We start from the raw sequence: 72,089 nt of genomic DNA, 5'->3' as shown, positions 1-72,089 counted from the left end.
AATACATATAGTGACATACATAAAGGAGAGAGAACTGAATCATGGCCACCCTCAGAAGTACCAGAACAGTTATCGGAACCTTCCAGCTTGTCAACAACCATCTTTTTCACCTTAGAACAATGGATGGAATCGGAACTCTTACCAGAGGTCGTGAGTTCTGATAAAGACGAGAGTATTGAGTTATGGCTGTCCCTAAAAACACCAGAACATTCAGTGAAACTTCCTGGCCTGTTAACAACACTGGTTTCTACCTTAGAACAGGTGGAGCCGGAATTTTCAACAGAGGTTGTGAGTACTGTAAATACACAGACATGTCTAACATGATGAATATTATAGTGAATAATACTGGGGATTTCAAAGTTTTTAATTACAGTTCTCATGCCTTTGATTCTAATGTGGCTAACTTGTTTGCAAAGGGGTTTACGTTTGTACCAGGAGTAAGAATGGGCACTGATAATGTTCTGTTAGATTTAAAATTGTTTGTTAGGAAAATGAACTTTAAAATTATGTTGAATAACAATTATGAACATGGCAGAAATTAACTTTGTATGTCTAGTGTTTGTAACCCTCCATTACATCCCACCCTTTTGCTGTTTGAAAAATTATGTGAAGTTGATTTAAGGTATGTGACAAGATGCAGCATAAATGTAGTTAGCAATTTAAGTTATGAAGAAGGGGAATTGCTTAGGGACTTGTGGCAAATTAAAATACAGATTATGCAGCCTGATAAGGGTGGGGGGTTGTAATTATGAACTTACAAGAGTATGTTAATAGGATGTATTCTATTTTTTTTAGTGATGCTTATAACCAGGTTTCCTTAAAAGAACTTAACATTGCGTATGCTAGGATCTCAACACAATTAAGTGATATGCTTTTGGAATCACGTATTTCTTTATCTGATTTTAAATACTTGAAAGTGAATTCTCAAGTTATACCGACAATGTTTGGTTTGCCCAAACTACATAAGGACCTAATGGACCCCATGCGTCCCACAGTGGACACTTGCAATTCTATTACTTCTACCTTTACCAAATTCTTAGATATAAAATTAAAGGACCTCTTGAAAAATGAACACCATTTATGCATTGACTCGTGGGACTTTCTTGGCAAATGTAACTCGGTAGAGTTTGATTCAACATTTTTCTTTTTAACCATTGATGTCAAGGATCGGTTTTCATCTATACCCCATGATGTGGGTTTGAATTGGTTTGAAGAATATTTGTTTAGGAAGGGCTTATTACAAAATGACATCAATGTATATGTAGAAATTATAGAATTAGTATTGACTATCAAGTACATCTTTTTTGATGAACAAATATTTCTACAACAAAGAGGTGTAGCAATGGGGGCAACATGTGGCCCCCTATATGTCAATATTGTTATGTGTGAATGGGAACATAGCTTTTTGCTTGGACATGCTCCTTTCCAGAATTGTGTATTGTACTAGAGATACCTGGACAATTTGTTCATCATTTGAAAGGGTGGGAAGAGTGATGTTGAATTATTCTTGGAGTATATTAATAATACTATTGAGTTTTTGAAATTTACACATGATAAATTAGGAATGTATTAGTTATTTTGATGTCAATTTGGTAAAAGATGTGAGTAATGGTAGATATGTTTCTACCAGTTACAGGAAGCCCACATACTCTAATTCATTCTTGCATTTTGATAGTTCACATCCCTTGTCCCAAAAAAAAGCAGTTGTCAAAGGACAATTCATCAGGGCTGCCAGGATGGTATCATTATTTGATGATTTTATGAATGAATGTGCCTTACTGGAATCAATGTTTCTTAAGAGACTACCCTAAATTTGTGAGGGAGATTAAAATGGAAGTGATAAATAACCAGAGAAGGGGGGGGGGTCTATGTTCCTATTTTAATGAGCTTGGAATCTGATGATTTTCACAATTTTACTGAACATACTAACGTGGTCCATGAAAGTAATTTGACTGTGCAACAAAATGCTGATATTAATTTTAGGTTGGCCTTTATTATGAGATTTACTATGGACTTCAAACAGGTGAGGGATGTTATTTTTAAAAAACTGGTCCGTGCTTATGGACGACCATGTGGTAAGGAGCAAAACAGGTTCTAAGCCAGTGGTTGTATACCAGGGGGGTAATAACCTGAAGAATCTTATGAAGAGGCCCCTTTGCCCACACAATGTTAAAGACAATAAAACTTTGGGTATTGCCATTTTTGTCCCTATATCAATACTGGGGAACTCTTTGATATTAAGGGCTACCAGTTGAATATTAAAGGGAAGTGCAATTGTAACAGCTTAGGAGTAGTACACGGGGAATTGTCAATGTTGCCCAGTATTTTATGTTGGAAAGACTGAGCACAAATTAAAAAATCATATTTATGAACACATTTATGAAATAAATAAGAAACAAAATGACCAATGCCCTAGTTTGACACTCATTGGATTTCCCTGAGCATCAACTTAAGTTTGTGGTAACTGAACAAGTTAAACCGAACCATAGGGGTGGACCTTGGCAACTTTTTCTTGAGCAAAGGGAGTTGTACTGGATTTTACGTTTGAGAGCAGTAGGTTGGCCTGGGTTGAATGAGATGGCATCCACTGGATGTATTTTAAAATTGAAAGTAGAACATAGATACATTCAACAGTTATTGTTGTTAGTTATTTACTTTCTTTTTTCTAATTGAATTGTTTATGCTGATGTCATCTGGCTTCATGGGTATTTAAAGTTAATTTGAATTTATACTTTTATCTGATAAAGTTTTGTCATTGTCGGAGACGAAAGCGCTAAGAATAAATTTTGGAGAGTGAGTCCTTGCTGCTCTGTGGCTTTTTCTGTTATTCAAGTGTTTGTGGATTTTTATGCTGTGGTTTACCTTCCTCCTCACCACAGGCCCCAACTCTAACTGGCATTTCTGCCCAATTCGATTCCTGCTCCTTGATCGGCCCCTCAACTCGCTCCTGATTAATTCCGAAGCTTGGAGCCACAAAAAAGGGAACTGACTGGTTGCATCAGAGTGCTCATCACTTGAGGTAGAAGGAGTTACATTTAAAGTGGCAATCTTTGTCGTCATAGATTTATTTAAGTTTAAACTCACATTAGCGTCTTTTACACCAGGATCACAGCTGCTATGCCCATTAGCACATGTAAGATTAGTAGAGGCCATTTCAACCATTCTAATATGAAAAGAAATATAATATGAGGTCAGTTCTTTAGACATGCGAGGTTGCACAATAAAGATAATGGTATGCATTCTTCCTTTGATACTTTAGCTAAGGACTTCTACCAGAGAGGATATAGTGAATATAAGGTGCATCAGATACAGAATGAAGTGTTGATGCATAGACATGATAGAGCACAACCATATCTTGGTGATGCCTCAAATAATATGCAGACACCTAGGGAAATAAGGAGTGACACTATAAGGCTCTAACTCTAATAATTTATAAAATGTTTGTAACACCCCTAAAAAGGACTGGAATATACTTATGACAGATCCCAAACTTAAAGAAATGGTAGGCTGTGAACCTACATTTACCTTTAAAAACTACAAATTGATTAAGAGAATGTTATGTTAGAAACCCATTGAGATAAGAGCAGAGTAAAATTTGATAGTGAAAAGGACATTCAGATGTGGTGATTGCAAAGTTTGTTCATATATCACTGAATCTGACTGCTTCTTACACCCAGTTCCTGGCCACAGATTTTACTGCAACTTTCATGCTGACTGTAATACACAGAATGTTGTTTATTTTGCTGAGTGTGTTGTATGTAAATGTTACTATGTTGGAAAAACAAATCATAATTTTAGAGAGGATTAGAGAGCATATTTACAGTATGAATAGATGTGATGATAGAAATGCACTTAGTCAACATGTGAAAAATGAAGACTCTAATCATGTTTTTAACTTTTTGGTGCTTGAAGTTTTTACACCTAACATTAGGAGTGGTGATGTGAAAACAAGTACTGAGAACTTGGAAACCAAATGGATTATTTTACTGCATGCAATTGCTGGTAAAGGGTTAAATGAAAATGTTCCTCTGAAACTTGACCGGAGGTCACGTGAGCTTAGGCATTAATTTGAGCTGATTAAATAGAACTGTTGTGCTGCAGTCTTTAGATCTGATGAAGCATCCTTTGGTGATGCAAAAGCGCCCATCTCTCCTGCTTTACTTTAGATTTTTATATGCTTTTATGTGTTTTTTTCAACATTTAACATTAAAGTGTCTGAAGCCATCCGCTTGAGCAGACTTATTTTTATTTCCTGGATTTACTTGGTTGGTCAGCTATAGCTCCCTTGTTTGGTTCTTTAAAGTAATCATACTGAAAAGCAAATAAATTAAGGCCCAATATTAATAACTTTCATAATAATAGCAAACTCATCCCAAAAATAATTCTGGACATGGTCAAAGAAATCTTGCATCCTGACAAAAAATTTAACCCTAACTCTTTCTCCTAATAACTTAGCATTTAAAACTGAAATACAGTTCAACTTATATTTCATAAATATCATAACATTTTAAGCAAGGATTCCCCAACATCGAATCCCAGCTCTTCCCAGTAGCCACATATCACCACATCCACTCTCACCTTCAAACCTGTGCTCATATTCCAAATAAAACTACTCTTAAACAAGCTTAAACCATGCTTTACTTCAGCCAATGACCTTCAAAGCGAGTACCTTAAAATAGCAGCCAGTTGCATTGTCTGTTTTGTCTCAATCCTTATAAATAGATCAGTCCAGCAATCCCACATTACCTCTCTCTGGAAAAAGTCATACATTAACGCTCTACATAAACATTACTAACTTTAGTCTATAGCAATATTATTGCCCTTCTACAAAATACTTGAAAATGTATTCAAAAACAATGCTAAACTATCTTCTGCAGTAAGAACTCCTATCCCCCACACAACATGGCTTCCATACTTCCCATAGTACTACACACTGCACTTCTAACCTAAATAAGTAATGTCAATAAAGCTAGAGATAACAGCAAACTAGTCTCCTCCTTATTTCTAGACAAGTCTAAAGCTCTCAACACAGTTTGTCACATCAAACATCTACTTCAAATTCCCTCACTGGGCCTCACTCAGCCCACTCAGCCTATCGTGGAAAAGTTATCTATCCACCAGCTATCAGTCAGGAGAATGGCACTCCTCCCTCTCTCCATACCTCCCAGCCACCACCGGTGTACCACAAGGCTCTAGCCTTGGTCCCCTCTTCTTTAACTTTCTGAACAACACCTTCCACACATCTACACAATAGGCCTCCTTAATACAGTACTCATTTGCACATCTGACAACATGGTACGCCTCCAAAAATTTACTCAGGAATTTTTAACAGGCACTGAAACGTGACTTTGTCACTCACATCTCATGCTCTACCCCCAAAACAAACTACTACTTTTTCCCCACACATCCCTCTCTCATTAAAAAACAAAATTTAATGTTCTCTCTCTTGATAATGCAACCACTGAAGTCACTTGCCATAGCAAATTATTAGGGATGATAGTGGATGATAATCTTAAATTTGACCTGCATGTGCAAAACTGGATAACAAAAACTCATCAAAAACTAGGGATGCTTTACACAGCCAAAAATTTAGTCACCAATGTAGCTAAAACTATACTTGCCACTACTTACCTCCTCCTCACACTTATTTATGGTGCTTCGATCCTTACTAACCTCCAAGCATCACACAGATCAAAACTTGAACAATACTATAAGAAAGTTGCTAAATTTGCAGCAAATACCCCTTTTAGAACCCACTACTGTATAACACTAAAAAGCCTACCTATAAAATTATCCAGCAGCCATCTGTTTGTCCAGCACTAAATACTATAATACACAACTATGTCCACAGTCAGTCATTATGATCCAATGGCCAAAAAACTCCTGTCTATCCAAACACCTATGAAATCTGCTGGGCATTGTCTGTACCATGTTGCTAAGGCCTGAAACTCCTTACCTGTATCCATCAAGTCAATACACTTCTTCCCATCATTCAAAACCATCCTGAAAGACTTCCTAGCCAAAATGCGTCTCTGTTCTTGCTCAACACCAGAATAAAATGTGTCCTTAAATAAGAACAAGTTCCTTCTCATATCTTATATAATCTTTCTCTCCCTTCTACACTCACTTCCTTACTTCTATCAATTTCTGTCACTGACGTTCTCTATAAATGTACAATAAGCCTGCTTTTCCTCTTACTTCACATTGCATTTTCTGTTTGTATTATACTAACTTTTTATTTATCTGTAAATTGCATTAAATATTAAATCATTGTCATATAACTTGCATCCATTCTTACCAATGCTTTAATATTATGTGTAATTTGATATAATTATTTAAACAGTAGATGTTTTTGTGATACTTTTGAAGATTGTAAAAGTATTGTTCTTAAAATGTTTTGTAATACTTTGGAGCTTTTCTCCCCAGACCTTTGTTGAAAATTGGCTCCTACCCAGTCTGACTTTCCTGGTAATCAAATGCCAATAAGTCAATAAATAATAAATAATAGATAATAAATAAATGTATATATATATGACAACACCAATTCATTGTAGAAACACTGCTATAGTTAAAACTCAATGTACTGATGTTGTTTGATAGTTCATAGGTTCATAGGTGTGTACTAGGCTAATGGCCCGGAGGCCTTTACAAACCTAGCCCATAGAAGTGCCCTGGCATTGTGCCACCCATTGTTAGTTCCCAGTGCCTCTATCAAGTAGAGTCACTGGAATGATCCCCAGGGTGAACTTTTTATTTCCCATCCACTCATCGAGATTTCTGTTCAAGAGGGCTAGTGAGGTGCTCTGCTTGACATGTATGGGAAGTCTATTCCAGAGCATCGGCAGTCTCTGGGTTATGAACCTGTCCCTCCAGCATGTTCTGTTGATTGTGGTAATAAGATTGAGATCTCTGGAGCATGTGGTGCAGAGGGATTGGGATTTCTTTAGATGTAGCATTTCTAACAGAGCTGGATCAGACATGGCTTTGTAAGTCAAGCAGAGATTGCCTCTTGGTAGACGATAGGAGACAGAGAATAGCTGGAGTTTTCTTTTTAGTCTGTCCATGTAGGACATGTGTTTAAGGCCTAGGATCCTCTTCATGAGGTACATTTGTGGCCTCTCCAGCTGTTGCAGGTGTCTAGTGAGGTACATGCTAAATGGGGCATTATACTCAATGACTGGTCTAATGAGGGAAGAGTAGAGAGAAATGATGACCTCTTTCTTGCTGGATGCAAAACCCTTGGTAATGAGATGTGCCACATAGAAGGACTATAACACCTTCAGTGTTCAGTGGGCTCCCATTGATGTGGTAATTAGTGGGAACTGAGTTTTTCCCAAAGGGGATGACGATGCATTTTTTGGTATAAAGCTTAAGGCCATGGTTTCGACACCAGTCATTGGTCTCAGTGAGGCCTTTCTGTAGGATGTCTGCATCACTTAGGGAGTTAATAATGCCTCCCAGATTGCAGTCATCTTCGAATTTGGTCAGCCAGACTGGTCTGCAGTCTGACTTGGAGTCTACTACTTTCACACTGTGTGTTCTATCTGTCAGCCAATTTTCAACCCACTTAATGCTATAGGGGTTGATACCTAGTTTGGTGAGTTTATCAATAATTCTTGAGTGAGGAATGGTATCAAAGGCCTTGGCCAGATCGAGGTAGGCTGTATGAACTGCCTTACCTTCATCCACTGCTCTGGTAACTGAGTCAAAGAAGTCAACCAGGTTGAGCAGGCATGAGCTACCTTTCACAAAACCAAATTGCATGGGCTCTAGAGTTTAGAGATTCCCTATATCCTTGTTAATTAGGTTCATGATGATGTGCTCCATAGCCTTACATATCATCAGGCTAATGAGGTGATAATTTCCAGGGTCTGTAGTTGCTCCTACTTTATGGAGAGGGATGACTGTAACAGTGTGCCTTTTGGTATGGACAAAGCCTGAGGTGAGGCTGTGAGTGAACAGAGCACACAGATGTGGTGCCAGTTGATTATTATTTATTTTACATTTGTTGACCGGGCTAGTCTAATTGGATATATGTCCATTTTCAACAGAGGCCCGAGGAGAAAAGCTCAGAGAAAGATGCAGTTAATACAAAATGCAGAAAGATACCTAAATAATCACAATACTATTAGATAATTATACAATTATGTACAATTGATTTTAAGCAGCAGTAAGCAAATTAAGGTAACACTATGATGTTAGATAACTATACATTCAAAAACAATTTGATAACTATACATTTATGTACAGCTTGTTATTTCAGCAGGAATAAGCAGGATAGGGTAACTTTCTAAAGATTATTGTTTCATTCATTTGGTGCAGCATTTATCATAGATAAGTATAAGCATTAGTTAGTTATTATGTTGTGTAAGAAAACTGACACAGTAATGAAGGGTATGAAGAGAGCAAAGTATTTAGAATTTTAGAAGAGAAAGACATAGAAAGGTAGTAGAAGTAGAAGAATTGGTGTTGAAAAAGCTAAAGGGAAGGGAAGATAGTATCAGTCAGGCTTGGTGCATGGGCAAAGCCATTTGGATTTTAAGAACATTTTTAATTGGGTCCTGAAAAGGTGGGTGGATGTGGTTGAAGTTAGTTCAGTTGGGAGTTTGTTCCATGTTTTACCAACAGAGTTAGAAAACAGACAGTTCCCTGATTTGTTTTTAGATTTTAAGGTGGCTACTTGTATCTGTTAGCGGAACGAAGGGTTGGGAGGTTTTGATAAGGATTGAGGAGGTTACTGAGTATAGGGGTATTAGTGGGATGGTGTAAGATTTTGTGGATAAAGGTGAGTTGCTGGTAGAGTAGTTGGTTTTGTATTTCCAGCCATCCTAGTAGTTTCAGATTTTGACAGGGGTGGGTTCTGAATGGGGTACCTGTGGCAAATCTGGCTATGTTGTTGTAAGAAGTAGCCAGTTTATTTAAATTGCTTTTGGTTAAGTTTGTATATATGGGAGAGGCATAAAGGAGGATTGACATCAGGTGAGTTTGAGCAATAGTAATCTTGGCAGAGGCTGTGAGAAATGGTTTGATTTTATACAGGAAACTAAGTTTTCTATTTACAGATTTAATAGTTAGGTTAATGTGTGTGTCAAAGTTGAGGTTATTATCTATAGTTACACCTAGGAGTTTAGTGGAAGTGTCGGGAGTGATGACTGTACCATTATTAGAGGTAAGTAAGAGATTGAGTGGAGGGGTCTTATGTGTAGGTGTAAACACTAGTAGTTTTGTTTTTTTTGGGTTCAAGAGGAGACACCGTTGGTGGAACCATGTTTCCACTAAGGTGAATATAGTTTGTGTCCTGTCTTGGAGTTCAGTTGGAGAGGAAGCATGACAGATTAGAGTTGAATCGTCAGCATATTGGATGCAGGTGGTTTGGGGCAGGGAGGTTTTTAGATCATTAATGAAAATGCTAAAGAGGAGTGGACCCAAAATAGATCCTTGTGGGACTCCAAGAGTGACTGGGAGCTGGGAGGATAAGTTGCTTGTTGTCTATTTTCAAGGTATGAATGAAACCATTTAACTGCTTGAGTATCAAATGAAAGAGATTTGAAAATATTTGATAGCAATTGGTGGTTCACCATATCAAAGGCATTGGAGAGGTCAATAAAGAGGGCTGAAGAGAGCAGGTTATTATTTCTATTTTTATTAATGCAGTCAGTAAAGGATAGGAGTGCTGTGGTAGTGCTGCGGAAAGGCCTAATACCGTGTTGGCAGTCCACTAGTAGGTTATTTTCAATGAGGTTATGTAGTAGTTGACGGTGAATACATCTCTCCATAACTTTTTCTAGGGATGAGAGGAGGGCTATAGGGCAGAAGTTTGGAAGTTCATTTGAGTTTCCTCCCTTATGCAAGGGGATGATATGTGAGATCTTCCAGAGAGATGGGATGTAGGATTCAGTAATGGATCTATTTATTAAGATGGAGATTGGGTAGGCTAGTACACCTGCTGCAATTTGCAGGTATTCATCTGGGAGGAGATCAGCTGCTGGTGTACATGGTTTTAGTTTAAGAAGTAGTAATTCATGTAGAACACAGCCAGGGATAGTGTTGGGTCCCATGGAAGCTGTATTTCTGGCCTTAGACAATGCAGTTTTAACCTGTGCTGCAGTAATGCAGGGTGCCTGGCATTATTCCAGTATTGAGATTGGTTCTTTGGGGGGAGGGGTAGAATTGCACTGAATCTGTTGGCCAGTATGTTGGCAATATCTGTTGGCTCAGTATAGGAGGTACCATTGTGCAGTAACTCAGAGCAAATCTGGGTATTGCCATGGAGATTCTTGATATAACTAAAGAAGGCTTTGTGGTTGTTTTTAGTGTCTGCCACAATTTTGCCTTCATAGCTGGCTTTGGAGGTTTTGATGAGAGATCTCAACTTTTTGTTGAGGCTAATCAGGGACTTTTTCCAGTCTTGGGACTTTACCTTTTTCTGCAACAGTTTCTTCCTTATATTGTAGAGTTTATTAATGGCAGGTGACCACCAGACTGGCTTCCTTTTTTTGGAAGAGAGCATCTTAAATCTGTTAGGTATGGCTAGTTCCATGCATTTATGTACATGTTCATACAGTGCATTGGTATATGATTTGGCAGTCATGCATCTATTTTTCATTGGCATGGGTGCCGTGAAGTTAGTCACCTCTGTTTTTAAGAGTCCAAAGTCAGCTTTGGAGAAGTTTGTTATGGTGGATACCTTTGCAAGGGGTGTGGGTGAGATGTGGATTTCCATAGTGATTAGTTTGTGGTCGGATCTAACCAGGGAGGAATTGACTATTGGTGTAGAGCAATGTTTGCCCATGTTAGCAATAACCAGGTCAAGGATGTTGCTTCCTCTAGTGGGGGCAAGAATGAGCTAGTCCAGGGCATTGGAATTGATGAATTCCAGGAAGCCTTGGGCCAATGCATTTGTGCTTGAGTAGTTTTCCCAGTTGATGGAGGGATAGTTGAAGTCTCCTAGTTTGAGAGTGTTGGGTTGGGCCTTGATAGGTTCCAGGGTGCTTAGGAACATGGAATGAGAGTTTTAGGACATAGTTGGGGACAAATGCTTTTTCTTACAAACACACGCAGACACTCATTTGCCAGATCTGAGATTAGAACCCCTGTCTAGCTAGTGATTTGTACTATTGTGTTACGCAGTTATCGCAAACATGCCATTTGAGTGCATGCCATTTGAGTGGAATCTTGCACATTTCAAGTGTGAAAGCATTTCTATGCATTATGAGCTCTACATAAACATGGGAGTCACTGCTGTATTCAAACCACCTACCTATCTAGTTACAAATTCTAGAAATTAGTGCATGAACTGAAAGTGTCACAGGAGAAGTTTGACTTTTATAGTGTGAGACTGCATTTTAGGAAAAAATGACTTAATTATTCTCTTCTCTGTAATCGACTGACCTCATCAGTGTATTACAGGGAAGATATTATTGTGAAAGATGGGGTAAGGGGATGGTGGAGTCATCTAGCAGTTTTGAATGGTTCTCCAGAGTGGAACCTGATTAACTACAGCTGTGGTTAAGGATATGCTCACCTGACTCTATACAAGGTTCCCATGCTGAGAATCAAACTTCCAACCTATCTAGTTACACAGTCTAGAGAGCATGGTACTAGTTGCAAGTGCCACAGGAGAAGTCTGACTCTTAAGGAGAGAGACTCCACTTTTAACAGGATGACCTCACCATTGTGTTGCACACAGCATGTTTCTAGTAAAAGTGGAATAAATTGCAGAGGGAGCTGTGTGCAAAGTTAAATGTATTCTTCTCAGTGGAAGTGAACACAGCACCTTTGGCATTGAAGCATTACTTATCTGTCACTATACCCCAGTCAGACACACATATTTACAAGTTTTCCATTGTGAGAATCAAACCTCCTGCCCATCTAGTTACACAATCTAGACAGCACAGTATTAGTTGCAAACACCACAGGGCAAGTCTGACTTGTAAGGGAAGAGAGTGCATTTTTGACAGGATGATCTCATAATTGTGTTGCAGAGAGGATGTTTCTGTCAAAAGTGGGATAAATTAAAGAGGAAGATTTGTACAAAGTCAAATGTATTCTTCCCAGTGGAAGTGGATATAGCAAATTTGACATTGAAGCTTTGCCTATTTGTCACTATATCCCCTCAGACACATACAAGTTTGCAGTAGTGATAACAGAACCTCCTACTTACCTAGTTATACAATCTAGAGACAGCAATATTATTTGCAAATGCCGCAGGAGACGTCTGAATTTAATGATGTAAAAAACCTCATCTTTAATTAGTACAAATTCACTGTTTGGAACAGATGGTGCTGTGCATCACAGGTTTTGGGACAAATGCATATGAGTGCACAGGACAATGTAACAACACTGTGATTGTCCCATGTAATGACATACTTCTATGCTAAGATTTATATGCTGTACTTTATGTACATTGCATTACTGTGACAGGCATGCACCTACTTCACAGCGTGTGATGTCAATGACAATCATAGTTGTGAACCAGTGGATTATCAATAAAGCGTTCTTGTCACCTAATTTGAGGATGATTACATATTTGTCTTGTCTAATGCTTGCACAATGTACACTGACAAGACAGACACTTCCTACATAGGAAAGTGCACTGCAGAATAACAGTGATGTATTATGTATGAACAGGTTAACCAACACATTTGCAAGTCTAACCACTACAGTATAGAGGTAGATCAACAATCTGAATTAAGTGAGTCAACATCACTCTGAAATCAAGATAGCTTGTCAAAATTCAATACAGACATACAAACATTGTGCAACCTAAACAAAGAATTATTTGTTGTGTTTTTTTAACTTTCTGCCTGAAGCTTACTGCCAAGCTCAATTGGGCTGCTGATAGCAAAGTATTAGCACGTGTAAACATATCTTGAGGTGTTGAATATGCATTAGAATTAGCAGTAGTCTATGGTGCTCTTTGCCACCTTTTGCGTAAAGAAGCATTAAGCTCATACAGTCATATGTGAATCTGCTGGAATATAGAACAGATATGTGTTATGGCCATGTTTCATATTTCATGATTTACACTTTTGTTATGACAGCTGCAATTAGTGAATCCTTATATGAATGCTACGGGTGTATTATGAAGCACATGGAGGACTAAACATGTTATTACTGGTAGAAACATGGCTTATAGAAGCATTTTGGAGTCAAGGAGGTTTACTGGATGATACAGAAGTGGTGGGAAGAGGTGGAAAGTTGGTGACAGGAATACACAATACAGACATAATAACACATCTGTTCATGTTTTATTTCTGCAAATATTTTTGTTGTGTTACTGTTTGCTTTATCAGCATAATTATTCAGGCAAGATCTGTACAAATAGGTTTCACAATAAGGAGCAGGCATATTAATATAGCAGCAGGCTAATGCTGTATTAAAGAAAGTTGAAGTCAACATTTACAACCACAGGAGTCACAAAAAGCATTCAAAAATGTTTTTGCATAATCTGGATTTGAACCTTGAAAGCATTCCAAGAAAAATCTACAGTCCTGAGTATTATCTAAACATACACAGTAGGAAGTCATACTTTGCACTTTTCCTATTTGACAGTAGATTGCAGAAAATTAAAATGTATGTATTATTCATTACTCTCATGACAATTATATGCTGTACATTCAAGTCTATAAAAGATTACCCTGACTGTACATAGCTAAGCACAGTAGCATGAAGGGCATCAGAATAATGTGGCTTGAAGGCAAAAACACACAGGATTTTGCCATAAGCTGTCTACTTCCATTTAGCCCATGTTGCAGTTGGTGCTTGGTGCCAGACAATGCACAAATGCAGAGGAGGAAGCCTAATGATGCAGAAGGGAGAATATACATAGACAGGGGGAAAGGGAGTCAGGGACCACGTAGCTTATGACAGAAGCAGGATCATGTTGGCTCATAACAATATGTAGGCAACAGCTACACATGAAATAGTGTACTAAAAACTGTCAGTAACACTTAGCTAATGCCTGGATTAGAACCTTGGAAAGTAGGCAAAAATCTGTCTATAGATCTGAGCATTATCTCATCGTGCTACAAAGCAACTCCTACTTTATACACTGTAAATAATACAAATGAAGGATAGTAACAACTTAATGAAGCAGAAGGGGTGAACAGAGAGCGAGAGATACAAATAGATGGAGAGAGAAATATCAACAATATTTTTTGTGGGATCTGTAAGATCATCTGTAAGTATGCTACTCTTACTTATTTCCTCATTATTAAGTTGTCATGCTCTGTACAATAAAGTGTTCGCTATAGGGAGTAAGAAGGGGTAAGACAGTGCAACCAACATTAAGACATAAGCAGGATAAGGGAGCTTACTAAGTCCTGCTGTTGGGGATGGAATGTTTTTGCAAATGATGTATTATTATTGTATATAGTAGATATGTGTAATATTTCTAATTGTATGGTATTTTTAGTATGATAGTATATTATTATGCATTAGTATATTATGATGCATTTTTTATAAATTTATGTATTAATTAAGCTCTATTTTTCATAATGTTATAGGCAGACAGCATTTTTAATATGTTTTTATTTGATGTGTTGTCTTTTTAAGATTTAGCTGATTATTAAGTTGTGGGATGGGCTGAAGCATGTGACTGTATGATTTATCCTATTTAAATGTTGTAGTACTGTTATTGCTTTATACTGATGAAGGGTGTAGACCCGAAAGCTTTATGTAATAAATTTTCTTTGGTGTGGTATCGTTGTGTGATTCTATTTTTTGACCAGATTAAAAGTGTGAAAATGGGTTGATAGCACAGTCATGAAAATGGAGGTCAAGCAGAGGGTTGGACATGGGGGAATAAATACAGGAATTTGCAAGATGGGCCAAATCAAATGTGTTAAGAAGACATATAGGTGAAGTGGAGCACTATGTATGGGGCATACATTTTTGTGGGACAGAGGTGTCCATTTTTTATATTTTTCTAAAGAGAGAGGAATGTTGGGGAAAGGGCTTAGGAATGTCAGGGTCAGGTTGGTAGCATAGGTTAGGAAGCAGATGCAGACATACAGGACATACAAGGCAGACAAATATGGTGATGATGACAAAAGGTTGGGGGAGATACCATGATCGGTGATATGTAGGGGACATTCGAGGTGCACCCACATCCAGCTTGAGAACAGTGAGAATATAGTCCTCACCCTTAGAACTATCCTTGTCACCTGTGTCAGTTGCCTGAGTCAGTGCCAGATTTGGCATTGATTTATCAGTGCAATGCAGGACATTTTCAACAGTGTTTATTTGGGGACACTGAGACCCTTTTCCATTATATCCTCCACCAGCCTTGTCAAGTCTTGGCAGGTGACAAAATTCCCACCTCCATTACTACAGCTCTTGGAGGATACCACTGCTCCAGCAGCTAGGGCAGAGCTACCTATTACAGCTGGAGCAGGTAGGGCAGGGGGTTGTATAGGTAATGCTGACATGTTATGACCCAGACATGTTGAGTGTTGGTGCTGCCAGAAGGGGAAGTATTGCGGACCATGCCACAGTGATCAATCTACCTCTTTGTGTTGTTTGACATTTGGTTTCATCAGCAAGGTATGCAAAAAATAAGAATTTTAAGAAAAAAATAAAAAGAGAGATAGGATGGGGGAACAAAATAGAGAGAATTAGATCCATGGCATGTCATATTATTTTATTTTTTCAATACATGCAGTAAACAGATATGATAAATAACTATGTACATTTTTGCCACATCGAGATATGATGGGAAGGTATCGATGTGCCATAAAATAAAAAAATCTCACTGCTAAAATTTAAGAAAAAGCAGACTTTATTTTACTATACCATATGGGATATATGCATTCACATGTAATAATTGCACTTACCATAACTGAATTTTTCCTCACATTAACTATTGCTGTTAATATTTTAGAAATACTATATTGTAATAAAACCTAATTGCTGCTTCTACGTATTGAGCCCATGCATGCAGTTAAGCTGGTGTTCTCTTTGCCTAATGCAAGCAGGAAGAGCTATTGAAGAAGGCATGCATGCTTGATATTAAGGTTGAGTTACACCTATTCTAGATGCTAGGGAATAAAGGATTGAAATACTTATCTGACTTGCATTTCATCCTAAGGCATACTTACCCTGTGCTTCTAAGAGGTGAGTTAATCTCTTCTGGTGTGCCTTATGGTTTGCTACTCTTTTCTCAGCAGTTGTACACTAGAATAAATAAAAACACATGTGAAAGCATAATGAATAGCTGCCTTGGCCTAATGCATGCTATATTATTGAGTGTTGATGGGTCAATATACATAAATGACTGATGGGTTCTTGCAGTCTTAAATTTATCCTCCCACTGGTTTAGAGGTCCTGCTTGTGCTTTTTCAGGTCACTATAGTGGTGATTGCATTGTTCCCCAATGTGGCCTTGGCCAAGCTATTCCAGGCCTCAGCCTTACACTGAGACTCGGTTATAATCCCCCTGTAATGGTCTACAGCTGTGGTGCATCACAAGGAGTGCCAGAAAAATCCTGGACTTCTCAAAATCCCACCTTTGTTTTCTAAATTTTGCATCATCCTATCCATCACCATGTATGTCTGCAGAAGTCAGGCTAACAATATATGTGTGAATTGTCACCAAGTTTAGATCTCACACGTAACAGCCTGTGCACAAGGATGCTAAGCCTTGCCAACTGCATTTGTGCAATTTCTATTTCAAGCATATGGATTCCTTGACAGACACACTGGCAGTATTTAGCAATAAAAATGTGAAATATTGGCAGTGTGATTTGCCTTGTGTGATGCTCAACCTATTGCCACATGTTCCAGTGTTCAACAATGAAATGCTTAATGGCAAACTTGTTATCCTTATTGTTTGAAAGGATAAACGAGATGAATTGTGACATATTTTTATGTTATGCCTTACATACTGTTAAAATAGTGTTTTACAAGTTGGGAATTGAACCCATAGGATTAAGAATGCAAAAACTGAGACTTGGGTTATTAATTCTCATTGCCACAAGAGAACTTCCTTTTAAGTGTGGTAATTAAAGCTATACTCATTTCAGAATGAATAGAGATATACTTCAGAGAGACCTGTACGTGTGCAACTTTAAGTAGTCATGGGAATGCATTCCTATGTAATAGGCAATATTTCTGTTTGTAAATATATTTCAGATGGATTGATTTGCATGACCTGAATAATATATGTTGGGGTATGTTGCATACATACTTCACAAGACATACTGTCCTAAACACAAAGTTAGGATATGTGATGAGTCATAATGATTATAGCAGAACTACTGTGCCCATCATACATATGGAAGTGCATTTTAAATTAAATATCATCATTATTATGTTTAATAAATTTTACACGTATTATCTTGGAGTTATATGTGAAGCATTAGTAATATATGCTAAATAGCAAAGTTTAGTTATGTAACCATAACTGATATATTTCTTACAAGAAACATATTTTTATCATTCTTCTTTGCATTTAGGTTTACATTCCTAATCAAAGTGTTGTGAAAAATTGGATTCTGACATCCTTTGCAAAAGAACCTATGAGCTAGATTTGAACCTTTAATCACCTGGGTCCTTTATCTAAGCTCACAGCCCTTAAACCTTTTGCCACAGAGATAGGTATGTGACATGTTGAATTTCTCCATTCAATACTACCCAGAGTGCTGGTGAAAGTGCACCATTGCCAGGTGGGTTTCTGCTACAGAAGGTAGCCCAAATTACATTTTTCATTTTTTTCTTTGGCAGTGACATCTGTTTGCACACCACTTGGCAGCATGTAAATGCAAAAGGCAGCAAAGTAACAAATGAAATTAAATTGTTATGAAGGAAAACATTAAATATGAGTAATACTTTCAACATTGGCTAGCAACATTACAATTTGTGTTACCCCTAATGACTGGTTCAGGTAATAGCAATTATTCATACTGTAATTAATGATACTTAGGCTATGTGGATGATTAATCTGTCATAAATTATACATACTTTAACATTCATCCTGCTCTTGAATATATGTTCTTAGACATTAGAAACTATTTCTGGCATCATGTATAGCAAATGTTGTCACTAGCAAGGAGTATAGATGATTTTACCACTACAACACATTAGTGTCTATCCTTGCAGCTGAAACCATTATCAAAGCTATCCTTGCTACGATTTTGATCCCTGTGTTCCCTTTAAAGTTGCTGTATTCACAACTTGTACCACAGAGATGGGAAGCTAACGTGCATTTTGTGAAGTCACTACAGTTTGGAGTGCTGTCAGCCTCACACCAATGGCAGGCTCATTTGCAATACTGACAGCAATATAAATTAATTTTTTTTTTGCTTTTTTCTTTTAGTAAGGAACCCTGCTTGTGCACTGCTGAGCAGCACTCAAATGCAGATGGCAAATAAAAAATAAATAAATAAAAAGGAATACATATTGAGAATAACTGAAAAGAAAGATTAAACAATGTTTAAACAATGAAAAGGCATCTGTAGCAAGTAATGAAACATTCATCTTCTTTACATGACCGTGCCCTACCAGTAAATTACCAGTAAATTCATTTCTGTGACAGATTACTCGACCTTTAACTTTAATATTTAAACTCATGCATATTGCACATTGTTCTTACTACTGGGAATCTTTGATTTGAATGATTTGATTTGAATGAAAAAGACCTAACGGACAGATTTATACAACGAGGATACCAAGTTGGTAATATTACAATGGCCAAAAACCAGGTACACAACATGGATAGGTCAGAATTACTTCAATACAGAGACAACACTGCTGCCACATCAACTACACTTAGATTTGTTACTACCTATGCTCGTAACACTAACTGCTTGTTGGATAGTGTTCATAGGAACTGGAATATTCTTCAATCTGATTATAATATTGCTAATTTTATTCCGGACAGATGTACTTTCTCATATAGAAATGAAAAAAATCTGAAATCCTATTTCAATCATTATAAGCGCTGTGACAGCAAACTCCCTCTACACAAACAGACTACACTGTCAGGTAAAGCCTTATATGGATGTTTTCCATGTGGTCATTGTTCAAATTGTAGATATGTGACTACAGCTAAGGCTTTTTCTAGTAGAAATTGCTCCAGGGTTTATGATTTAGGCTTTTTTGCCAATTGTAGCAATGACTGGGTTGTTTACCTTGCTACTTGCCATTGTGGAGCATTCTATATAGGACAGACGTCTCGCCCACTAAGATCACGGATTTCAGAACATATGAGTAATATTAAACATAAAAAAATCACAAATGCTTTGTATAAACATCATTTAATGCATCCCACTGCAGAGTTTAATTTTATGGTGATTGATGTTATTCATGGGAATCGTTTGAATAAAACTGAATGGCATAATATTCTAAACAATAAAGAAAGAAAGTGGATCATCAAGTTAGGGGGTTTATTCCCACCTGGACTTAATGAATATTTATGAATGTTCAACCAATGGGAAATGGCTGTATAGTATTTAAACAGCATATTTTTTGTTTGGTGCTTTTATACACTGAGGAAGGCTGTGTTTATCCAGCCGAAACCGGTTTGTTTGCTGTATGTATTTGTGAATACAAAGTTTTCTTGAAGTCAATTTTGCTGGCTCTTTGTGTTTTGTACTGTTCTGTGTGGAGCCTGGCAATTGCTCACGTGCAGGGGACTTTTCTTTTTGATACTCCTTCCTTGACTTCCTGCTGGGGCCTGTGACTTTGATGCTGCTACAGGGATTCGTTGTAGCAGCCTTTAGTTGTTTTGCTTTTTTTCCCAATATTGATCCACATCTTTATTTTATCTACCATTCAGTTTGGGATTTGCGGTGGTACAACTCGTATGTTTAGAGGGATTCTCTGATATTGGCGTTTGGCTGCAATATGAGTGTTGAGTCATCGAGCACTCATTTTCAGTTTTGCTTGACGCTGGTGGATGTATGGACATATTCGTACAACTCAGGACTTTGATTTATCTAACATCTAGCGTATATGGAACAAGGATCATACGCAAGTACAAGCGAAACCATTTGGAGGGTTGCTGTGGAATACATAATGATTTAACTTTCGTTGTGCTGTAATACTCCATTTTCTCTTTGTGGGCTCGATTGTGACGACGCTCGCATATTGCAGGAACTGTCTGTGATTTAGACATCTTATACACTCTTGTGAGGATCGGGGTATTACCAAATCATAGTTGTCTCTTATGGGGAATGTTTTTTTGTGTTTCTTGTCAACTGTTTGTGCAGGATTCAATATTTTTTGATATGTATTCATTGCAGGAGTTATATAGAGCAGTTCAAATGTTCTGTTGGATTTTTTCAAGTAAATAGGTGGATTGTAGAATTATGGGCAATTTTTTTTGCCACTTAATATCTATAAATAACTTGTACTACATACGGGTTTGGATTTCCGGTTAAGTGACTGGGGAATTTATTTTTATATTTCCACATTATTTTCCTCGGAGTTCCTATGCAACATGGTTTGGATGTTTGGACTGTTAGGTCATGTATAAACCCGATCTACAGCTTCAAGGACTAATACATTTCTGGACATTTTTTTGTTATGGGGAATACCATATGGTTCTTTTCTTTATGGACATGGTCTTGATGCAACTCGGCTTTTGGGTAAAACTGGGAGCCATCTTGAGTGTTTCAAGCAGTTCTGTTTTGAACAATTGTTGTAACATCTACCCATTGGTATTCATTTTGTAACTAAATATTTATCATTACGGTGCACTATATATATCTTTGGATTTCTAATTTTTCTGAGCATGTATGTCTATCATCTATGCGATATTTTGGTATTATACTTTTGATCCATGTCACTATGTTACCAATATCTTATATAGGATGTATGTGGGCCTTTTTTTTAGTAATTATTACTTGCCATAGGACAGTTATGTGATAGATATTGTTGATATTTTGGGTCTCAGGTCACCATTATCTATGAATATAGCTAGCTCATTGTTTCACTGATAGTTAGGCTACTGTTTTTGCAAGGATTGACAGATACATCTATGATTGGGGTTCTTTAAATATTTTTTCAGGGTCTCAATTTTAGATTCATATATTTTTGATATATTGAATACAATACCACAGTATTCTGGTTCAGTACAATAATGGGTTTTTAGGGTTTCACTTTATTATCCTTATATTTGGTAGTAGCTATATAGTATTAGCATGTGGTGTTATGCTTGGGTATGTTTAATATATATGCATACTACAACTAGTGCGTTTGAGTGTTTGATAACACTATGTAAATAATAACACACATGTTATACCTTCCCAAGTTATTTAGAGTGCATTACTGTCTGTCCTGGTCCCATTGGGACTTATTCTGCTATCTTTATCTGGATAGGGTATTTGGATCTCAAATTCAGCATATATTGTATCTCCATTTTTTTGTCCGTTACTGCCTTAATGCTGGTAAGGTTTCCCAATATTATACATTTGGCTGATTTGTATTAATCTATATTTGGACCTTTGGTTTTTTCTGTAATTGTTGTGGACGCAGCTATTATACATTAATTTTGGTGTTTTTTGCTGTTATTGTCCATTGTGGTTTTGAGTTGTCGTGGTTTATTTTTATAAATAACCATTATTGACAGCTATTCATATTTAGACTATTTTGATTGGACTGTCTTGGTTCAGTTTTGATACCAATATTGACAGTATATACCTTCTGATATTGTGGCTACCAGCATGGAATTATCGAACCTTATTTCGGGTTTGGTTGCAGATAAAGATGACCTAGGGGTCTTTGGTTTAGCCAATAATAATAATGGGAATATTCAACCCACTGAATTGAGTGGTTCAGAGTCATCGTGTCAAGTTTTGATTGATGACCTTAATAAGCAGCTCAGACAATTGCGTGCTAATGTATGGCACAGCAAGCTCTTTAGGGCATATCAGACTGCTAACATTACCCCTAGGGGATTACGTATTAAATGCGGTCCCACATGTCAATAGTATGGATGATGAGCTGACCAAAAATTGGTCCAAAATACAACAGGAAGCCACTATGGCTTTTGTCATTGAATTGTTAAATTTTCACAATAGGGCTATTGATAGGGGACTTACAGGCATTACTGCTCTAGCGGACAAACTTAAGGTGTTTGAAAAGGAACCTTCATTTGAAGCTAGACTGAATAAGGTAGCAGTTGACCTTAAAAAATATGATGCTGAATTGAAATCTAGGAAAATGAAGAAATTCCATAGGGACCAGGAAGATTATTTACGTGGAAATCCATTTTTGCATCAGACCAAGCATGTGAGGTTTAATAACCCTCCAGCTTCTACTATGAAACATAAAAGACCTAGGTCTATTTTACGCAAAAACTATAATGGGACCACCTCATCTTGTGACGATACATCGTCTGGCACAGATAACGAATCCCTGGCAGCATCGGGGTCACCCTCTCCCAAAAGAACACCTGGGGTTGTCCCTTTAGAACTAAACGGAGACGGGGGGGACGTAAACATCGGAAAGGTTCAAAATATTCAAGGCCTATTAGCAATGGCTCTGAAAAATTGAATGATGTAAAATCTAACAATGTGTTGAATTTGTCTAATTTTGTTCTATCCCCTACACACATTTCCATTTTGAATAAAGGTATCAGTTTTATACCTGGGTTTATGATTTCTGAAGATGCACTTGCTCAAGATGTAGTCAATTTTTGCAGATTGCTTAATCTTAGATTATTTTTTGGTGATTCTGGTTACAATGTGGATCATGGTAAATTTACCTACCATAAATCCAGTTTTGTGCCACCTATGCATGACACAGTCCACCTGTTTTTAAATAGTGTGCTCAAAGATCTACACTACTTCAGTTCTGATGCTGTTGTTAAATATAACAATGTATCCTCTATGGAGAGACAGGCAATATGTGATTTACAGAATAATAAGGATATTGTTATTACTACAGCTGATAAGGGTGGGGCTGTGGTTGTGCAAAACTGGACGGATTATGATAGGGAGGCTCGGAGACAGCTTTTTGATACTAGATACTATTCTTATATGTCTGTCGATCCGACTTCAAGATTTGTTAAATGTATAAAATGTTTTCTTGTTGATGCTAAGGATCGAGGTATTATTAACAATGAAACTTTTCAACATTTGTCTATAGTGGATTCCCGTGCACAATATATCTACTTTTTACCTAAAATCCATAAGAATGTTGATAATCCTCCGGGCAGACCTATAGTATCTGGTAGGGGTTATGTTACAGAGCCGTTGTCTATGTTTTTGACTAAACATTTAAAACCACTATTACCATTTATTAGATCTAGGTTAAAGGATACTACTAACTTTCTACAAATAGTATCAGACACACAACTTGAACCTGATTGGTTTCTATGTACATTAGATGTGAGTGCACTCTACACGAATATACCACATCAGGCAGGACTGAAAGCCTTGGCACATTGGTTAGATGTTGCTAAACTGTATTCTCCACTGTTCAATTCCTTTTTGATTGATATGGCCAGATATGTCCTTACATGTAATGTATTTAATTACAAAAATCTGTGTTTCTGGCAAATTAAAGGCACAGCTATGGGGGCATCCTTTGCCCCCATATATGCTGACCTTTTCATGGCTTATGTTGAGTCTATAATCATATATGATGTTTCCAGAAACACCTTCTTACATGATAAATAAAAACACATGTGAAAGCATAATGAATAGCTGTCTTGGCCTAATGCATGCTATATTATTGAGTGTTGATGGGTCAATATACATAAATGACGTATGGGTTCTTGCAGTCTTAAATTTATCCTCCCACTGGTTTAGAGGTCCTGCTTGTGCTTTTTCAGGTCACTATAGTGGTGATTGCATTGTTCCCCAATGTGGCCTTGGCCAAGCTATTCCAGGCCTCAGCCTTACACTGAGACTCGGTTATAATCCCCCTGTAATGGTCTACAGCTGTGGTGCATCACAAGGAGTGCCAGAAAAATCCTGGACTTCTCAAAACCCCACCTTTGTTTTCTAAATTTTGCATCATCCTATCCATCGCCATGTATGTCTGCAGAAGTCAGGCTAACAATATATGTATGAATTGTCACCAAGTTTAGATCTCACGTGTAACAGCCTGTGCACAAGGATGCTAAACCTTGCCAACTGCATTTGCACAATTTCTATTTCAAGCATATGGATTCCTTGACAGACACATTGGCAGTATTTATCAATAAAAATGTGAAATATTGGCAATGGGATTTGCCTTGTGTGATGCTCAACCTATTGCCACATGTTCCAGTGTTCAACAATGAAATGCTTAATGGCAAGCTTGTTATCCTTAGTGTTTGAAAGGATAAACAGGATGAATTGTGACATATTTTTATGTTATGCCTTACATACTGTTAAAATAGTGTTTTACAAGTTGGGAATTGAACTCATAGGATTAAGAATGGAAAAACTGAGACTTGGGTTATTAATTCTCATTGCCACAAGAGAACTTCCTTTTAAGTATGGTAATTAAAGCTATACTCATTTCAGAATGAATAGAGATATACGTCAGAGAGACCTGTACGTGTGCAACTTTAAGTAGTTGTGGGAATGCATTCCTATGTAGTAGGCAATATTTCTGTTTGTAAATATATTTCAGATGGATTGATTTGCATGACCTGAATAATATATGTTGGGGTATGTTGCATACATACTTCACAAGACATACTGTCCTAAACACAAAGTTAGGATATGTGATGAGTCATAATGATATAGCAAAACTACTGTGCCCATCATACATATGGAAGTGCATTTTAAATTAAATATCATCATTATTATGTTTAATAAATTTTACACATATTATCTTGGAGTTATATGTGAAGCATTAGTAATATATGCTAAATAGCAAAGTTTAGTTATGTAACCATAACTGATATATTTCTTACAAGAAACATATTTTTATCATTCTTCTTTGCATTTAGGTTTACATTCCTAATCAAAGTGTTGTGAAAAATTGGATTCTGACATCCTTTGCAAAAGAACCTATGAGCTAGATTTGAACCTTTAATCACCTGGGTCCTTTATCTAAGCTCACAGCCCTTAAACCTTTTGCCACAGAGATAGGTATGTGACATGTTGAATTTCTCCATTCAATACTACCCAGAGTGCTGGTAAAAGTGCACCATTGCCAGGTGTGTTTCTGCTACAGAAGGTAGCCCAAATTACATTTTTCATTTTTTTCTTTGGCAGTGACATCTGTTTGCACACCACTTGGCAGCATGTAAATGCAAAAGGCAGCAAAGTAACAAATGAAATTAAATTGTTATGAAGGAAAACATTAAATATGAGTAATACTTTCAACATTGGCTAGCAACATTACAATTTGTGTTACCCCTAATGACTGGTTCAGGTAATAGCAATTATTCATACTGTAATTAATGATACTTAGGCTATGTGGATGATTAATCTGTCATAAATTATACATACTTTAACATTCATCCTGCTCTTGAATATATGTTCTTAGACATTCGAAACTATTTCTGGCATCATGTATAGCAAATGTTGTCACTAGCAAGGAGTATAGATGATTTTACTACTACAACACATTAGTGTCTATCCTTGCAGCTGAAACCATTATCAAAGCTATCCTTGCTACCATTTTGATCCCTGTGTTCCCTTTAAAGTTGCTGTATTTACAGCTTGTACCACAGAGATGGGTAGCTAACATGTGCATTTTGTGAAGTCACTACAGTTTGGAGTGCTGTCAGCCTCACACCAATGGCAGGCTCATTTGCAATACTGACAGCAATATAAATTAATTTTTTTTTTGCTTTTTTCTTTTAGTAAGGAACCCTGCTTGTGCACTGCTGAACAGCACTCAAATGCAGATGGCAAATAAAAAATAAATAAATAAAAAGGAATACATATTGAGAATAACTGAAAAGAAAGATTAAACAATGTTTAAACAATGAAAAGGCATCTGTAGCAAGTAATGAAACCGTGCCCTACCAGTAAATTCGTTTCTGTGACAGATTACTCAACCTTTAACTTTAATATTTAAACTCATGCATATTGCACATTGTTCTTACTACTGGGAATCTTTGATTTTCCAACAGCAGTACATTCATAGACTAAAATGAGTGCCAGTATTTATTATAACAGGATTTGAAACCTTCATTACCTGTCCTCTTACTCTAAGCTCACTTCACTTACACTTTGTGCCACAGAGATGAACATCTGTCTGGTGCATTTGCTGTAGTCATTTCTGTCCATGGTGCTGATGTTCATGCTCAGAAGGCTGAATCTGCACTAAATAAAGGTAATCATGTAGCTAAGGAACTTGTATTATACTGAGGAAACTGGATCCATGGAGCTCGATACTGCTATATACACTTTGAGGAGATTTATCTACTGTCCAAACTGCTTTCTTTGCCAGCGTATGTTGCTATTTTTACAGAATGCTTTACGTTTAACATTAATGATTGATTTTAATGCCCAGTACGGCCATTGGTTTATCTGTCTGCATTTTCCTTATCATTTACTGTTGGCATAGCCAAAGTACATCAATTATTCGTCTGCATTACAAAGGTTTGTAAAGAATTCTACCTGACATAATGGTGTAGATTTTATTTTCTGGGTATTTGAACAGATATTATAGAAGAGTAAAGTATACATTCTTAGCAAAGTCAGGTGGTTTACAGGTGTAGCCCAAAGAATGTGTTAAGTTTGTGATATCTCTCCACCTGTGCGCCACACCAGTGAAGATGCCGCTATAAACGTTTTCTCCATTTCCATTTCATTGTGAATTAGTGTTGTTAATGCTGCAGTGTATTACGGCTACTCAACTGCTGTCTGCATTCCAGAACTGCTATACTTACTAATTTTACTAATTTTGTAGGGGAGGGCAGTCTTAACTTGTACGTAGTCATTTAGAGCATTACCTGTTCAATTGCTGTGTGCATGATGGATGCATACATTCAAACATAATTCAGTTCACACCCATCTTCTTTGTGTATTATAAATTTCTTTTTGTGTATGTTTTCTGCTTCGTCTCATAGAGGGCTGTGGCACACAAGACATCTGTACCCCGCAAGCCACCATTCACTGATGCAGAAAAATTAGGTCATCATCCAGGCTTTCTTTCTCCACTAAGCTTTTCTGTTACAAGTAGAAGTGACAATTCTACTAGAGACAGGATATGGTAGCAGGTGGTCAATGACATCAATGCTGTTGGAGGGCATGGGAGAAATTACTCTCAGATATGACACAGAGCAAGTGATATGATCACCTCTGCCTGCCATTAGGGAGGCTGCAGTTTCCCAGGAACAGATGGCTACAGGGGGGAAGGGGGGTTGTCCTGCTACAAAATCACCACTGACTGAAACAGAGGAGTTCCTTCACGATGTCAGATATCCAGACAGCTCAGCAGTGTGTTCATGCAGAATCATTGATGTTGGCGCTGATGTGCACAACAAACCCAGTGGAGTGTTTTAAGCAGGTCTGCAAAATAAAAATACTTTAACTAGCTCGGATTCCAAGATGGTGGTCGTCTAGTTGACACCTTTCACATGAAGCTCCTCACAAATCAGCTAAAAACTGACAATTTTAACAACTTTCAGTGTGGTGTTCTCACAGGATTTGGTCTAGTAAATAACTGTGTATCTGGTTATTAAGAAAAGATCGTTCTATCAAAAAATCCAGTCAAATCTCTTTTGTGGAAAAAATTAAACTTCTCTCAGCCTGTGTAGCCTGGGCCACGTGCATCCAAGGGGTTTGTAGCTTTGCCTGTATCCTACTGGAGTACTCTCATCTAAGGCATGGCTGGTAACTCTGACACCATGGAAACACAAACTACCAAGGCCAAATTCTCTTCATTATCATCTCCGGAGAAAGATACAAGTTCTAAAAGACTCAGAACCAATGAACAAGTAGGTGGCACTCCAAAAACAAATGCTAAAGAAAAAACTGACTCAAATTTCCATATGGAAGACTTAAAATGGCTTTACAACCAATTCATTCAGCCATACAAGGTTTTTCTACTCAGCTTACAGACTTTGGCAAAACATTAAAACAAATAACAGATAGGATGGACACACTTGAAGGTAAAAATCATACTATGGAAATCCAAATAGATTCAATAAATAAAGACTTGTGTGCTAAAGATTCACTGCTTACTGAAATACAAGATAAACTCCTGCACTTGGAAGCGAGAAGCCATCGCAACAATATATTAATAAGAAGTTTGCCAGAATCATATGATAACCAAGATTTACTTAAAATCACAAAACAGATTTTTTCAGCACTTCTCACTTTAGACAGCGACTCTGAAAACCAAGTAGTAGAAAGAGCACACAGAGCCATACGTTCTCGTCAAGTAACCACTGTACCCCGACTGATCTACACCAAAATTTTGAACTTTCAAGATGCCCAGAAGATTTTGGTTACAGCTCGTAAACACAGACAGTTTGTATGGAATAATTACAAACTCACTTTCTCACAGGATTTACCTCATCAAATTAAGTTAAACAGACAGAAGCTGTCTCCTTACTGTGCTGACCTAATCAAACGTGGTATAAAATTTCAGATGCGATACCCAAATGCATTAACATTTACTTATAAAGACAAGAGACAGTCAGTGAATACTGTGCAAGAAGCGCAAGACACTTTTCTAAAGCTTTTTAAAGTAGTGCCCACCACAACATGAGAAGCTTAGCAAGAACTGGCCAATCTCTGGTGGCTTATAAGTCATTGTGCTAATCTAGTTTTATTCATATGTTGTGCATTTGTTATGCCGCTATTACACTGAATTGTAAAGCACTAAACTGTGTTGAGATGTCAATCTTGACTAGCTATCTTTCATGTTTCGCATCCATTCTACATTTAAAACTAGTGCTTTATGCTAATAGGAACTTTTGTTCGATGACAATTGTAGTGACTGTATCACATCAATCTATCTTTATGAAGGCATGCTCACCTAACATAGACTGTAGCTATGTATTTAGCTTATTGTCTTCGACTTACATGGTAGCTGGATGAGACTTTTCTCTGTATTGTAATCTTGCTTATCCTTTAGTTTTGTTTTGTATATTGGAATGCCACAATTGGTTTCTTCTGTGATCGTCGCTGAGACCCATAGAGATGACGTTGCCTCTTCAGTCATGCAGAGCACTTTTTTCTATATTCCGGTAAACCTTCGGTTTGATGTGCCTGTCGTGCCTAACACGATCATTAAGACACACTCAAGGTTTAGCTTTCAAAAGAGAAAAGTTGCTAAGAACCATTTATATTCCATTTATACATTGCTTTTTTCTTTTCTCTATGTTAGAATGTTGCTTTTAATTTGACTTGCATCAGCTACATTAACTTTGTTCAATTATACTTAGTAGAATATTGCATAGTTTGTGTCTGTTTATGCAAAAACAAGTGTCGCAGGAATAACGTTCAATGTTAGTTGTGAGGTATGTGTTTGTACAGTATGTACGGTATCAAAGCAGATAGCTTCACTATCTCACAGCACTTTATTCTCCACTTTGATTCTCAACAAAATCCTCATGTCCTCCCTACATATGTGTATGTGGGGGGTGATTAGATACCATAGTTTCCTTTCCAGTCCTAAAATACTGTTGTAGGTAAATTGGAAATTCATCATGCTGCCTGCAAGTACACAAGTACATATGTGCACCATGTGATGGATTAGCATCCTATCCTGATTTTATTTTCTCCATCTTGCACCCAATGAGTGCTAGGATGTCTTCTAGTTGCCCTGCATTTCTGCATTAGATTACATGGATAATTGGAAAATGAATGCAAGTATTTGTGAAGCTTGTAAGCGAATGAAATATGATATTTAGGGAATAATAAGATTATGTGTAGAATTGTCTTTCTTAAACACTTAAGTCATATAAACAGTCGTCATTTATATTTATATATGTAGTATGACAGCTACATAAACAGGTGATAAATGGGTACTAATAAAAGTTGAGTTTAATATCCCAGAGTCACAAATAGGTTCATATCCCTATCAACACCTATCATATACACATTACATCTAGCGGATACCACAAACTTGTCAATACATTTAATTTTATTTTAAACACTACAGTGAGAAGGAGAGTTGGTGTGGTGAGGTTTTACTATGATGGACATTTTGTTTTCCATGTTTTTGTATATATGTATAGTTATGTTTAAAGATATAATAGTCCTTTTCAGGACTCTTTATAGAACTACTTCAGTTATGATATCTATTATGTTAACCAAAGTTAACTTTATTATTTGTGATGATTCATATGTTCCTTCTATTGTTGTAGACGGGTGGGTAGGCACCGGGTTAGTATGGAGGGAACTGGTTTTGATTTTGGAGCTTTTGAGAGGCAGTAACATACAATATAATTTATACAGTGAGACTAGGTTCAATATTTTCTATTTTTTTAGGATTTTACTAAGTAAAGTATTTAAGATTTTACTGAGTAAACACCTAAGTAGATACATAGACTTAAAGCAACTAATGTAATGTTTTTATATATTGATTCTTGGAATGTCAGAGGGTTACAGAACAAAACTAAGAGATCACTACTGTTTCATTTAGTGTTCAAATCTCAGGCCAGTATTTGTTTTCTGCAGGAAACAGACATGCATAGAGATGACTGGAAAAAATAAAACAATAAGAAATGGGTTAAAATGATAATTGCAGCCGGGGATTGCTCTAATTCAAGAGGTGTGGCAATTTTAGTCAAAAACAATTTCCTAGGTAATATTATGTTAAATAAATTTGTTAGAGTCAGACTGTAAAAATCATTGAGTTATTCAAACACAATGTCAATTAATAACAAACAATAATGCAGGAGCAACTCAGATATCACTAATGTACATTAGGAGGCAAAAAACCATACACAAAGTTTGTATAGAATTTTGACTGCTTTATTGACCAAAACACATTGGTTATATACATTTCATTATCAGTTTTGCCCACCTTACTGGTGTGGTCAGTGACAGGGTCTTTACATCATAGTAATTCATAAAAACTGCTGAGTTCGTGTTTTTCAAAAAGTCCTTTTCCCATGAGAATGTTGCAGCCTTGCAAACAGCTGGTCAGTCACGATGACCTCCTGAGGATGTAGCCAATTCAAGGTTCTCTGATTAGTTCAAATACAATAGATGTAAGTCTTCCTTAAAGCCTCCTTTTGTTTCTCTTGTCCCCAGCTGCGCACTATCAGAGATACCTGGTGGAGGCAGGAAAGAGGACATACATGTAAACTGATTTATTATTTTCTAACTTTGCAAAATAATCTTTACTTGAAAGACATGAGCCAGACTGCATCTGCAAGCTGCCAAGGTCAAATTTCTGATTACACTGCAGCTTGTACTTCAAGCAATAATATGCAGGTTTATTTCTACTGTTATTCTAGTAAGACAGAATTAAATGCATTAAGTACATTTATTCCTAACTAAAGCACACATTTCTCTATATATTTGATCATACAACTTATATGTGTTTGAATGATTAAATACACATCTTCCTAAGCAGCACACATTGTAAATATATTTTCTAGGCAGCATGTATGTAAATATATTTTCTAAGCAGCATGTATGTAAATATATTTTCTAAGCAGCATGTATGTAAATATATTTTCTAAGCAGCATGTAGATTTTTCTAACATTCTCCCTCCTTTTAATGCATTTAATACTACTTGAAACATAAACAGTGTTAGTTCATTTCTTAGCCTTTTCCTTTCAAGGACTTTCAGCTAAGTAAGTCATTTGTTTTATATTTCAGATAGACTTTCACTCGGTATTAATAAATTCAATTCGATATCTTGGTACATAGTTTCAGTCACTGATACATCAACTAATTCTTTAACTAATTTTTTCACACAGGGTATCCCGCAGCAGACACATGCTCCAATTATGAGCAGTACCACACAAATTGCAATCAGAATGTTCATAAGGACCGACCCCCACCCCCCAAACAGATTCTGGAAAAAGTTCGTCAGTGGGTTTGGGCCTGGTTCTGCCATTGCTGACACCTGCTGTATTACCTCCAGGTGGTCATTGATTTCATGCTGGTTGTCTGGAATGAACGCACAGCATTCTTCTTTGATAAGCGGCATACCACCTCTCGCCGCTAGGGTGAAGTCGAGAGCCATTCGGTTCTGTAATACAACTGTTCTCATTGCATTCATCTCATCAGTCACAAGTTCAAGAGCGGAAAAAGTTGCATTGCTCATTACTTGAAGTTTTGACAATTTTCTCAATTCCCAAATCGATTTGACTGCTCCATAGGTTGGGAATATTCCAGCCCAGGATATAACACTGTCACTCAAGTCCATATGGGTCAATTTTTCTTTGTCTTTCACAGACGAATGATCCTTCCAGCTTGCTTCAATCTTACCCACTGGATTAGTAGGTTTTCTGACTGTATTTTCAGCTCGGTGAGCTACATCTCTTACATTACGTATTTTACCCAGGGCAATTCTGCAGTATGTCTTATGGCTGGAACCAGATAACCCAAAAACAACTGCCGGACCAATTCTCAGGTAACCATTTATAGGCTTTTTCCCACAAACAAAATAACAGTTTTCTACTTTTGTACTGATGCGGGTTAACCCTGAATGAAACATTTTCTTATCTATAACAGAGAATTGTCTATATATTTCAGGAGATTTTTGCACATTTCTCAATGTTGTTTTCATCAAGCTTAAATATGAATCATAATTCGTGCTGCAACTAGTACCTTGGTCTATAGGTTTTATATAACATTTGTAAGACACAGTTATGTTACAGTTACTCCAACCAACCTGGAGTGTATCATTTTTAACAAAACAAACAATTCCTTTCTGAGTAACAGGCAAGTGTAATGCCACTTTGTCTTGTGATCTCACAGTGCCTGTGTCAAATAACAGGTTTTCCCAAGTTGCATTTATTCCCATAGTGACAGCAGACATCAAAAGTCCTCCATATGCTGTAGGTATTGCAGTACAGACCCAGCAATTTGAAACGTTCATAGTCTCTACATAAACTCGTTTCATAGCCAGGTATGTGTTAAAGTTTGGGTGCCAGTCTATAGCCAGTCCTTCATCACGTTTTATTAATTTCACTTCTGTAGTTATATGCAAGAAAAACCATAACAACAAAAAGGTTACTACAAACATAGTTATTAAGTGTATGATCAGTAGGCCAGTGAACCAGTGTCTCTTGGGTTGTTTCACATTTTTATTCATTCTGCCTCTGGCCATCCTGTTCCTGTGGTATGTCCAGACTAAATTTCTTAACAGGTTTGCAATGGGTTAAATGAACCCAAGATGCTCTCTCAGCGATTTTCACTGCGGTGGGTGTTGCCAACAGTACCTGGTACGGACCTTCCCACCTTGGACTCGCCGAGTTCTTTCTCTTTATGATTTTCAGCCAAATCCAGGACCCGGGGTCAGCACGGCTTCTGGTTTCGTTTCTTGTTTATCTGAAAAGAGTTCAACTGCAAAACAGTCTTATTTGTTAAAAACTTTTTCATATAACTAGCTAATGAGTCATCGGCCTCCAGCTCTGCAGGCATGAGGGCCTTCCATTGTGGCACACAATATGCCCTTCCAAACACTATTTCAAAAGGGGTCAAGCCCTTTACATTTGGAACAGTTCTCATGCTCAGCAGTGCTAAAGGCAGACAGCAAATCCAAGTCTTTTGAGTCTCACTCATTAATTTTCTCAACTTGTTTTTCAAAATTCCATTGTACCTCTCCACCAGTCCTGCTGACTGAGGGTGATAAGCACAATGGTTTTTCAAAGAAATCCCAAAAAATCTCCCAAGCTGCTGTATCGTTTGGTTAACGAAATGTGTCCCATTGTCACTATAAATTCTTTCCGGTATGCCAAATCTAGGAATGATTTCTTTCACTAGGGCCTTTGCCACTGTTGCTGCATCCAGATTTCTAGTTGGAAAAGCTTCTACCCATTTTGAAAACATATCTATGATTACTAAACAGTATTTTTTCCCTTCACATTTGTTCAGTTCTATGAAATCCATACAAATAGTATGGAACGGATAGGGTGGTGTTGGAAAACTCCCTCGCTTTGGTTTAAATGCTCCCTGTGCATGATGTTTGCTACAAATATGACATGTTGCACAAAATTTTTGTGTATAATTCGTAAATCCATATGTTTGGAATGTTTTGTTAACTAACTGTACCATCCCCCCTGTTGAGACATGGCTCTGCCCATGGCTCAACAAAGCTGCATATCTAAATAAATTAGATGGTAATATGGGCTTCTTTTCTTTGGAGATGTACAGTCCCTCTTTAAGGATTGCTCCTCGTTTTATCCACTTTTGCTTTTCTGCTTTTGTAGCTAATGTCTGCATTGTTTTTAACATTTCTAAATCTAGAGTCTCAGAAGGTTGTAGTTCTTCATTTAAAAGCACAGTTTCTGGGTCTGAGGCAGCTTGCGCTGCATCAGCCCGAGCATTCCCTTTTGAAATTCTGTCTTGTTGTTTTGTATGGGCTGCACATTTACAGATAGCTATTCTAGTGGGTAACTGAATAGAATCTAACAGGTTCAGAATTAATTGCATGATTAATCGGTTTGCCAGTAGATGTTATCATTCCCTGTTTTTCCATTGTTGTGCAAAGACATGCACTGTAGAGAAAGCATACTGACTGTCAGTATATATGTTAACACATTTGCCTTTCGCTAGAGTGCAAGCACGTGTCAAAGCTATCAATTCTGCTGCTTGAGCTGACAGGTTATGTTGCAGGGGTTGTGCTTCTATGATTTCGTCATCAGTCACTACTGCATAGCCCACTAGGTTTTTCCCTGTAGGACCTCGCCTACAGGACCCATCCACAAAAAATGTCACCTCTGCGTCAGCTAAAGGTATATCAGTAAGATCTTGTCTGGGTGTGGTTATTTGTTCCATTTCCTGTAGGCAGCTGTGCGGTATGCCATCCACAGGAATTGGAAGTAACGGATTTAATGTTGTACAACGTTCAATTGTCATATGGGGTTGACTCAATAGTATGGTCATGCAAGAAAGATGTCTGGCAGGGGATAAAAATGCTATTTTTTCCTGCAGTAAAATTATCGCAACTGCATGAGGTACTCTCAACGTGAGAGGATGAAACAACACTACTGAGGCTGAAGCTTGCACTGCCATAGCTGCTGCGACTACTGCTTGGGGTGGTAATGATCGTGCCACCGGGTCTAACTGTGATGAATAATAAGCTATGGGGCGTTGCTTGCCGCCATGTTGTTGCGTCAGTACTGACGTCATATATCCCCGCCTACAATCTACAGTTTGGAAAAATCTCTTATGGTAATTTGGAAGCCCTAAAACTAATGATGAAACTATCAGTTTTTTTAGTCTGCAAAAGGCTGCCTCTGCTTCCGGAGTCCAGTGTAGTGTTTCTTGTGCTGCCATTGGTGTTTTAAATATTAAATCAGCCAATGGAGCCGTTTCTAAAGCATAATTGTATCCAACTTCGACAAAAATTAGTCGTTCCCAAGAAAGACATCATTTCCTTCTTGGTAGTTGGTCTGGGTGCTTGTAAAATAGCTGTTTTTCGTTCTTCATCTAATGTTCTGCCTTCTTTGGATATCACATATCCCAGGTATTTAACCTGTTCTTTCCAAAGTTGCAATTTATGTTTATTCACTTTATGCCCTTGCTCAGCTAAGAATTTCAGTAATGCTATTGTGTCTTCCCTACACTGTTGCTGGGTAGGAGCTGCAAGCAAGATGTCATCTACATAAAGTAGTACTTGGCTGCCACCTGGTGGAGAAAACCCCGCCAGGTTGCTAGCCATCTCTTGTGCGAATATTGTTGGACTTTCACTATATCCCTGTGGTAGTCGGGTGTACGTATACCTTTTGCCCTGAAATGTAAATGCAAACCAATGCTGGCTGTCAGGGTGGATAGGTATTGAGAAAATGCATTGCTAATATCTACCACGGTGAAATATTTCTGTTGGCTTCAAATCATTTAACAAAGTATGTGGGTCTGGCACCGTAGGTGCTCTTGGTATTACCGCATCATTTACAGCTTGTAAATCTTGTACCATCCGCCATTCCCGTTTGCTTTTTACAGGAAATAGAGGAGTATTACATGGTGAATCTAAAGATTCCACCAGTATCCCTTCCTTGAGTAATGCCATTATAATAGGTTTGATTCCTGTTCTGCATCCTTGCTCAAAGGATATTGTCTTTTCCTTGGTCTAAAGGCTGATTTTGGTGTAATAACTACTGGCCCTGCTGTGAATAAGTCCTACATCTGATTTTCCTGTTGACCAAAGAACATTTGGTATTTTACTCAAAGCTTTTTCTTCTTCTTCTATCAAGAACGCCATTCAGCTGTCTTCACTCTGTTGTAAGTGTACAGCTGGGCGTGCTAACCAATTCAGTTTCTGTTTCTGTACTCCTAAGTCCGATAACTCTAAGTCAGTTAGTCTCTCCCATCCTGTCACTTTGTCACCCAAGTCTACCCACCTAACATTCTTGTTTTGGTTAGGCTAACGTGTGGTAGTTTATTGGATTTGTACAATTCCAAAACTCCTGAGGTAACGAACAACTCACCACACTGTTGCCCTCAGTGTCCCAGTATAGGGTCCGTAATATCAGTCTATTTGCAGGATTCCTGAACAACTTTTGTTCGTATTCTTTATCAGGTCCTGGTGTGCTACAATAATATAGGGTACAATGTAATAAATGTTGCTGGTCAGTATCGAGGGAGGCACCTTGCTAGTGGCTACATTCATCAATTCCTCGGTCACTGCCCTGGTCCGTTGTAACCAGATCCTGGCTGTACCAATAATAAGCCTCCCCTCCGAACAAAGGTGTCAGTTTGTCTCTGTGCCTCCATACCGTTCATGGTAGGGACTACTGCTATGCCAAAAGTTGCATAAGGTCTCTTCCTAATAGGTTCATGGGGCATTTGGCAGAAAGTACTATTTTACTTCTCTGGGTCATGCCGAGACTGGATCAGTTATTGCTATGTCATGGGAAAGTGGTTCCCTGTACAACTGTCCGTTTGCTGCTTTCACTAATATGAAATCAGGTGACTCAGAGTGTTCCGGTAACTTTGAAGGATGTATCAAAGTTCGTGATGCTCCTGAATCACACAAAAATTTGATTTCTCTCCCTTCTACCAGAAGTGTAACTTCCGGTTTCGTGTCTGCTAAATAGAGCTCTAAGCTCAGTAGTGCCAGATCTAAAACTTCACTTTCCCCAACTTCTACATCCAGTTGCATGTCATCTGCTTCTTCTAAGGCATTTACATCATCCCCCTGCTCATTAGTCTCTTCTGAAGACTGCTGAGCAGCATAACTGTCATATAGTCAATCCTCATCTTCCTTATCCTTTTTTTCCGCAGGTACCTTGCTCCTGCAATCCCTTGCCAAATGTCCCTTCTTACCGCAATTGAAGCATTCACCTTTTTTCTTTCTGCTCTCATAAATTTCTGAGTTTTTGTCAGAGCGTTTGTTACCCTGAATATTTTGCTTGCCCTTTTGGCTGCTTGTACTACAAAACTTCCGCACCGCCTTCAGCTGTGAAGACCTGCTTTTCTTTTTACTGTTAAAATGTTTTTCGGCATGTCTAGCATATTCTAACAAGGCTTGAAGCCTACTTGTTCGGTGATCTATCATGTGCTTCGTGATGAAGCTATTGACAGGGGCAATACAACCTTTCAAAATGCATTCTTCAATTGTTGTTCATATGAACTATCATTTTTTTGATTTTCAGGAACAGGCATGCCACTATGGTTATTAAAACATTCTAACAATCTACCATAGTATGCATCCACAGTTTCATTATCTTGTTGTACACACTGGTTAATGCAAGTCCAGTCTGCCCTAGGTTTCCATTTTTCAGTAATGCGGTCTGTAAGACCCTTCAATCTAGTATCTAGTTCTGCGTCACTATGTAGGAGTGGCCTGTGTTGCGTCACGGGCATTCCAGGTGCCACAAATCATGTGCCAGTCTGGACCTAAAATTTGTCTAACTACTCTTTCTACCTCTTCCCCATTTAAGTGGTAACTTAATCTCATACCCTGTAAATCCTGTAAAATTTCTCAAAGTTAATTTTTGGATGGGGAATTCCTTCTGTAGCTTTTCGGATGTCTTCCGTGTCCATGGTCTGTATACTAAGAGAGTTGAGGCCTGGCCCTCCTGTCCTGCCTGGGTTTGGTACTTCTATTAATGGACAGATTTCCTCACCCTCATCTAATAAATTCCGCTTGGTTGAACATCTACAAGTGTTTGACGTGTTCGGGATCTAGTCCCGATAGGTTCTCTTACAAATGGTTGTCTTAATATCCCTGTTGTCTCTGGGTAACGTGGGGGTCAGCCCGCCTCCGCTTCATATTCTGAGTAAGGCATCGGTGGACGTGGTAGGGAGGGACCGATGCTACTATTACATTATTATCCTCTTTGTCTAAAAATAATGCCTTTGCATTTTTATTTTTCTGTTCCTTCGGTTCGCTTCCTCAATCCACCTATGTGCTTGAGGAACACCCAACTGTCGTTGCTTTTTGCCTGACCTTCTGCCAGATTTTAACTGTCTTAAAAGTTTTATTAATGCCATTTTATCCAATTTACCATCAAAGTCATACTTGTTAACCCATGTTGCAAAATATCTCACATTATCTGCTCTCTGTAATTGCATATATTTTGCATCTTCTGTTAGGCGGTCACGTGACCCTTTAGTGCACTCATTTCCCATGTCTCTGAAAGAGAAAAAAGAAGAGAGAGAGAGAGAGAGAAAAACAACAGAACTGTTACGTAACCCTTTCTCTTGTACCACGTGGTATCTCTATTCCCGTATTCACAGTAGTGTCTAGAATGACTGTTTACTTTGTTTTGCTTTATTTCCTGATCTATGACTCAAGATACAATACTTGACTACCTCTCTCCCTGCTATCACAAACCTTAGCAATAGCACAGTGTAACCTGGTCCCGATCTAAAACAAAACAAAGAGAGGAATTCTGCTTACCGAGCCTCCTGCTTATGTTTGATAGGCTTTTTAGGACCCAGTTTTCCGCTTTTGCCACAGATCAGACAAGTGGACAGCCTCTTTGGGCACGACAATTCAGTCGGAGGTCTTTCCTTCTTCTGCAGACTTCAATACCACCTATATATTCTGACCTGTAGCTTACCAAGGGAATTCGCACGATTAGGACCAAGATGTTAAATAAATTTGTTAGAGTCAGACTGTAAAAATCATTGAGTTATTCAAACACAATGTCAATTAATAACAAACAATAATGCAGGAGCAACTCAGATATCACTAATGTACATTAGGAGGCAAAAAACCATACACAAAGTTTGTATAGAATTTTGACTGCTTTATTGACCAAAACACATTGGTTATATACATTTCATTATCAGTTTTGCCCACCTTACTGGTGTGGTCAGTGACAGGGTCTTTACATCATAGTAATTCATAAAAACTGCTGAGTTCGTGTTTTTCAAAAAGTCCTTTTCCCATGAGAATGTTGCAGCCTTGCAAACAGCTGGTCAGTCATGATGACCTCCTGAGGATGTAGCCAATTCAAGGTTCTCTGATTAGTTCAAATACAATAGATGTAAGTCTTCCTTAAAGCCTCCTTTTGTTTCTCTTGTCCCCAGCTGCGCACTATCAGAGATAGTGCGCACAAGGCTACTTCCCTGGTGGAGGCAGGAAAGAGGACATACATGTAAACTGATTTATTATTTTCTAACTTTGCAAAATAATCTTTACTTGAAAGACATGAGCCAGACTGCATCTGCAAGCTGCCAAGGTCAAATTTCTGATTACACTGCAGCTTGTACTTCAAGCAATAATATGCAGGTTTATTTCTACTGTTATTCTAGTAAGACAGAATTAAATGCATTAAGTACATTTATTCCTAACTAAAGCACACATTTCTCTATATATTTGATCATACAACTTATATGTGTTTGAATGATTAAATACACATCTTCCTAAGCAGCACACATTGTAAATATATTTTCTAGGCAGCATGTATGTAAATATATTTTCTAAGCAGCATGTATGTAAATATATTTTCTAAGCAGCATGTATGTAAATATATTTTCTAAGCAGCATGTAGATTTTTCTAACATATTACAAACATAAATTATGACGCAGATGGTAGATGGTGTTATTTCTCTTCTTATTTTTCTAACATTGATAAACCACTCTTGTTTTTTAATTTATATAGTCCTTGTGACCACCAACATATTTTCTTTATTCAGATATGTAATATTCTTTCATCTTTCAAGGATCATTATATTATTATGGGTGGGGATTGGAATGCTGTTATTAATCCTGATATTGATCGTACTAGTAGATCAATTTCATATAATCACCAAGCATCTATTGCCCTAGAAGAATTAATGTTAGACCTCAACCTTATAGATCCCATTACCCTCAATGTACATACTGACAGGAAAGATAGATATACATATTATTCTAAATGTTATAATGCATGGTCAAGACTAGATTTTTTTCTTGTTTCTGTTTTTCTTATGCATCAAAAAATTGAATACTTCATGGAGCCTAGATTTTTATCTGATCATTCAAGGATATCACTTAAGATTAGCTTTGATATAACGAGGCCACGCATATATACACAAAATAGATGGACATTTAACAACAACCTTCTCTTGAATAAGAATATCCATGTTATAATTACTGAGATTATACAAGAAATGTTTTCTAATCTTGATACATCAGACATTCCATATGATGTTCAATGGGCTGCTTGTAAGGCAAACCTTAGAGGAGAGTTAATTAGCAAGGCTTCTTATCTTAAAAAAAAGTATAGAAATAAAGAATCCTGGTTAAAACTAAAAATCCAAACTTTAGAAAACCAGCACAGATTGAATCCTGATTCTTCTATATATCTACAAATTTGTGAATTCCAAAAATAACTTTTACTACTACACCAACATAATCTCAACAAAGGCTCTTAGCTACTTATTCTGAATGGGCTCGTCCCCTCTAAAGTTCTCACCAGAATAATTAAAAATAATCAGTCCTTACCTAGAATAACACCCATACACTATAACAACAAGATATATAATACGGACTTAGAAATTATGCATCTTTTCACTACCTTGTTTTCAGATGTGTACTCTAAAGAGCCTGACCCTATGACTACACAGCATATTGAAAGTTTTATATATTCCATTAAATTCCCACTACTGAATGATCAACAAAGGAAAACACTATCTGCCCCTTTGAGTTCTCAAGAAATTTCAGAAGCCATTGACAAGTTAAAACTAATAAATCCCCAGGTCCGGATGGATTTACACCAGAATTTTATAAGACTCACAAGTCAATTCTTGTACCTTTTCTTCTTAAAGTTTTTAACTACATAAAAATAAATGGTATATCAGATTTGCATTGGAATGTCTCAAAAACCATATTAATTCTAAAAAATAATAAAGACAAAACAGATCCTAATAATTATAGACCTATCTCCTTAATTAATATTGACATTAAAATTTTAGCCTCATTATTAGCTGAGAGATTGAAAAAAGTTCTAACATCATTAATTTCCCCAGATCAGTCAGGCTTTATGTCCCACAGGCATGTATGGGACAATACTTTATCTCTAGATGCCTTTATACACTTCGCAAAAAAAGACAGAAATCCTATATATGCACTGATCCTTGACGCTCAAAGCTTTTGACAGAGTAAATTGGGACTTTCTTTTTCGTACTATGTATTGCTTTAATATACCTAATACTTTTATTGATTTTATTAAAGTTTTATATAAGGATTCTTCCACCTTTCTTCATATCAATAGAAATGCCTCTAAGATTATAAAAGTCACTAATGGTACGAGACAGGGATGCCCATTATCTCCTTTTCTTTTTAATCTATACTTAGAGCCAATGTTGTTATATATAACACAAAACACTTTTCACAAGATTCCCAAAATTTTAAATACTGAGGTGCCCTTTTCTGCATTTGCGGATGACTTGGAGATATACCTCCAAACACCTAGTACAGACCTTGTGAAAATAATCAATATTATTAATAAATTTTCACAGGCCTCTGATTATCAGGTGAACTCTCATAAAACGTTCATCTTTCCTATAAATCCATCTGCCCATAAACCTCACATATTTTCAGATTCCCCTTTCTCTTTCACCTATGCAATTAAATACCTAGGTACTCAAATTGAGCATAATGGTCTTTCTACATTTCAAAATAATATTCACAGAGTATGGTCATTAATAGTTTTAGATTTACATAGATGGGAATTACTTAATTTATCACTCTTATCCAAAGCAGCGATAGTCAAAATGAATATACTCCCTAGACTCCTATTTCAATTTAATGCCATAGACCAGATTATTCCTAAATCTTTCTTTACAAAAGTCAATAAGGAATTAACTAGATTTATCTGGTCTCCTAAGTCAGTCAGAATATCATATCTTAAATTAATGTATCCTAAAAATAAAGGAGGCCTAGGTCTTCCGAACTTTTACATGTATTATTTAATTATTTTGGCTAACAAACTACTCACCATTGTGAACTTGAAAACTGATAGGTATAGGCAGTACCCCATTTGAACCAAATTATGGCATCTATACATTTCAAGTAAAAATATTAACCCGATTGCTCTTCCTTTCCTTTCTAAGGAAGCTGCTAACATTCTGAAAATTTCCAAACCCTTAAAACAAAAGATCAATTATTTTCAAGAATTAATAAAACTCATTAATCTAGATAGCATTTTTCAACTAACACAACCTTTACACTTAAATCCTAATATCCAGTTTAATAATGTACCTTTTAATCTTTCTAAATTTCCACTTATTCAAAGTTTCACTGTGTGGGACTTGTTACAATATAACGATTTATCTCTCACTAACTTACGTATAAAGCTGAAAGCAAATATTAATTACATTACTATACTATGTCAATTGAGAGATAGCATCATTGTGAAATTTGCTCACATTAAAGTAAGTATAAATGATTTTACAAATCTTACCACTGTTATACAAGCTCTAGCATTACCACAGAATATGTTACCTAAATCTTATAATCTGGTTAATCAGATAATACATAATAATACTTGTCTATTTTCTGATTATTGGGATAAACAGAATGTCCATTTGTCTTTAACTCAGAAACTTTCAGCCATCAAGGATACTTTAGACTATTCCCCATTCAAGAAGCTTTTTTATACCCAGTTAATGATATTTAATAATGCGTATCATACTCCTTCCAAACTTAACAAGTTTGACTCCAGAATTCCCTCCTCATGTTCTTGCTGTTCTTCTTTTAATGCTGATCTCTTACATATTTTGTGGTCCTGTCAGCACTCACATAAACTTTGGACCTCCCTTAAAATCAGATTACAAAAAATGGGATACCAAAAATCCACACTATCCTGGGAATTAGCGGTTCTTCATATTCCTATTATTCATCTATCAAAATTTGATACACATGTGTTAGTTTATATTTGTTCACTCATTAAGTTTTATATTATTAAAAATTGGTTAAACCACACCAAACTAAATTGGAATAACTTTAGAACCTTAGCCTACTCTTATATTTTAGCTCAGAAATTACTGGTGAAGAGTCCAAAGAAGTTAGCTCTTAACAATAAAGTCTTAGAAAAGGTATTACACATCTTGGATAGTGTTTAATAATCTCTGTCATTTTTTTTTCATAGTTTTATTAACCTAGCTCTCTCTCACTTACATTTACATGCATACTCCTTTATATACAGGCTTATATACTTTGTTGCCTCTGGTTTAACATATTCATACTTTGTATATAGTTATGTTATAGTTGTCCTGTTTGGAGTTCTTGCATTTACATTGTTATAGTCTTGCATTTATACTTGAACTCCCATGCTCTTATATCCAATGTTCATTTTGGTTATTGTGTTCTTGTTGTATTGTAAATATGCATATATTAATAATTCAATAAAAAGTTTTTTGAAAAAAAAATACTTTAACTATCATTCTAGACATCATTATATGTGTATATCTTATATCTCTGATATATCTAGAGCCAGCAGTAAGTGTGGGTTAGACAATACAGTAATAGACAGCTAGAGTAGGATTTCTGGGGGGAAATCAACTGCCAGTAGATTTTTGTATGAGATGATTCTTAATCTGCAGTTGTAAAGGGGATTGTTCACTGTTTGTAGTGTTGTTTGCATAGTTATACTTAGCCTTGTTTACATACAGTGACATCTTGACTGCAGTCTGCAAGACTACATGTGCATGGTAAGCACATCTTTTTCATTGTTACTAGTGTATATAAGGCAGATTTAGGTATAACTGAGACTAATATTTGTATTGTTATAGTAGCTATTATAGTTTGAAGTACCTTTCATATAACAAAGGTTTGATCAGTTTCATTCTCTGTTTTCTCTTTGTTGGATTTATTGTTTGTTATAGGAGATCCTGTCAATGGCATTGTAGAATTACTTTCATCTGATGTCAGACTATAAGTAGCCTCTGATGATGATTGTGCTCATATTTTGGACACGGTCAGTATACCTACACATACCCATGTCATGGAGCCCTCTGATATAGGACAGGTTGAGGTTAACCCAGTTGATCAGGATGTGTGGTAACTCTGGTTGCAAAGCTGTTTGATTCTTCCCAAAGCCATGGTGATAGAGAGTGTGCCATCAGACATATGTGTAGGACATAATGGAGGAACAGGCACATTCCACCAAAACCTCAGAAGAGATAGTGTGAGTGCTAAATGTCATGCATTCTGATGTGTGTGTGACTCCCTGAACTATGTGGGTGACTCCTAGTATAGGATGAATGACACATTGAATCAAGCAGTAATGGAACATCTGCTGGGGAGAGTGGGAATCCATGTGGCCGAAGAGCCAGTACATCATCTAGTATTAGCCAACATGGTCATACCAGAGCATTCTCCCTAGTGGATAAGTGGGTCCCTCCTTGGGTAGCATAAATGGCACACTGGATTGGGTAGTGTCAGTGATGGAATATCTGCTGGGAGATGGTGGTCATCCATGTGGCCACAGAGCCACTACATTGATGTTAGATAGCATGGCCATGCCAGGTCCCGCTCCTGTAGTGGCACTACTATCACTATTCCATCACTGATTGAGGTGTCCACACCCATACTTGTTAAGCCACAGGCTCATGGTCCTGGATGTAGTCATGATGAGAGCTCATCCAGCAGAAATTGCTAACATTCAAGAAGCATCCCAACTTCTAGCCAGGGAAGTAGCAGTGCAACTCCTGGCAGAGGTAGTTCTTGTGGCTTGGGACAATAACACTGAACAGACTACTCTGTCATGCACAGCTCACACCTCTCTGAGATGCCAGGATGTAGTGCTAGTGCAGTGCTTGATTGTGCTCATGCACATACACACACACACACACACACACACACACACACACACACACACACACTTCAGAATGATTGGTTATATAATTGAATTTCAGTTATTATTGTAAGTAATACAGTCAAGGCAGCAGGTATTTCAGTCTTGCTTATTGCTATATCAGTGCAAACAATGGTATCATTGATCTGCTCCATGGTTTATATACAGTGGTCAAGTGAAATGCTTGATGAACAATACTGGGTAAAATACATTGCAAACATCAGTCATATAAGCCATTACTGACATAGCTGTAGACCTCAGACAAATGCCGTGCCTAGGGGCATATACATATTTCCATATATTTCCATATAAGCAAACTCAGTTATATATATATATATATATTGTTATCCTTGCAGGTTCCACACTTACTTGTCATTTGTCATTACTGCAGGTATAAATTGTGTCTTTGGGGGTTGTCTCTGCCTGATGCTATCAGAACACAGCCATTAAATGGTTAAGTGAAGGTTGTGGAGTATGACAGGCATCAGTTTTTATGTTTGTATGTGCATGAGATCTTAGACTTTGACCTAGGTAGTGAGTGTGTGTGCTATACTTTGCGTCTTAGTCAGAGCCAGCGTATATTGTGCGTCCTCCATCTGCCAACACCATCTGCAGCCGGTCATTCTCCCTCAGACTTCTAATCTGTATCTGCTGCTGCTGCTGGCCCTGCCTGTGATCCTTAAAACTGTGGTCCTTCCCCTTGTTGAAGCTGTTTCCTGAGAATTATATTCTCTAACATGGCACATACTTTGAGCATTTGGGTGGAGGTGCCCAAGTCATACTGTAGGGCACCTCCTGATGTGTGTAGAGACTGGAACCTTGATTTGAGTAATCCAAACAAATGTTCTATGATATTCCTAGTTTGAGCATGGGACTCAATGTATTCTTGATCAATGGGGATATGTGGGTATTCACAGGTGTCATGATCCAGGGCTCCAGTCCATAACATGCACCCCATACTTCTCAACCTGTTAAAGCAAGAAATCTGGACAAACCCATAAATAAATGTAAGGACAAAGGCTTAAAAATAGGGATACTTTTTAAATATTGCTCTTACAAAATAAATAGAACAACAGGTTTTGCATTAGCAAGAATTTTCTGAGGGGTATAAAGTCTGAAATTCAAATGACTGTCATTATTTTCTGAATTCAGCCCTCAATGATTTGCCAGAAAATCACAATTTTATGAGAAACAGACCAAAAATATGAGGCAGAAATTTGGAGATTCTGCAAAAATGTGTACAGTTGAAAGGTATGCTGCACCCCTCAGCTGCCCTTGAACATCACCTCTAGCAAACCTTGAGTACAGCTCACAGGTGTGAGATATGTATTATGTGCACACATGTTGTTGATGATCGTTTGGGCATTACAGACAAACAGAGAGTTTATAGAGTGGTATCCTTCCCTGTTTATTGATTGGCACTTTTATCTGTGTGTGTGTGTGTGTGTGTGTGTGTGTGTGTGTGTGTGTGTGTGTGTGTGTGTGCAATCTATTGCCCCCAAAACTTCTGGGAATTGTGCTATTGCATAAAACTCCTGCATGGTTCTTGGCATCTGCTCAGGGGTGTGTGGGGGGGAATGTGATCCCTTGCATGTTATAGCACTGGATTTAAAAAAACAATGCAATATTCAAGAGGCTAATGCCTATGTGCCATCTAATATGTTCCCTTTGGATCTCTGGAAAATACCAGTAGCAATTATACATATATCTACACATACTTTTGTTTCCACTAGGGTGAGTTTTCCATGATTTCCCTGGGGCCTGAGGTGGGGCTGACAGAGGCTGCATATATTATCCAGTGTTTCCCTGTCCGCCCATTATTGCTCTCAATTTCTGTTTCATGTAGTCTTTGATAAATGGGGTCTAAACACCCTTCTTCTTCTTGTCTGAGGTCTGGCAGCAGCGGCACCTTAAATTAAAGCCTGTTGCACATACAGCATAATAATAGCAGCAGCAACCCCTAACATGTTTTTTAAGTGTAATCTTGCCTATATTCCAAAGGGTTTTGGTGTTTAGGGCAAAAGGGAACACACAGAGTCTACATAATTACTTTATAGCTTCCCGAATAACTCCACCATGTTTGATTGGTTAATTAGCATGTAATACAGTTGTCTGTGCTTTTAGAACACCCGAATAACTCCACCATGTTTGATTGGTTAATTGGCATGTAATTCTGCTTTTAGTAGCGCATTCTGCCATTTCCCTTTGTTTAGTGTAGAGCTACGTAATGAATGCCAAACAACATGCTTTCATCTGCGCAACACACTGCGCCACCTACACAACAGCAGCACTGAATGTAGCTGTTAATGAATCCCAACCTGGATTTTGTTTTTTCTTTTTTAAAGTTTAAAAAAGTTTAAGTATTTTTCCTGAATAATGTTGAACTTAATAAGTAAGAATTTTCAATTCATTAGTAAAATCATTTTCTTTTTGATTCCACTTATACTTTAACATTAAAGACACATCTCTAAATATTTTACTGTATAAGATTCAAAGTCTTCTCATCTCTTATTTAGTGATACAGATTGAGTGCTATTTATGCAGTAATATTGTAAGAACTGAAAGAAAACATATGAAGAATTTTTAAATATATATCCATTGATGTATCATATATCATAATTCACAGCAAAAGATATCATTAAGAATCTGTCTGTCTATCTGTGAAACATAAAAATGTGCATATAAACTAATCAATGGATTGCTATTAAAAACATGTACCCTTCCCAAGAATGTATTAACTTCCTCATGTTGTACATTGGTTTGTTGATCATAATACACAAGCAGGGCTTCCAAAACAGCTGAGATGTAACCCACTGAATGGAGTACCACTTACTCAGAAAGGCAGAATAATCTATTCCAGTACCCAACTGTAGATACACACAGATACAGCTCAGTGTCATGCCTTCTTTCAAGTATGCCTTAAGTCTTGGATGGCAAACTGGTAATTGTAACTTCTTGGATTCCCACTGAAAATCTGAAAAAATAAATTATAGTGGAAACACCAGTCACTGAGTCATTCTGCACACACCAGTCATGGTGTCATTCTGCACACTTCAGTTCTTGAGTCATTCACACTGGCACTAAATTGGCTGAATCATGTAGTTTGCTGTATTAGAAGGGAAATAAGTAGGGTGGCCACAGTGGTGCAGTGGTTAGCATTGCTGCCTCACAGCAAGAGGTTCTCCAGTTCAATCCTCGGCTGGGGTGCCTTCTGTGCAGAGTCTGCATGTCCTCCCTGTGGTCGCGTGGGTTTCCTCCGGGTGCTCCAGTTTCTTTCCACATTCCAAAGACATGCTGTAGGTGGATTGGACACTCTAAATTGGCCCTATGTGTGAGTGTGTGCATGTGTGTGCCTTCTGTGGAAGGTTGGGCATCGGGCTGGCAACTCAGCACAGTAAAAATCAACTGCCAATCATTAGCAGACCGGCGTTCTACTGTGGCAACATCTAAGCAGGAAAAGCCGAAACACTTTAGTGCATACCAAGATTATATATTCCCCGTTTTGAAGAGGGATGGGCCTCCTTGACATTGATTACATGTATAAAGCTGCAATTGTGGGACTCCACACATCTGCTTATCTCACAAGACTTAAATGTAGTAAAAGTTTTGAAACATGAGGAGAATATTTCTAAGATGACTTCTCTAGCAGAAGCACATTAGCATCAAGCAGGAATATAAATCAAATCAGAAGTAGATAAAAGCTAGGCAGCAAATGAATGTGCCAAAAAAAAAAAGAAAGTATATAAGGTGAAGGACCAAATGAGAAGGCAAGAAATTGTGGAAAATGCATAAATATAGTTGCAAGTATAGAAAATTTCTGGAAGAACATCATTTTGATCAGGAACAAATGCAGGAATGGTTAAGGAGAGGCAAATTCAAATCAAGAGATGAAAGGTTAATATTGGCGGCACAATACAGTGGGCTACATACATGTTGGTTTACAAAGTCCATTGAACATGTGGGACAAACAAACAAATGTAGGTTTTGCAAAACAGAAACAGTCGCACACCTCGTTGCTGGTTGTGAAATACTAATGGCAGAAGGACTGTATACTAAAAAGCATAATAATGTGGCGAGACTGCTGCACTGGGGAGTGTGCAAGCATTATGGTATTGAAGTGGCTGAAAAACACTGGAAACATGAGCCAGAAAGCATCATAGAAAATGATGAAGTCTACATCACATGGGATCATCCATTACCAACAGTTCAAAAGATAGATGCTAGAAAACCAGATATAGTGGACAAAGAAAAGAAGACAAAAGTAGCATTAATCATTGAAATCACCACACCCAGTGACTACAGTGTCCTGCACACAGAGAGACACAAAGTCATAAAAAATCAGGATTTGCAAGCAGAAACAAGAGCAATGTGGAAGAAAGATACCCAAATAGTTCCAATAGTAGCAGGAGTAATGGGTCTTATAAAAAGAATCTACAATCATATTTAGATATGTTACCAATACATGTAACTCCATGCAAATTAGAGAAGGAGTCATTAATGGGTACATTGCGGGTGCTTAGAAGAGCACTTTTGGCTAACATCTAAGAGTGAAACAATACAAATTTCATGAACTTTAATCATACTTTGACTTAAGAATGGGGTCTATTCACATCATGATATTAGAAACTCAAAAGATTTGGAGAAATTGAAAATGTAGATAAGTCAGGCACTTGAGTCATCACCATGACTAATAATCACCAGTCCAAGTTTGAATCCAAGGTCAGTAAAGTACCACACATATACATTAAACAACAAAAGGTACATATAAACTAATCAATGTGGTGCCTGTAAGAAAACAAATAATGAACAAAACAAAACAGCATCATTGAAAATCTGTAGTATGGATTTTATTAGCAAGGATTTTAGTTATGTAACTACTTAGTTAATTTAGAATTAACCAGCAAATCAGGTTTTAATCAACCTACTTCACTACATAAAAATATAAGGGGGAAATGCTCACCTAAGTAATCCAATTGTAAAGTCAAGTGACTAAATTAACTCATACCAACAAATTATATTCTAATTATATCAAGAAGAAAAAAAATGGACAATACCCTTCACAAATATATACAAGAACTGAAAAACATATATAATACTTGAATAAAAAGTGCAAAAACGATCACTGATAGAATAAGTCACCCATTTAAAAAATTCATAACACCTCAATTAGTCCAGCTGGGAAAAGCCCCCCAATTTAACACTTCATATTTTTTTTTCTTCATAATCCAGTTGCTTCTTACTATCCAATTTGTTTTGTATATAGAAGACCACATTCTCAATTCCAGTGAATGAAAAATTAGCAGTACTATGAATTTCAATGTGTTTACACAATGCACTTCATTCCCTGTGGCAATGTATAGCACTAATATGGAAAGACACCCTTTATTTAAAAAGGGAAGATGTTTGTCTCACATAAAAACCACTGCATAAGCACATGACTAAATAAGCATTGTAACAACTGCATGTAATCAACTGCCTGATATCAAATGATTCATGAGGCAAGGCTTTGAGATGGCATCCACCAAAATATCAACTTCATGCAGAGAATTTTGACTTTGACATCATGGAAGTGCATAATTTTTTTGCCACGAGATTTGATGAGCTGAGAGATCATACAAAGACTGATCCAATTTTGCGAAAGTTCAACAACTACATTAATGTTGGATGGCCGTCAAAGCAATCTAGTGTACCACCTGAAGTGCAAACCTATTTTCCTTACAGATATGAGATGATGGAAGATGGCATTATTTTCCAAGGTCCTAAAACTGTTGTTCCTACTTCCTTACAAAGCGAATACATCCAGATTTTACATAGTGGTCACCCAGGTTCTGAATCTACCAAAAGAAGGACAAGAGGACTAGTATTTTGGCCTTCTCTAGCAAAATACATTGATAAAGTACTTTTTCCTGTTCAACATACAATAGTACTAAACCACATTATCAAAAAGAATCACTTCAGCTAAGTCAAGTTCCTGAAATACCTTGGTCAACAGTAGCCACTGATATAGTCAAGTGGAACAATCAATATTACTTGGTAATGGTAGACTCTTATTTGAATTGCTATGAGATTGATCTACTACCTAAGCTAACATCCACTGCTGTTATTACTAAGTTGAAATGTCATTTCTCAGTCCATGGTAGTCCACACAAAGTTATTTCTGACAATAGTGCTCCATTTACTAGTCAGTTGTTTCAGAAATTTGGAAAAGAATGGGACTTTGTGCATGTTACTAGTGGTCCAGAATATCCACAGTCAAATGGACTAGCTGAACATGCAATGCAGAGTGGAAAGCAATTATTTGAGAGGTCAAAGCGTGACAATACCAATGTCTTTTTGAATTTACTTAATCTCAGAAATATACCCCATGATGATATATTTGGTTTGCCTGCTCAGAGACTTCTATCTAGGGCAACCAGAACAACATTGCCTATCAGTTCCAGTTTGTTGAGGTCTAAAGCTAAAACAACAGGACAATTACAGCTCAACTATTCAGAAAGCATTCTTTCCAGACGTCCAGCTATGATAAATCAAGCAGATTTCATCATCCATTGAAAGAAGGAGGGACAATGAGAATACAAACGACGAAAGGTTTCGACTGGATTGGTGAAGTAACAGGTATATGTACTGAGCCGTGATCCTGCTTTGTAGAATCTGAGGGTGTGGATACAGGAGAAATCACAGACATCTTCTTCCTATCAGAATCGATATTGCAGCATTGTTCCTGTGATACAGACTCTAGATCTCAGAGCAATCCAGACAGTGCTCCTGTTGCAGAACATGTCTTAACTTCTACTTCCATTCCTGATGATGTTCCTGATGTCTCAAAAGTTGAACATTCATCAGAGACAGTCACAGTTGTTAGAGCTGATTCTAATTTCTATGTCACATGATTTGGTCATATTTCCAGACCTAGTGTGAAATACACAGCAACCTGGACATAATTGTATATATGTATTTAGTTCTGTATCAGTGCGTGACATGTAATCATTTATATTGATTGCATGTCAATTAATGTTGTCAACATCGCATGACTTATTTCTCAAAGAGGGAGTATGTAGAATAGAGTATGTGTACTGTATCTTTAAGAAGCATTTTAAGGACTGAAAGTGCATATAAATAGTCAGCATGTGCTAGCTTCAGTGCCATTTTGAGAGTGCAGCCAGAGAATGAACATGTATGAGTGTAATAGCTAGTTTGTTTATAAGTTCATCTACATTAAAGTTATTAAGCCTTAATCCTGATGTTTGTACATAATAAAGCTGCTTGAACAGAACCCATAAAGTCTTGTCTATTGTATCCTGACTAGACGAGTGACAGTATGGAAAGGCTACAAATTGTGAAAAAAAAATCTTTGTGGTATCCTGAGTATACTACCTAACAAGAGGCAAAAGTTGAAAGATAATGTCAAAAAATTCAGAAATTTGATTGGCGAGGGATCACCACTCCAAAACATTTGGCCTTTTCCCCATGCATAACTTACTAATGCATGCTAAGCCTAACTCTGCCCCTGACCTAACCTTATCCCTGCTCCTAACCTACAAAGTTCTTTCCCATAACACTGCCAGTAGACAAGGCACTCACACATACACACACACACACACACACACACACACACACACACACACACACACACACACACACACAAACTCCAAACAGAATCACACTTGCAGCACCAATTCTATCATTTTCTAATTCCTTACTCTAACTCTTACTTACATACACACACACACACACACACACACACACACACACACACACACACACACACACACACACCCTGATTCATAAATTTTCAGAAATCTGAAACATTTGCACTTAAAAGCAAGAACACTAATCTTACCCAACCAAAGTTTCTTTCTTGACATTGCATGCAGTCGAGCAGGCATCTAATTGACCACACCTGCATTTAACTTAATTCCCATGCACTCATGCACTGCACTGTGTTGACAAAATGACATGTCAAGAGAATAACATAAAGATGCTTTAGATAAATTATTTTATGATTAGATGAAAAGTTTTTTTTAGATAAAAAAATAGGCTCATATACATATAAAGGCTCATATACATATACATATACATATACACGTGCGTATGATTACAGATTTTTTTTTTACTGATTCTCACTTCATTTAATCACAAATCACTGGCAGAGATTTACTAAACAGACTTCACTGGAAACTCATTTAATGGAATCTCATTAAAATGAAAAGTTAATTAGAGCAAATGTACCTTAGGAAAATTGCTTTTTGCAAGCCCCTCCTTCACCATCCATGTGAGTGGTTATACCCACCTCCCACCCACATCCCTATTACTTACATTTTCTAACTTCATGGCCACAAAACTGAATCAGTGTGAAACTAAATAAATTGCACCAACATTATTTGTCTCTAGTATTCTAGAGTTTCTATGAATTCTGATTCAGTGAAATGTGATTTCCATGAAATGAGTTTTTGTGAATTTTTGTCAGAGATTATTGATTCAATTAAAAGAGATTCAGCAAAATGCACTGCTTCATATATATATATATATATATATATATATATATATATATATATATATATATATATATAGATGTATAGATAGATAGATATAGATATATAGTATAAGATTCTCTGCATTCCAAAAAGACATCTTCACCAATAACTTAAAATACTTCTCTACCTTCTGTGATTACTCCATGTTTGTGAACACGTTCTATTTTTTTAAATTTCTTCACCTGTGCTGTGCAAGCAAATATTCCACTCAAAATTCTACCATTAGATGATGCTGTCACGAAATTTAATAACATTTTGTCTGATTATTTTTAATGAACATGATCGTCTTAAGACTAAAAGAATTAAAATTAACCCTGATCCTTGGTTATCCAGAAAAGTGTAACAACTCATGAGGCAAAAATTAAGGCTTGGAACTCTTGATCACAAGACCAATCTCAAGCAAAACTGCAAAATATTAAATATCCCAGTATGGAAACCAAACATCAAATAAATGTCAATATATAGCTATGCTACACTACACTTTAGGACACCCATCAGTAGAACATTAAACTCTTACAGACATTGAGCAGAAATCTTTTAAACTTTAGACAATCTGCCAAACCACTCCAATCACATCAAGCTAAAGGGACAGCATTGCCAGTTAATTAATTCCCACTCCATACAATCATTAGATTGTTTAATAAATAATGTAAAAAGCTCAAACATCCATGTTCCCCTTAGCAATTAGCTGTCATAACTTTTTCACCTTCATTTCTTTTTCAATCCATGCCATAAAAAGCATCTCCTAAAATGAAAATCAACTACTTTTGCCTCAGATAACTTACCTACAGAGTACATTAAAATTGCAAAAGATGTCCCAGACTAATTAGTTTCTATTCTGATAAAGTGATCAATCACAGAAAAATTACATCTCAGCCTTCTGGAAAAATCATTTATCCTAACTTCTATAAAGGTGGAAAATTCAGAAGCATCCTGAACTATAGATCCATTGCAATCCTATATCCTTTATCCAAAATCTATGAGATTTCATTTTCAACTTCTTAAACATCCCATTGACGATAACTTCCACCCCCAACATAAAATGGTTTGTGTCCATGCCATAGCACAACTACTTCACCATTCATTTTTATTAACCCCACTAACTTTAATAGATATGCAAAGTAGTCTTGTCTCTAAACTTTTTCTAGACTTATCTTTAGCATTTAACACTGTCTCCCACCAAAAAACATTATAACAAACTGTCTTCTTTTTCTCTCAGTGATCCATCTTTCCATTAGGTTCACAGTTATCCATCAAGTAAAGAACAAACAGTAAAATGACAAAATGACCTTTCTTCCTATATCAATTGGAGTCCCACAAGAATCAGTACTTTATTTACTGATATTTAACATATTCATAAACAATCGCCATGCTTCTGCTAAATATGCTACTATAGTCCAATACAGGGGTGACTCCACATGCAACAAAAACTATCTAAACTTCAACATTACTCTCAAGAGTCTTTCTCTTCAATTGAAGTCTGATTGGAAGACTCTCAATTACTTCTAAACCCATAAAGGTAAATTAATTTAATTTATTCCAAAACCTCTCTCATTAGATCTTATTTAAAATAACTTCTTCTAACAACATCAAAATATAATTTATAAACCATACCAAGCTATCAGGCATAGTAACTGATAACCAGATAAAATTATATCATCATAAACAACAAGCAATTAAGTAACTGAAGATTAACCTTTCTGTATATTACAGAACCTTACCTCTGACACATTTCAAAGAAAAACATTTCTACAACTACTTTGATCACTCCTCTGTGCCTTTCCAATATTTACTGATCTACAAGTCTCTAAAAATACTTTAAACAATGCTACAGTTAAAAAGTTGAATTCACTATAAACAGTTCCTACAAATCTTATAACTCTCTGACCAAGAAACAGCTTAATTGGACAGAACTGCTGTGCCACCTAAAATATTCATAACTAGTAGCAATCTATAATATAATCTACAAAACTGACAAACCATCCTCCTCTAAACAATATCATTCAGCATTATTCCACAAATCAAACTCTAAGATCAGGAGATAAACTCTAACTTACTATACTAATTCCAGCAACCCAGAAGAAGACTTGTATTCTCACTATGTTCTAAACTCTTGAACTCTGTTCCGTTACCTTTAAGACAGCTTAAATTATTCAGAATTCACCTAAAGCTTTACCTAATGAACACCTGGCTTTTCATTTGCTCAGCCCCAGGTTAAATCATTATAATCATGCCCCTTATTCAAATATAAAATCAATATACCAACTTTTCATCTACTTCAGCATGGAAGCTTCCCTTTTTCCCTTCTATTTTCTTCCTATGCATATCTTAGCCCTTCTCTCAATACTCATACACTGCTCTACACCTATTCTTCGTTTTCTAAGCCTTCCTGTCATTTTCTAGCCACAAAAACCCAACTTTTCAATGTACCACCTTCTGTCATTTTTCTCGTCTAATTTACCAAATAATACTTTTCTGATTTGTACCTAAATTTAACCCAGAGTTTATGCTACATCTCTGTTTTACCATGAAATTGCCACTCAGACAATGTCCACCTTAACTTCAGACAAATACTATAACTGGGAAACACAATTTATCTGTTTTGATTAACAGTTAAACTAATGTTTGCTGTTGTGATTATCTCAAAGCCTGTTTTACTAAATCTCTGTTGCTTTTTTTTGCAAATATATTTATTAATTAGTTTGTAAAGAGTTTTACAGTAATGTTATTGTATACTATACATGCTTCATATGTTGTTGCATTTGTTTGGATTTTTTTCCAGTACCTTTCTGGAGCTGTTCTGCCCAGACATTTCAGTCCAGTCAGACTTTCCTTTTAAACAAGAGTAAATATAAATATTTCTGTGTGTGTGTGTGTGTGTGTGTGTGTGTGTGTGTGTGTGTGTGTGTGTGTGTGTGTGTGTGTGTGTGCGTATATATATATATATATATATATATATATATATATATATATATATATAGGTTTATCTTTAAAATTTCTGTAAAACCCATACTGCCCAAATTTCAGAAAGTCAATAAAACATCAAACATCGACATTTGTGACTACGACACACCTACAAACAAGTACTGACATGGGTTAAAAAGGGGGCAAGATTTTGCGGTTCAGAATATCAGTGTTCCAGGTTTTGAGAAGGCGCAGTTCGGAGTTAGCGGAAGTGGTTTCAATGTTGTAACCATTAACATTTTGAAGGTAAACCATACATGTGTGTGGCGGGTAGATTACTGAATTCTGCTGACACACCACAATGTCAGTGGCAAGAATGCCAAGCAGAAAAGGTCAGCAATCGAAATGCCAATAGTCAATTGTACATACATAAAGGAAAAGCCTTGCTGCATGCAAACAGCAACAAAAAAAATACTTTTATTTTTTTTGCAGGCAGGCATGCCCCTGCACCCCCTACAAACCTACTTATTATGTATACTAACTCTTAGATCCCTCAGTCTCAGGAAAAGGCGATATTCCACCATCACGGAATTGTCAAGCTATCACACATGTTAACCATCAGCATATATGTCAACCAAATGCAGTCAATCAATTGGCCATCAACATTGTAGTGTGGCATTGTCATTCAGTGGACTCATATAGATATATATGTAGAGAGATGTGTATAGATCAACTGAAGTTGAGCTCCTTAAAAGCAGATCATCTCAAAGTTCATAGGCTGAGAGGTTCCTTGCTAGGCTGTTGGTCTGTGAGGATCGTAAGAAGCTTAGCCCTGCATTCCCATAGTAATTATTACCTTCATATTTTGCAATATGATTCTTCAGAAATGGGCAGAACAAGTATATGTTGGGTTAATTCCATGTTTCACATATCCGTGATGTCCAGTGATGCTAAACAAGTGGTAATTATGTGATTATCTAACCAGTGATCCAAGTTACATTTGAACAGTTTTATGTGGAAGGGAACATGGTTCCACAGAAGGGATATTCTCTGTTATAATACACTTTCCTCCAGCATGTCCTGTTCATCTTAAAAAGATGCTGAAGTCTCTTGAGTGGGTATTTCTGATGCCACTGGACTTCTGAATATGTAATAGGACTGACAGAAAAGGATCTGTTGAGGGTCTGTATTTACACAGCAGAAGTCACCTGACTGAAGCCCTAGATTTTTTAGTGAGGAAGTGTTATGATCATTCAGCTGTGACAAGTATTTGGACAGGTATATACTGAAATGGACATTGTACTCAGTGATCAGCCTAATGTGTACCAAGTACAGAAGAACTAGTAAGTCCCTGGATCTGGATGATACAGCTTTAGATATACGTTATACAATGAAAAAGAAGTTCCTTACAACAGTATGTATGTGATGATCAAAAGACAGCTCATTGTCAACAGAGAAGCCTAGATCTCTAGCTACAAGATTAGTTTTCAGAGTTTTTTGACAATGTGATGGTTACATGGGGATGCATGCTTGCCAAAGGATGCTGTCATACATTTCTTGGAATTTAGTTTCAATCCATGGTTTTGCCACCAACTATTTGTTTGAGACAGGCAGTCTTCTAGGGTCCTGGGTCCCCCAGGGTGTTTATGATGGCAACAAGTTTACAATCATTTGCTAACTTGGTTATCCATAATGCTTTTACATTAGTTCTGACCTTTGAGAAGTAAGTGGCTCGAGTAGTGAACCCAGGGGCACTCTACTGGTATCAGATCTTTTGGAGGAGATAGAGTCACTGACGCTTACTTCCTGTGTTCTATCTGTAATCCAGTTTGCTATCCAATGAGTTACACAGGGGTTAATATTTGACTGGGAGGGATTATGATGCCTGAGTCTGGGATGGTGTCCAACATCTTCTCAAGGTCTAGACAGGCAGTGTTTACTGATTGCCCCTTCTTCATTGTCGCAGTGAGTTTTTCAAAGATGTCATCCAGTTTAAGTAAGAAGAACCTGACCTTGACTAATCCAAACTGGATTGGGTTGAGAGTCTGTATGTCACCTATATCCCTGTTTATTATTTCCATAATGGTCCTTTCCTTAGTCTTACAAATGAGGCTGCTCAGGCTTATTGGTCTGCAGTTACCCAGGTCCATTGTAGCCCTACCTTTATACAAAGGAAGGACTGTTGTCCTCCATTTATCTGGCACAAAGCCTGTTTGGAGGCTAATGTTGAAAAAAACTGAAAATATGAAAATGTTTTTTAGCATATCATTGCAATGGTAAATATGTTTTGTTCATTTATTATGTGATCATATTCACCTGGGCAGTGCCTGCAAATGGTCCATTGAAATCAGTACACTACCCTGGTATACAAAAATAAATAAGTAAATAAATAAATAAGTAGATAGATAAATAAATAAATAAATAAATAAGCCTTTGTAGAGGGTCTGACACTTTATGTTTTTGGATAGCCAATAGCAGCCTGATACATTACCTAGCCACATTGCTGCTATGGTATTCTTGGCCTAGGATATTGCTTTGAGAATTTGTTCTTGGGAGAATTGAGGAGGTGGGTACATGAAGATATATGATCAGGGAATATTGGAGGGGAGTGAACTTGGAGCTGAATTTGTCCAGTAGTAGCTTGGCTATGTAATTTGGGTATGAGTGTGGGCTATCATTCACTATTAGCTCTCTGCAGTGCTGGAATTTGTTTTTGAGATGTCTAAAATAGCTAAAGAAGGCTTTGTGCCTAGGTGGCTATTTATCTGGATTAGGTTGATTTAATCTGGATTTGGAGTTCTTTGTTTATTTTAGCAAGAACATTTTGGCTTTTTGCATGATATGAGTTTTTTTTTTCTATAGAACTTGTTTATATTAATGTTCCACCACAAGGATTTATTTTTGAATTTGGCATTGTATTTATTTCTGAGAGAGAGAGATGCATCTATGCAACTAGTTACAAAGGATTCTGCATAAGCAGTGGGATTGTGGAATGAGTTTTCCAGTTTAGTCAGGTCATCATGCATTTTAGTAGATTTACCTTCACACAGTTTCTACATACTGAGGTATTGGATAATGCTTCTGGCTTCAGTCTTAAGATGAACGACAATGACTTGTGATCCCGCTTGACCAGTAAGGTTACAATAGGAAGGGAGAATAGCTGTTCTATACGGGTAAGGGGTAAGTCCAGGATATTATCTCTCCTGGTTTAGGAATAAACTAACTGGTCCAAGGTCCTGGAAAATGTGTGCTAAAACAAACTGTAACCCTAGCCCTACCCCTATGCCTTCCCATCCCCTAACCCTACACTTTAGGTTACTAAAGATCCTTTCCTTAACAGTACCACTACACAAGACAAAATGACACAGAACTCAAATAGCACAAAACATGCACAACACTGAATCTGTCCCCTTACCAAACCTTACACTAACCCTAACCTGTAAACACTTGTATTTTTCATAACTACTGCTATAACACAGTCTTGTACATCTTCACAACCACCAGTTTTTTTTTCATTCGAACATTCATTTTCCTGCATACTCCTGCTTATCTAAACTGTATAAAATTAATCCAATCATATGTGATTCACTGAAGTGAGCATAATCTCATTTCAGCATTCTCTCTTTTGTACACCCCCAAAAAAAACTTTCTACCAAATGTGCATTCTGTGTTTTGAGTTACACTATATGTATCGATATATATAGCTACTTCAAAAGACAAAAACACCAGAACACCGAAACTGATTACACCGAGACCAAAAGAACGAAATCGCAGAAGACTGAAAAGCGCGAAATTCAAAATCCCGATGTTACGGGAGTTTGAATTAGCGCTTCTGGTGTTCCGCTGTAGATAAGTGTGTATGTGTGAGTGTATTTGTGAAGGAGATTGCTGTGTGTAAGTGTGTGTTGTGACTGTGGTGTGTGTGTGCGGGACTGTACTGTGTGGGTGTGAGTTTGCCTTGTCTGTCTGTTTGTGCGACCTTAGAATTAGAATATTAAAGTAGGGGGGATGTGGGGGGGTGCAGGGGGGCTTGCCCCCCCACCTATCTCTAGTGTAGGGTGCTGAGTTTGGTAGTGTGGGGTAGCTGTGTGTATGTTTTTGTGTGTTATTTGTATGTTGTAAAGTTACGTTGTTTTCGGTGTTCTGGGGTTTCGTTGTATTGGTCTTGTTGTTATGTGTTTAGGTGTTTTGGTCTTTCATTGTTACAAAGTAGACCCATATATATATATATATATATATATATATATATATATATATATATATAAAGCTTAATCTTGAACACCCGGAACGGCGATTTTTTTCACAGGGAAAAAAATCACTGGGCCGGTTTCTGGAGTTCGCCATTTCCTCCACTGTGGTGCGATCTGAGAGTTGGTATATTTAAGTAGCAGGGGTGTGGGGAGCAAAGCCCGCCACATTAGATAATGTTTTGTTTTAGATAATGTTTTAAGTTTCTATTTTTTTTTTTTTTGTGCACCAGCGATTTTTTTCCCTGGGAAAAAAATTGCTCTTCTGGGTGTTCGATGTTTTAAGCTTTCGTTTAAAAATGGTTGATGAATTAGCATTCACTTTTCTAAGCATTTGCTAATTCAATATAGACCTATATATATATATATATATATATATATATATATATATATACACATATATGTGTGTGTGTGTGTGTGTGTGTGTGTGTACATGTATATGTGTGTGTGCACACACGTGTGCATGCATATCAGATGCTCAAGTGGTTATTGGAAGAAATAAAGTGCATTATTATGATCTCCACTTGTATGACCATAAGGAGCTTACCTGTTCACTTACTAAAACTAACATTTTACCATAGTCATGCATTTCATGTCATTTTCAGGCTCTTACTTGTGATTGAGCAGCACTTAATGAATGTTGATAATGTGATGTCTAGCCTCTGAACTTTCTATGCTGTGTCCTTCAGAAGTAGGATATCCTAACAAAAAGACTGTCTTCAAAATAAGCTATTATCTATGCCTTCAGCTTATGCGTACCAGTGACACACATTTGCTTCCGAACACATTTCTAGCCCAGGCTGATTAGGGAGTTTGGGATATTGGTGAAGGGGAAGCTGATCTCTTAAAGCAGTAGTACTTTCAGTAAAATACGAGTCTGGGATAACAGCTTATATGTGCAGTTGACTTTTTCCTGCAGAATTAAAAACTGAAACGTGTCACATAAACATAACAGAGAGGAGAGCAAGCTTATGGGAGACATTAATGAGATGCTAAAAGGAAGTGAATGCTTTATCTTCTGATATTTAACTGCTAACAAATAATATTTAAATGGTGCCTAAATTAAATTGTGTTTTATAATTACAAAGGCATGCTTCTTCTGACTGGTTAGTGTCTGTGGCTCGTATGCTCTCTTTAAGAGACTAACCAATAGAATTGGTACGTTTTCTTGTTTGTTTTCCTAGTATAGCATCCCCCATGTGACATCATGGCATAATGTGACACAGTAACAGATATGTACAAAATAGCAATCTTTACAAAAAAGCCTTCTTAATTTCAGGATGCAGCCTTTAATACTTATTCATCTGTTTATTTATTTTATTTTACATTTGTTGACCGGGCTAGTCTAGCTGGATACATGTCCATTTTCAGTAGAGGCCCGGGGAGAAAAGCTCCAAGAAATCATACATAGTTAAAACAGAAGTTATTACAGATATTATAAAACAGCAAGTATTACAAAAGCCAATTATAATAAAAAAAAATTTTTTATTCCCCCCCACAGGTACATACAAATTGCAAAACACTTAGTGATGTCATGATCAGGTGCAAGATACATATTTGTTGTATAATAGCATTTTAAAGAATACGTAAATGGAAGAAAAGAAAGGATGTAGGGTGAGGTATAGAGGATAGGAAAATAATTAGTCTGTTTGCATGTCTATTCATTTAATACTAGGAAAGAAGTATTTAATTCAAGACAATTATCAGTTATGTCTGAGAGAAGAAATGTTTCTTTTTAAAGGAGCAGCATATAATAACTCTTGGCTTAAGTTAAACTTTGTTTTCCATTTTTTTTAGATTCCGCTGTGTGTCTGAAGTGTCCAAAAGATGGCTGGCCCAATGAGAAGCAAGACAAGTGCATGAAGAAAGTAGCCGAGTTCCTTTCATATGATGAACCGTTAGGCACAGTGTTAACTGCAGTTTCCATATTCTTAGCAGTGGCTACAGCTGTTATTCTAATAATCTTTGTAAAGTGTCATCACACACCAATTGTCAAAGCAAACAACAGGGAGCTTAGCTATGTGCTTTTATTTAGTCTTATGTTGTGTTTCCTCTGTTCATTAATTTTCATAACCCGTCCAACACATGTGACATGTATGCTTCAGCAAGGTGCATTTGGCATCATTTTTACGTTGTCTATCTCTTGTGTTTTAGCAAAAACGATTGTAGTTGTCATTGCCTTCAGTGCTAGTAAGCCAAATAGCAATCTACAGAAATATACGGGACCCAGACTGCCAAAAATGTTAGCTATGGTCTGTACTGCTGTTCAGGTAATAATATGCATTTCTTGGTTAATTGCTTCTCCTCCATTTCAGGATGAAAATACTTCTGTAACAGGAAGGATCATTATAGAATGTAATCAAGGTTCACCTGTGGCTTTTTGGTGCATGCTGTCTTACATGGGTCTTTTAGCCACTGTAAGCCTCATAGTTGCATTTCTGTCTAGGAATCTTCCAGATAGTTTTAATGAGGCTAAATTTATTACATTTAGTATGATGGTATTTGTTAGTGTGTGGGTGTCATTTATCCCAGCCTATCTGAGCACACAAGGAAAGTATATGGTAGCTGTGGAAATATTTGCCATTGTATCCTCAGGGGCTGGACTGCTAATTTGTATTTTTGCACCTAAGTGTTACCTTATTCTGCTCAGACCAGAAATGAACACCAGAGACTATCTAATGAGGAAGGGTACATTTAAGAATTAGAGAGATTAAATTAAAAAAATTCTAAGCATTGCCTGATATATAGAAGTGGGGGCAAAAGTGTTTTTTTAGACAAATGCTTCTGACTCAATCAGAACCATACCTCTCAACAACTGTACATATTTTCATAGAATGTCCCTATTTTGGCCTCATATTTTTGGTCTCTTTTTCATAAAATTGTGGTTTTCTGGCAAATTAGGGGTAAATCATTAAAGACTGACATTAGAAAATAATGACAGACAGTTCAGTTTCAGACTTCATATCCTTCAGAAAATTCATGCAAATACAAAACCTGTTATTTTATTAACTTTCTAAATTTGTAAGAGCAATATCTAAAAACTGTCCCTATTTTTGGACCTTCATCCTACTTTTATATATGGCTTTGCACAGATTTCTTGCTCTAAGAGGTTAATCAGGACAGAAAAACTGACTTTGCTTAGAATCCTCTATAATTTCATTTTTGGTTTTAATTAATTTCCAGAATTTTAAGGATGATACTTACTGTTTTTAATTGTAATTGCTGAAGATATTTATAAAACACTTGTCACAGGCCAGTGAATTTGAAGATGAAAGCCAGTGATCAAATAATATATTCCATGGTTTTAGCACACTGTCCTCTAGAGCTGTGTCAATATGACACTGGTGCTGCCTATGTAACCATTTTATTCATAAGTAAACCAACCAAAGAGCAGCAATGCACAATAAACCAAATACCTGAACATTAAGCAGATATAAACATGCTGTTGGCATTACCTGGCCAGTTCTGGTTAGCAGTTAATTCTGGGTGCATCACCCCAAGCCCCCACTGGTCATGTTATAATACCATGAACTCAGGGCTTACTTCTCAGCCTAACTATGAATTGCCTTGAACCAGGCCTCCTCAATCCTGCTGACATGTTAATCAAGAATAGGCCACGGAATAATAATAGGGAACAGTTGGAGGTTAAGCCAATAGGTAACCACCCTTAAAATAGGGAGGGAGGTGTTCCTTTGAGCTGGCCACCAAAATGGACTTGCTCTCTGCAGCAGTCATATTTAAGACAAGGACTCTGCCCACTGAATACTCACTTATGAACAACACACCCTATGGGTAAGATGCTTTTTTTATCTAAATTTGAGTCAATAAGACATCAGTTTTGCCTTTGCAACCATTTTATTTATAAATAAAATGGACATTACCAGGCCCATTTTGGCTAACAGTTAAGTATTGGTGCATAACCCCAAGCCCCCTTGGACATGTCATAGTACCATGATCTCTGGGTTTCACTCTTAGCCCAACAATGAACTGCCTTAAACCAAGCCTCCTTAGTCATCATGACCTGTCAGTCCTAAAGAGGCCACTGAACAATAATAGGGGGAAGGAAAAAAAGTATTGCAGAAAAGGGTGAAGTCCCAAGACTGGACAAAAATTCCTTTGTTAGTCTCAGTAAAAAAAATGAGATCCATCATCAAATCTTCTAAAGCTAGCTATGAAAACAAAATTGCTGCAGATTCTAAAGACAACCACAAGGCCTTCTATAGTTATGTCAAGAATCTACATGGCAATACTCAGATCTGCTCTGAGTTACAGCACAATGGCAATACATATACAGAAACAACTGATATTGCCAACATATTGGCTGACAGGTTCAGTGCGTACTTTACCCTCTTTTCACCCTCTAAAGGGCCTATCACAATACCCGAGGAATGCCAAGTCCCTATTACCACAACTACACAGGTAAAAAACGCACTGTCCAAAGCCAAGAATACAGCTTTCATGGGACCTGATAATATCCCTGGCTGTGTTCTACATGAATTGCAAAGTGAACTGGCACCACATCTGAGTACCCTGTTCAATCACAGCCTCATTTCAGGCTTTGTTCCTACCAAATGGCGCACTGCTACGGTCATCCCACTCCACAAAGGGGGAGAGACTACAGACCCTGGGAACTAATGCCCAATTAGCCAAATGAGCCTGATATGTAAGGTTATAGAGCGCATCATCATGGACCTTATAAATAAGAATGTAGGGAATCTCCAAACTCTGGACCCCACACAGTATGGGTTTGTGAAAAGTAGATCATGCCTGCTCAACCTGATAGACTTCTTTGAGTCTGTCACTAGAGCTGTGGATGAGGGCAAGGTAGTTCACACAACCTACCTAGATCTTGCCAAGGCCTTCAACACCATCCCTCACTCAGGAATCATAGATAGACTCACTAAACTAGGCATAAACCCCTATGTAATAAGATGAGTTGCCAACTGGCTCACTGATAGGACACACACTGTGAAAGTAGCGGACTCTAAATCTGACTGCTGACCAGTTACAAGTGGTGTCCCAGAGGGATCGGTCCTAGGTCCTCTCCTGTTTTGCATCTACTTCTCTGAAGTTCAAGCCAACACAAAGGGACTCTGGCTGACCAATTTCTCAGATGATTACACACTGGGAGCCATTACTGATTCTCCAACTGATGTAGACATTCTACAAAAAGGTCTCACTGAGACCAGTTACTGGTGCCAGAACCATGGCCTTAAGCTCAGTGCCAAAAAGTGTATTGTCATTCCCTTTGGGAAAAATTTGGTGCCCATGAACTACCACATAGGCAGTAGACCACTAAACACCAATGGGGTGATAAGAGACCTGGGGACACAGGTTGACAGCAACCTCTCCTTTGATAACCACATTGCCACTGTAGTCAGAAAGTCCTTCTATGTGGCACATCTGATTACAAAAGGTTTCTCATTCAGGAAGAAAGTGGTCATAATCCCTTTCTACTCATCCCTCATTAGACCTATTATAGAATACAATGCCCCATTTGGTATGTATCTAACTAGACACCTACAACAACTGGAAAGGCCACAAAAATACTTCAGTAAGAGGATCTTAGGCCTTAGACACATGCCCTATATGGATAGACTCAAAAGACTCCAGCTACACTCTGTCTCTTATTGCCTACTTAGAGGTGATGTCTGCTTGACCTACAAAGCTATGCCTGACCCACAGCTGCTAGATATGCTACACCTAAAGAAATCCCCATCCATCCATGCCACATGCTCCAGGGACTTTAACCTCATTACCACAATAAACAGAACATGCTGGAGGGACAGTTTCCTAATCCAGAGACTTCCCATACTCTGGAACAAACTTCCTATTCATGTCAAGCAGAGCACTTCACTGGCCCTCTTTAAGAGAAATCTTGATGAGTGGGTGGGCAATAAGAAGCTCACCCCAGGGATCACTTCAGTGGCCTTGCTTGACAGGGGCACTGGGAACTAACACTGGGTGGCATGATGCCAGGGAATCTTCTTGGGATAGGCTTATATAGGCTCCAGGGCCATTAGCCTAGTACTCACCTATGAACCTATGAACACAAGGGGGTTAAGCCCATTAGGCAACTATCCACCAGCAAGCCCAAGGCGGTTGTTCCCCCAAACAACCAGCCTTTAGATAAAAGTCACACATAACCAGAAATGACAACCTATAACTGAATAAGTGGTTCAAATATTCATTGACAGACATAGTTGATTGTAAACTGAATAAGTACAATCCCAGCTCATTCAAGTGAATACAATCCATACCATAAAACTATTTGCCTTTGTTTGCCTCTGATAAGTCATTGTGCTCAATACTTAGGAAACTAATGTCTCAAGCTGCTAGGGCTACCAGGTGGTTAATGAAACACCTGGAGATTTCTACTGCTGAACTTCTCCTGGAGCCCTACCATACCAACCTGGGAAGGATAGTAGACCAAAATAAAACATTTGGCTAGAGAATGTGAAACCTATGGAGATCAGACAAAATTCGAGCCACCAGGACCCTGGTTAAGTCGTTGCCCTCAGGATGAATGATCACAACAGAGGAGAACTCTGAGCATACCGTCAGCTGATGACAGAAGTCCTAAAGTTGGAACCAAGACAATCCTGGGAATCCAAACCAGCATATTACCCTGGTGCAGGAATCCAGTGAGTATTGCCAGTCAGGTTGCTGCTTTCCAACCTGCCATTTGTACAAAAGAGTGACCCAAAATACAAAATACCTTCTTTCTTGCTGTAAGGTTACAACATGATGTAGGAAAGATAGGAACATGATAAGCCACCTGCCTGTCTTCTTTATGACTTTGTTCAAATGCCCATCTACCACTAGATTTCAGGTTCAACCTATGCAGAATGAGTTAGAGGAATAGCCCAGTGTGGGGATTCCTGAACATACCAATGCTTTCTTAAGGGGTTAAATTCACCTCCATGAAGATAACTAGCCAGGCATATGCCAAAAATGGGCTTTGAAGGGGAAGTGTGAAATGCCAACCAGCAGAAAGTAGAGGCCCAATGTACTGGACAAATGACATAAGAATTGGCCTTATCTATCTCACTTTTTTGACCCTTGACAGATTATCTGTCTTGGACTTCCCCAGCAAAATTAAAACAAGGTCTTTCCCAATGAACATTTCATCCCAGTGCAAAGAATACAGCATCTCACCTGTTCTAAAGCCATCTGCATATAGCCAGGTAAACAAGGTGGCCCACAGCAACAATGAGTAAAAAATCATCAGCTGAGTAATAAAGGCCCTTGATGATATGGTCCAAAAGGTTGCGTCCTGAGCAGCACTTCTGGATTTCTCCCAACCACCATACCAAACAGCCTGTAAACCAGTGGTTTAAAATATCAGGAATCCCCATATATTTAACCACCAGCCAGCCTAAGTCTGTAAGATGTATGTGTAATGTGCTGTGTGCATCATTCAGGGAGTGTCTGTGGGCTATAAGTTGAAAAAAACTAAAGGAAGGTCCTAATGCCTTAGAGGTTGTGTCAAACTGTGGTAAAAGAGACTCAATTTATGTAAGGACAAGGAATAAGCCTTTCTGGTATTCTGAGCCCAAGAGCTTGATAAAAGTGACATGGCTACTCTGTGCCAATAAGTCAAACCTCTGGAGGAATGGGTATTTTGGGAGCTGCATCAGGAGCCAGTAGGTGGGACCTGGAATCTTGAAAGTGGGATAAGCTGTCGGCTATGCCATTATCTTTCCCTAGAACATGGTGGCTTATAAAACTCAAATTAATATGTAAACTCAGCAACTCTAGCAACTTAACCACTGAATGAGCCCACTTAGACTTGGATGATCTCTCTTCCATAGGGCTCGAACTACTGTCAAGTTATCAGTGTAAAAGGAAGCCCTCCTGTTATAAAAATAGTCTCTCCATATCAGAGAGGCTATCTAAATGGGAGAAAAACTTCTAAAAAGGTGATATCTTTTTCTCCTCTACTTAGGCTAAGAAGTAGACCATTTTGCTGCAAACCACCTCCCTTGGAAATAACCACCCATGCCAATCCCCACTGCTACATCAGTGAAAAGTTGTAGCTCAAAGAGAGAACCCAAAGAATATGCAAGAATGTGATCCCTTTGTAACTGAGTAGAAAGGTGTTCCAAAGCAAGACATCCAACTTGATTCTGCCTGACATCTTACCCAATGGTGTTTAAGTTTACTGCCTTTCAGAAAGTTGGATAGGGATGTAATGAAGGTCCTGCCAGAGGTAATCACTTTGCAAACACACTTTAATAACTCGTGATGCAACATGAGGTCCCTGATATGCACTTTGCTAGCTGCAAACAACTTGCAGATATGAGACCTGAATTGCAGCAGTTTGTCATCAAAAAGCTTGAAGGAGGAAGAGAGAACATGAATAAGATATCTTAAAAATGTAATGATGAGTGGGCCCTTCCCCATCTAAACCAGTCCCCAACTCGCCACAAAGTTCAATGAAGATTGACATGCATTCTTGGGCCCAGCCTTGCTTTCTACTGTTATCAAGTAATCATCCATGTAATCCATGTAATCGATGGCAACTTGCTTTGGAGCCCATCAGTGCAAGGCAAAACTAAGGGAGCAACCCATAGGCATAGCTTTGTCAAAAAATAAATTCGTATCATATTGAAAGCCTAATAAATGCCAGCATTCCTCTGAAATGTGGAGAAGTCAGAACTCAGACTAAATATCTAACTTGCACAGCCATGGGTATGAGAATTCTTGGATGGCTTCTGCAGCTTGGTAAAGAGATGAATAACGGACCCTGGATTGTTGTTTGTCAATAACATTGTTTACTGAGTTGCCTGCTGAGTCAGACAGATGATGGAGTAACTGGAACTTTTTCTCTTTCTTCTTAGGGATCAGTTGTATGGACAATATTTTATATTCACCCTCCATCAGATGAGTATTTTACATTCTTTCCATGGAGGGTGAGAAAAGGAACAATAATCCTACCCAGTTAAACTTCTTTTTTGGTTAACTTCTCAGCCTCATGCTCACTGTCTTTGATGGAGGAAAGGTTCTTAACTAAAGAAGAGTTCAGTGACACAGAAGACCCAATGGCAAAACCTGAGGAAAAACCTTTGACCTTGTAAGAATAGACTGAAAGGAGAGTGGCAAGATGATCTGCTTTGATCAGGGAATGTGAACGCTTGATGATGTACCTGATTCCATTAAATATTACGTCTTTAGCTGTGAAAAAGTTGCCTACTCCTGTCTGCATTAACTAGTCTCTCGTTGGAACTCTTTTTTGACTGAGGGAATGCTGAGGTTTGAGGTGGGTTGGCCCTATGTCATCAATCTAACTACTGGATGGCCCTTCTCACAGTAGGAGCACAGATGTATGAATCTACAAGTAGGCGATGAACACTTTCCATTGCTGAAGGCCAAACAAAATTTTGTCTTCAAATAGTTCTCTGTATAGGGCTCATTGCACTAAGAATTAGGTTTGTCCAGCATAACACTGAGCCAAATATCTGGATGCTGCAGATACCAATAAAGGGATAATTTAGATGCTTTTAATTTTGGAGTCTTCAGCTGTGTCTGTTTACTCTCTGTCCTACCATGATCACTCTAGCCCTCCCATATTTGGTGAGCCTTTCTAATGGAAAGAAATATGTTAAAAATGTGAGTGCTTGATTTGGATCTTTCTCAGTGATGGTTATATAAATCATAAAATCCAGAACCCAGTTGTCCTATTTCTTAGTTACTAACCTGAATGAAGATTTCTTGCCTAGAGTAGCTTGGGCTGCTACAAAGTCCTTGGATCCTGAGCTGTCAGCCTTAAGAATACTCTGGATGCTTTCTATGTCAATTAGGTCAAAGGCAGCTAAAAACTCTCCCTGGATGGCTTTTTCTTTGATATTCAGGGAAACATTCAGGGTAATGTAGACTCCAAGAATGATGGACTACATTGAACTGTCCATGGCCAAAGGGCCTAAAAACTGAGCTATGTTAAGGTCTGAGTCAGAAAATCTCATAGAACTGACAGAATGACCTGGGAGGATTAGGGTCTGCAAAGGCATGCTGGCAGAACCTTGACTAGTACAAGGGGAGACTGGTGGATGTGTGCAGCATAGAGCCAAAGTTCCATTGTAAAACTATATTGAAAATCCTAGACCTACCCTTCTTGGACAATGAATATAAGAATTCTGACAGATAGACATTTGCTGATTCCACCTTACTGGCAAGGTTAAACTCAACTCGGCAATGTCTTCATTACTTTCAGGCTCCAGAGTAACTTCTGTTGCTAATGCTCAAGTATCTGTCATGGTATTGATTTTCCTGGTCCTCCACCTGTATTTTTTGGCTCCAGTCACCTCAGATGAAGGATACCCTGCTGAAGATGGCTGACTTCTCTTTCTATGAAGTGATCTTCTGTCTTGAGTTTGCACTGCCTCCCAGTCTAAAAAAAAGGCCCTTAGCTTTGAGAATTACCCGCAACCCCGTGTCCTTCAAAACCTGAAAAAAAGAGAGTCTTACAAAAAAAATTGAATGTTGTGAGTCATCCTAGTACAGCCCCTGATTCTCACACCAAAAAATTAGTCTCGGTGACTCTGAATACTTAGAATAAAGTGAGGGGAGCCCAGATGACCCACGAATGAGGCCACCAACATGCCCAAAAGCATCAGTGTCACCCTAGTGAAGGGTATAATGCATCAGACCCTATCTTTAAACTTAAAAGCAGCCACAGACAGTTAATACATGGTCTATTATAATTTCCCATTTCCTCTGTCTCCTCATCCAATTTATTTCTTTATATTTTTTTCAACTGTAATAGCTGATCCTGTGAGAAAGCTTGCCTTTTACCAACATGCTGTACAAATTCCTACTGAATAAAATCTAACCACTTCTTTAATTAAAAGCTTCCCAACCAAGCAATCTGTTAATTTGGTCAATAAGAAATACACCCTACAATGAGGAGTCCCAGGGAATGAAGCTCCTCTTAGTAACCTATGAATCCAGAAGCAAATAAAAACGGGGAGTCAGCAAACATGGTCAAAGGCTCCAAATATAAAAAATGCATTTATTAAAGAATAGTGAGCACTTCTGTGTCCTTAGACAGATGCTTCATCAGACTTAAACATCTCGAAATAATCAATTAACATTTAAATGCTGACATTTAATTGATACACTGTGACGTAATTCATTCAT

The sequence above is a fragment of the Protopterus annectens genome, chromosome 6.part0 (assembly GCF_019279795.1).
Source record: "Protopterus annectens isolate FY-2018-M chromosome 6.part0, PAN1.0, whole genome shotgun sequence".
Classification (NCBI taxonomy): domain Eukaryota; kingdom Metazoa; phylum Chordata; order Ceratodontiformes; family Protopteridae; genus Protopterus; species Protopterus annectens.
This window is presented reverse-complemented; position numbering follows the sequence as displayed.